Source organism: Chenopodium album, chromosome 27 (genome assembly GCF_948465745.1).
Source record: "Chenopodium album chromosome 27, dcCheAlbu1.1, whole genome shotgun sequence".
NCBI lineage: Eukaryota > Viridiplantae > Streptophyta > Magnoliopsida > Caryophyllales > Amaranthaceae > Chenopodium > Chenopodium album.
Window position 1 is genome coordinate 31,237,122 of NC_137860.1, and position 55,419 is coordinate 31,292,540.

Below are 55,419 nucleotides of genomic sequence, written 5' to 3' on the forward strand. Positions count from 1 at the left end.
TGGTGAAAAGCTTTTAGACCTTAAGGGATACATCTCGGGGTCATATAATGTCATTTGAAACCAGACATGATCATTATATGTTGTCATAAACGTTCGTGGTAGGCTTGAGTTTACGAAATCGGTGCAAGTTGCGAACGGGTAAAATGACCGTTTCAGGACATATTCGACGGTTCCATCGACCCAATTGGCCTCCCGGAGGATATTAGGGACCATGGCAAACATCTCGGCAATTTTAATTTTCGGGGAAAAATAATCAAAAAATTACAAAATTTAAGGCTATAATTAACGATTTTTGAGAAAATTTTGAGGTTTAGAGCCAGGTGGCGAAAAGTGTGGAGACCCTAGGGGAAATATCTCGAGATCATATAATGTCGTTTGAAACCATATACGTAGTATAATCATTATACGTTATCATAAACGTACGTGGTAGGCTTGAGTTTACGAAATCACTACAAGTTGTGAACGGGTAAAATGACCGTTTAAGAGCATATTAGATTGTTCCACCGACCCAATTGAACTCCTTGAGGGTACTAGGGACCATGGTAAACATCTCGGCAATTTTTATTTCCGAGCGAAAAAAGGTCAAAAAATTACAAAATTGAAGACTATAATTCACACTTTTTGAGGAAATTTTGAGATTTCGGGGCCCGATGGCGAAAATTGTTGAACCCTAGGGGATATATCTCGGGGTCATAAATTGCCGTTTGAAACCATATATGATCATTATATGTTGTCATAAACGTACGTGGTAGGCTTGAGTTTACGAAATCACTTCAAGTTGTAAAATGACCGTTTAAGGGTAAAATGACCGTTTAAGGGCATATTGGATGTTTCCACCGACCCAATTGGACTCTTGTAGGGTATTAGACCATGGTAAACATCTCAGCAATTTTTATTTCCAGATAAAAAAAGGTCAAAAAATTACAAAATTGAAGGCTATAATCCACTCTTTTTAGTAAATTTTAAGGTTTCAGCGGCCGTTGATAAAAAGCCTTGAGACGCTAAGGGATACATCTCGGGGGTCATATAATGCCGTTTGAAACCATATATGATCATTATATGTTTTTATAAACGTCCGTGGTAGGCTTGAGTTTACGAAATCAGTGCAAGTTGCGAACGGGTAAAATGACCGTTTCAGGACATATTTGATGGTTCCATCAACCCAATTGGACTCCTGGAGGGTATAAGGGACCATGGTAAATATCTTGGCATTTTTTTATTTCCGGTCGAAAAATATCAAAAAATTACATAATTAAAGGATATAATCAACGCTTGTTGAGGAAATTTAGAAGGTTTTAGAGCCCACTGGCGTAAAGTGTGGAGACCCTAGGGGATACATTTCGAGGTCATATAATGCCGTTTGAATCCATATATAATCATTATACATTGTCATAAACGTCCGTGGTAGGCTTGAGTTTACGAAATCACTACAAGTTGTGAACGGGTTAAATGAACGTTTAAGGGCATCTTGGGTGGTTCCACCGACCCAATTGAACTCCTTGAGGGTACTAGGGACCATGGTAAACATCTCGGCAATTTTTAAATTCGGGCGAAAAAAGGTCAAAAAATTACAAAATTGAAGGCTATAATCCACGCTTTTTGAAGAAATTTTGAGGTTTCCGGGCCCGATGGCGAAAATTGTTGAGACCCTAGGGGATATATCTCGGAGTCATATATTGCCGTTTGAAACCATTTATGATCATCATATGTTGCCATAAACGTACTTACGTACGTGGTAGGCTTGACTTTACAAAGTCACTTCAAGTTGTAAACAGATTATATGACCATTTAAAGGCATATTGGATGGTTCCACCAACCCAATTGGACTCCCATAGGGTATTAGGGACCATGGTTAACATCTCGGCAATTTTTATTTTCGGACAAAAAAAGGTCAAAAATTGAAGGCTATAATCCACGCTTTTTGAGTAAATTTTGAGGTTTTGGGGCCCATTGACGAAAAGCATTGAGACCCTAAGAGATACATCTTGGGGTCATATAATGCCGTTTGAAACCATATATGATCATTATATGTTGTCATAAACGTCCGTGGTAGGTTTGAGTTTAGGAAATCACTACAAGTAGTGACACGTAAACCCACCGACCCAATTGTACTCTCGGAGGGTATTCGGGACCATGGTAAACACCCGACAATTTTACTTTCGGGCGAAAAGGATAAAAAAAAATTACAAAATTGAATGCTATAATCCACGCTTTTTGAGGAAATTTCGAGGTTTAATTTCAGGACCCTAATGGATACATCTCGGGTCATATAATGACATCTGAAACCATATATAAATCATTATATGTTGTCATAAACGTCTGAGGTAGGCTTGCGTTTACGAAATAACTGTAAGTTGTAAACGGTTAAAATGATCGTTTAAGGGCATATTAAATGGTTCTACCAACCCATGCAAAAAAATCTCGAGAATTTTTATTTCCGGACAAAAAAAGGTCAAAAAATTACAACATTGAAGGTTATAGTCCACGCTTTTTTATGAAATTTTGAAGTTTTGGGGCTCGGCGGCGAAAAGTGTTGATACCCTAGGGCATATTTCTCAGTGTCATATAATGCCATTTGAAATCATATATGATCATTATATGTTGTCGTAAACATCCGTGGTAGGCTTGAGTTTACCAAATCACTACAAGTTGTGAACGGGTAAAATGACCGTTTAATTGTATATTGGATGGTTCCACCGACCCAATTGGACTCCCGGAGGGTATTAAGGACCATGGTAAAAATCTCGCCAGTTTTTATTTCCAGGCGAAAAAAGGTCAAATAATTAAAAAAATTGAAGGCTATAATCCACGCTTTTTGAGAAAATGTAGAAGTTTCTGGGTCCGATGGCGAAAAGTGTTTAGGCTCTAGGGGATATATTTCGGGATCATATAATGCCATTTGACACCATATATAAATGTACGTGGTAGGCTTGAGTTTACGAAATCACTTCAAGTTGTGAACGGGTAAAATGACTGTTTAAGGGCGTATTGGATGGTTCCACCTACCCAATTTGACTCCCAGAGCATATTAGAGATCATGAAAAACATCTCGACAATTTTTATTTCCTTGCAAAAAAAGGTTAAAAAATTACGGAATTAAAGGCTATAATCCACGCTTATTGAGAAAATTTTGAGGTTTTGGGCCCGGTGGCGAAAAGTGTTAAGAACATTGGGGATATGTCTTGGTGTCATATAATGTCGTTTGAAACCATATATGATCATTATATGTTGTCATAAATGTATATGGTAGGTTTGAGTTTACGAAATCATTACAAGTTGAGAACGGGTATAATGTCCGTTTAAGGGCATATTGAATGGTTCCACCGTCCTAATTGGACTTCCGAAAGGTATTATGGACCATGGTTTTGACGAAAAAAGATAAAAAAAAAATAACAAAATTAAAGGCTATAATCCACGCTTTTTGAGGAAATTTTGAAGTTTTGGGGCCCGATGGCAAAAAACCTTGAGATCCTATGGGATACATCTCGAGGTCATATAATGCCTTTTGAAAGCGTATATAATCATTATACGTTGTCATAAACATCCGTGGTAGGCTTGAGTTTACAAAACCACTACAAGTTTTGAACGGGTAAAATGATCATTTAAGGGCATATTGGATGGTTCTACCGACCCAATTGGACTCTGAGAGGGTACTAGGGACCATGGTAAAGATCTCGGCATTTATTTCTACGCGAAAAAAAGTCAAAAAATTACAAAATTGAAGGCCTATAATCCATGATTTTTGAGGAAAATTTTGAGGTTTCAGGCCCGATGTCATTAATTACTCCTTATTATTCTTTTCTTCCTTTCCATTCATTTTCTTCCTTCTGCTGAAAAATTATTTTCACGATTGTGCTTTCCAAACCATTCTTCATTATAAACTATTTCCTAAAAAATGTTTTTCGTCAAAACAAAGAAAGACCGAGTATTACTCTCAAATAACTGCATGTCTCCTAATGACCAACCACAAAGTCTTATATTCTTCTTTCTTCCTCTCTAAACTCTATATATTCTATTAAGCTACGAACTGCTATTAATTTGTTCTTCAGTCAAAAGTCAAGAAAGATTTTTCCATAGTCAAGCTGAACATCTGAGCCATTGTTCTCGTTTTTGTTCCTTCCATTAATGCTACAGTGAGTGAGATCATTTATTGAGAATTTTTTGTTGGTGCAAAGTTCTAGAGCTGTTTAAGTTTAGCCCGGCCTGTCCAAATGGATGGGCTGCTTTTTAAACCTTGGTCTGGCCCGGTCCATCATCTAATCACCTCTATGCAAAGAGTTCAAACAGGAAGATGGTGTATGTAGATGGAATCAGAGTTCGGGCTTTAGATATATGAAAACTCAAGATTTTAACCAACTAAGCTAATTGACATCTATACTTGTTTAAAGATGAAGTACATAACTTTACCATGTCAGACCAAACGCGGCAATGACCTCTATTGAGCACTATATAAAGCCAAAGTGCCTATCCCAATCCCAAGTGAAACAAAACTGAAATATTCAAAAATACAGTTAAAATCTTTTTTATTGCAAAATTAATTCTCTTAATTATTTTCCTCTTCTGCTTCATCCCACATACAAGGTACAGCCCACCAAGGGTCACCATGGCGCCACTTACACCGCCATGACTGTCATTCTGGTTACAAATACCACCCTTTCCCTCATTCAACAAACACAAAAACACTCCCAAAGTATGCCAAATGCAGCATGTCAAGTTCACTAGCTAAACTCTGCCTTCCAATGCCCATCTAACCCGAATCGAACACAATCCACATCACCTCTTACCAAGAAACATATCCCTGAGCACCAAAAATTACCGCCTTTTACCCCCTCAATGACCTCAAATCTTGAGCTCCTATCTTTAGTGACATGCTCAGAAACCGAAAGCTCAATCCATCAAAAGAAAAGGTACAGGAAGAAAAGGGTGTGGAAACCCAAAGGCTTTCTGGCACAAATGGTGCACAAAGGATCTCAAACTGTTGAAGAGACAAGCCACTGTATGTCCCAAGTGGATGGGAAAAATTTAATTATAGTGCAAGCTCTCTTAGCAGTCAATAAAGCAAAGATTTTTGATCTGAATGAACCCCCTCCAGCAGAGTTTGAAGAATCGGAGACACTTTCTCTATCACTAAAACTCTAAAGTTGCAATTTTGCAACTCATTTGCGGATTTCATCCCTCAGTATCTGCTGGAGGAGATGTAGAGGGATAGAATCTGCAAACACTTTTAAGTGTATTGCCTTTCATCCTTTCCCGTATAAACAATATACGAGTATGATGTAAAATTGTAGCACCTTAACTAAATCCTTAAAAACTCTGCTTTCAATTAACATGTAGGTGTGTACACAGTTGGTACCATAAGCTATATATGTTTACAGTATAATTTTTGCTTAGAATTTCAGAGAAAGCAAGTATTTCCTTTACCATAAAAGAGAAACTCGTAGGCCACGTTTCTGTTAATTAGCGGAATTTACTTGTTCATCAACAAGTAACAGGCATAAAGTTTTCTTATGATAACATCAGGTTCAGATAGCTGAAAGCGAATACAGGGGAATTGAAAACTGTATGCTTTATGTAATCTTTATTACTCTACCATTAGTTTACAGCTTATGCCTTATGATCATTAAGGTAAAACAATTACACCTAACAAAGCACACAAAGGAAAAAAGGAAATCGATGAGAAAACGAGGCACCTTGCAGTATGTTGAAGAATACATAGTATCAAATAACAGCACCAACAGATTCGGCCACAGGATGCCAGAATCTATTGAAAAACCACATTGAATCTGCTTTCACAGCGGAACCATCTTGGTTACGATGCCAACTATAGTAAGCATGAGTCCGATTCTTAATATCAAGAACGGCATGTCCGAAGCTGGCTTCTCGAAAAGCTGAGTAGAATGGCTGTGGTTCTGTCATACTGCAGATTTATATGATGTTAGGGCCACTATTAAGAGGGGAATGGTATTTGATTCATAAACACAATAAATTGGTGTAGTTGTCTTACTTTGTTGCTAAACCTTCTAGATTTCCTCCATCTCCTATTGTTATGTAAACTGGAGCAGATTGGTCTTCAACTGGTCTGCATTCTCCGTTGACAATGGTGTATCCAATATTTGATATACGTCTCTGCATTTCATTTCAAAAGTTAAATATAGGAAAGGCAGACTACTAAATTCATTTCTATTAGTTGGCTTTGTTCTTTTGCCTAAATAATTAATTTCCAGGAAAAATAACGCCTAATCAGAAAATAAGTACGTTCAAATTAGTTCAGACAAGGGTTAATGCAATAATAAGTTCAAATAAGGGGCTTTTGGTTAACAAGAATGAAGCCTAAGTTAAGTAAAGACAAATCGAACTTACAGATCTCTCATAAGCATGAACATGACCAGCAAAGACGATATCAACTTTGTATTGGACAAACCAGGGCTCATACATGACTCTCATCGACTCTCCTTCCATGTAATGGTAATTGTAGCTATTGTACCATGGGGAATGCACCAGAACAATCAACCAAGGAGTCTCATTCCTGTTAACCTTTGGTAACTCCTCCTCAAGCCATTTATACTGCGGAGTGTACTTTCCTGCAAAGGATTAATTACAGTTATAATACGGAGAATGTAAAAAGAATAATTTCCAATAGAGAGAGTTGTTCTATACTCTAAACACAAAGAGTCGTAAAACAAGCAAGGCTTTGATATCAAACATGATACTTTGAACTTTGATGGTCTTTGTAACTACACAAGAGCTGAGAAGTATTAAAATGCAGAGAGACACTGTCCAAGCATTAGTCTGACATTTGGGAGCAATACTGTTATGGACTGACTTGGTACTTTCTGATTTAAGGACTAATTAAGATATAAAAGCTTGATAATTTAGATTGATAATGGCAGAATTTGGGTACAAAAGGATAGATTAATAGCTTAAGGCTATCACTCTCTTGATAACTTTAGGTTATCACTCTCCTAGTAACTTGAGGTTACTACTCTCACATTTTTCCTCACAATTCACATGATGTCTTAGTTCATATACTATCCCCTATTTATACTAAGGCAAAGGAGTCAAGGACTACTACCCTAAAAGCATTAGACTTCCCAAAATACCCTTCCTAATGTTGGTCTATTACAAATACCAAATCTTATATTCCCATTATTACAGAACAACCAGTATGTATGGTCAAATTCCGAATATGAGATGATAATTATTCAAAACAATCAGTGAACAAGCTTCAAACATTTTAGAATCATCCTTAAAACAGACCCATCAACTTCTCAAGCATAGCTAAATTGCGCAAATAAAAGCCAAAGTTATCAATATACTTATGTACTTTTTACTTTAAGAAGGAGATTAAGGACTTTACCATATGCAGAGTATGATGATAGAACAATTATGTAAGCAGGGCCTCTCTTGATTGAGTACCAAAACGGAGCTGTACTGTTTGATGCTTTGTAAGGTGTGGGATATCGGTTCTTAAATGGCTTGAAAGGCTTTGTTTCACCCTGTCACAACATAGCTGATAGTAAGTTATTCTGTATAGCTTAGCAGTGTGCAAACTGAAGACAAGTTAGAATATGGAAACTATGTAAATGCAAGAAAACTGGTTTCTAGAAGCCTAATTTACTTAACTTATTTGGTTTTCCAAAGAATAAGTTTACAGGATACAAAGGTTGAAGTACATACTATTTCAGGGGCAAAATCAATCTCATGATTCCCTGCAGTCCAAATCCAGGGCTGGTAGGCGACGTTTCTCTCAACAAATCTAGCCCAAGAATCCCATCTGTTATTATCATGATTTGGGTAATTATCTGCATATGAAAGATCCCCGACAAACAAAACAGTTTGCCCTTTGATCGGGTTTTGCTCATAATGAGTTAGAGTCGCGTTTGAATCATAACTTTGTCCTAGATCACCTGCAAAAATGACTCACACTAATTGGATCAGGGTAATGAACTTCAGAAACATATCATGTACAAAAGACAATCATATTAAACAAAATCGAGGAAGTATTAGTCATTCTCAAAGATACATGAATACTGAAGATCAAAAATAGTTACCTATAAGACCAAAAGCGTAACGAACATCAGGACCAGCTTTAGGTGGAGTCTTGAACCAGAATGTTCTTGGGTTTTGTCCAACACCTACTTCATAGTAATATTTCGTGTCATACTGCAAAACATTCCAAAAACGATGTGCTAATCAATTAATGTACTATTACACTATAATACTCCATGTCAATTATAATAATGCATGTACAGATTCATAAGGATATTTGACAAAACAGGTAACATACACAAAATACGACACGAAAATCGTTCTATTGTACCAATTTGTACGTTTTGTGGGATTAGCGAATCAGGTAACACTATTAATAATTGAATACTCTCAACAAACATTTATTTACAATTAGTTAGCAAACATGAAATAATAACAACAATTTCTAGTACTTAAGTACTGAATTAAAATAACAGGTTCAAAATCTAACCTCCAAATTTTTTAGGGTACAGTGATGAATATACCCAGAAGTATAATCATGATACTTGTACTTGGACACTTTACCCTTAGAAGATTTCTTCTTCTCGCTATTCTTTTTCCAGTAAACCACCTCATTTGAACCTGGTTCCTCCATTGTTACCCATGAAACAATCATTGCTTTTCCTTCATGATCTCCTTGAGTAATATGAACCTTCATACACAATTTAAATACCGAAATACATTTAATTAATTTTTATAATTCAAAAAAAGAGATGATTATATCCAAATTCAGGCAATACCCATAATTCATTTGAGTGAAAAGATGCAAACTTTGGATTATAAATCAAATTTCACTAACAAACAGCTAAATGGGTATTAATATAATCATAAAATAAGAATGTGAGGACTCGGGATGGTACACAAGACCTCGGATCAAATTTCGTCTACATCACTTCCATACGGCTTTAATTACAACTACGAGTAATGATTAATGGAGGGAAAGAAACGAACCTGTTGGGGAGCATTGTAGCCTGGAGGAACAGAGAAGACATCACTATCAAGAGGCATATCAATTGTTTTTTCCACTTTTCTGACAAAATTGCTTGTTTTTCCTCCATGACAAATCAAAGCTTGGTTTAAAATCAAACCCAGAACAACAAAAACGCATAAAATTGAACTAAATTGGGAGGATGATTGAAATGGAGCCATTTCTATTCAATTTGAAATTTTGGAGAAAATTATCCCCAAAATTTCGTATATTCCTCCCCTTTTATTATTTACTTATATTTATAGCATTTGTGCTTTCTTTGTTAAATAGGAAAATATTGCTTATAAATAAAAGAATAACAAATCAAAAAGAATATTCAGAGAGTATAAAATCGCATATAATGTGAATATATGATTTATGTAATTGATTATTGGTTGATAAATATATTTAAAACAAGTATGGGTATCTTTCAATGATTGTGAGAGTCAACTTTTGACTTTGAATTATGAGAATCTTGGGATTGCGTAGGGATGATAAGGTTTGGGCCGTTATTATCTAAATGCGACTCTTTTGCATTGCTTTTAGAAAAAGGTAACAGTTGATCAATTGATGAAGGTTGTAATCTTACTAGATTTTTGGTTTGTTATTCTTTTATTTATTCCCACGATTGGGCATTGTTACCAAATAAGTACTAAAGAAATAAAGAATTCGACTATTAAAGTGTAAAAAGGGGGAAATTTATTAAATTTTTGCCAATTTCTTGTTTGGTTGGTCGATCAGAATAGGATGGAGTATATAACAATTTACAAATAAATTCTGATATATTGGTTTTCTTTATAAAATTTTTTAATTTATAGATTTGCAATGGAACTTCAATTGGCTATGCCATATGCGAGATACGCCAATCGCCCGATAATAAATAATAGGGACTCTTTAAGAGTTGAGGACATAAAGATCTCATTCTTCCCGTCAAAAAAAAAAACCTCATTCCTCCTAATGTAATGCCTCGAACCTAACTGTTATTAATATTTTACAGGGAAATTTCAATTGCCCTTGGAAACTGCAACTGCTCATGGCCGACGTCACCAAGATTCTCGAGCCATTTGTGGCTTTTGACTCCCGCCACATTTACCGTGAAGGAAATCGAGCAGCAGATTATGTTGCTTCTTTGGGCTATTCTACTCCGACACATGATCCATTTATGGACAACAAGTTTTTTTTTTTTTTTTTTACTTTTTGACAAATTAGGTTACGGTCTTGTGAGAAAACGTTCCTAATTTTCCCTGTATTTTACTTAAAAAAAAAAATGTAATGCCTCGTTCCTCAAAAATAAACAAATGATGCACCTTAGAAGGTAAAGCCTTTCACGAGAAAGAAATGCCTCATTGAATCTCTTTTGTGGTCGTCTATAAAAGTTTAATCAAAACCTAAAAGTTATAAATGATGTTGGATTCACATGTTTTTATTTTGTCATGACAATTCTGATATACAAATAGTTTTTTCTTATGTTCAAATAAGTCAATTAGGAACTTCATAATTTCACATTATCTGATTCAAAGCATGTACGGAGTTCTAGCAAACACACAGTAATCAATGGGCCTCTTAGAGAACTATTCGTGACGGCCAGCCCGTAAAGCCCATTACTAATAAGTCCAATCACAAATAATGAAATCAATGATATCTATACATTTGGTTGCAAAATTATGAACTTAAACACAAATTGAACCCGAACTAGGTGTCTTGATGTTGAACCAAATTTGAATTTAAACCATATTTTAAATTAATCCTACCAAGTGGGTAGATTAAGTAATGTTCAGCAACTTACTATATACGAAGTACTCCGTACATTATAATGGATAAAACACGTGATACTACTAATGAAATATTTTTAATTTTTTATAGCTATTCTTGTCAAATCTAAGAGAGCAAACACACAAAAAGGAAATTAATAATTAGAAGAACAAATGAGCAATATTTACAGTGTACTCCAAGACAATTTTTTTTAGAAACTTGCCAAGTATTTGTTTACTCTTTTCACTTTCTCTTCATCTTTCTCGGCAGTAATAATGGCAATTACTAATATGTCCAAAAAAAAATAAATGGCAATTACGTCTACAGTTCCCATATTTGATGCATGCACCACGTCTAGATTATCTATCAAACGTACGTGTAAACTTTTCTCGTTGTGGTATGCCAAGTTTCCAAAAACATTTCCTCTTAAATAAAAATTCCAAAAATATGCATACTTTATGTATTATAAATACACCCTTCATTTATTTGCAAAAAAAAACATTATCATATCCCTTTTCAATGATCCAAAACTAGCTATTACACGAAATATTTGTTAAAACACACTCTTTATTTCAATTCCCTTAACTTTAGCTCTTTACTTTCAAAGAAAAACAACATGCCAATACCATCAGAAGGATTTGTTCCTCAAGATCAGAAAGAGTACCCCGGAAACGCAACACCTTTCGTGCTAGCAACATGCATTGTCGCGGCTATGGGTGGTTTGATTTTTGGTTACGATATTGGAATTTCAGGTAATAATACACAACAGAATATATACTTCATTTGTCTCAAAATAAAGTATTGCATACGTGATAGAAAAATAGCTAATGATTAAAGTTACTAATGCTCGTGTATTTCTAACGTGTTGTTTTGTACGTCTTTATTTTTTAGGGGGCGTGACATCTATGCCATCCTTTCTAAAGGAATTTTTCCCATCAGTTTACAAGAAAGAAAAACTAGACACTTCAACAAACCAGTATTGCAAATTTAATAGTGAAACTGTGACATTATTTACTTCAACATTATATGTAACAGCTTTGTTAGCTTCTTTGGTTGCTTCAACTGTGACAAGAAAATTGGGTAGAAGAAGATCCATGCTATTTGGAGGTCTTCTCTTTTGTTCCGGTGCTATCATCAATGCTTTTGCACAAAATGTAGCTATGCTGATTATTGGCCGCGCGCTTCTCGGCTTTGGTGTTGGATTTGCTAATCAGGTACTAGTAATTAATAACTTAATTAACAAATTAATTAATTACACATCACAAGTTAGACAGTGCAGGCGAGTACTTAAATACTTGTTTATTTTATTCTAAGATGTCACGAAAAAGTTGTCATATTTTAGAATTTCACAGAATTTTTTTTTGGTGTGGTATGTTATGATCATATTATTGATAAACATGCACATTATTCCAAGGAATTTTATATACTACCTCCGTTAACTTTTAGTTGCAACTTTGGGTATTATTTGTGAGATATAAACTATTTCAAAGTTGCAATTAAAAGTTAAGTTGCAACTAAAAGTTAACGGAGGTAGCATTTAAACTCTAAGTCTATTATAAATTTAATTATACAGTATACTTTTAAGATAGTTCAATAAATCTTATACTAGTAATTATATTACTCCCTCCGTTTCGAGTTACTCGCAACAAACATGGGCATTGCGGACTCCTAGGCAAAAGATTGGAGGGTGATTAATTAGAGGGAGGGGTATGTAATTAAAGAGAGAGAAAGTGGAGGGAAAGTAATGTGGTCCCAAAAAAAGTAGTGGGAACATGTGAGGGAAAATGTGGGTGGGATTTTATTCCCTCCCTTTTTCCTTTTGTGGCTGACAGATTTGGGGGAAAATTTGTTTCCCTCCAACATTTTCACCAAATTTTTAAAAACAAGTTCAAATTTCATGAAATTTCAAATCCACCCCTTTTTTCAAACAAAAGCCCCATATAAAGGGCACATTTCAGATTCATTCCCCCCTATTCATTCATTAGAACAGTTTGGGAATAGGGGGGGGGGGGGAAGGGAAAACATTGTTTACTAGTTAGAGATTACAGAAACCATGAGCAACGTTGTTCAAAATTACAAAAACCATCAACACCATTAACTACTCCTAATTCCTAAGCTGAGTTAGTTGCAGCTTCTGTTCTTTGTACAGAAATTAGGCTCCACTGAAAGCTTCCAAAAAAAAACCAGGCACCTCCACTTCATCACCTACCACCAGATCTGCAAAATATAAAGGGGACTCATGGAAGAAGAAATCTTTGATGATTTTTTTGACATCAACCAAATACTGATGGAGCATTTCACAGATGAATCAAGTGATACCAACAGCACACATTCAGGGTCAGAAGGAAATCAGGCACAGCAGCAACAACAACATCATGAAGGCATAAATGCTGGGGACTCTGACTCAGAATCAGAAAATGATAATCAGCAACAACAACAAAATGGAAGGGAACGCAGAGAGCTCAACATTGAGGAAAAGAGACAGATTGTAGATGATATTTTGCTTCACATGGAAGGGGACTCACTTCCAAGAGGTTTACTAACCTCATTAGCACACAAACATCAAGTTCATAAGTCTACTACAAGCAGATGGTTCAAAGAAATCAAAAAACAGATGCAGCTGGGGAATGTGGTTGATGTGAGAAGCAAGAAATTAGGCAAAACAGGCCCTAAACCAAAGGAATACTCAGATGAGTGGCTTATGTCTGTCCCACTATACAAGAGAACAACTAACAGAAGTTATGCTGCTGCATTGAATGTGGCACATGTTGTCATTCATAGATTGAAAAAAAAAGGCAGACTAAGGGCAGTAACAGCAACAAACCACCCAGCTCTTAGTGATAATCACAAAGTAGCAAGGTTGAAATGGGTGTTAAGTTATGTGAACCCTATTCCAAGTATAGGGAACCCAACTTTCATGGATTTTCAGCATCATATTCACATTGATGAGAAGTGGTTCTATTTGAACCCAGAGACAAGGACTTTCTACCTCACACCAAATGAGGAATTGAAACACCATACAGAGCACAACAGTCAAAGAGGTTCAAACTAAAGGCCATGTTTATGGGAATGGTTGGGAAGCCACTATATAATGAGGAAGGGACAATGCTTCACTCTGGGAAATATGGGTTATTCCCTTTTGTGAAGTATGAGTTGGCTAAGAAAAAAAGCAAAAACAGAGATGCTGGAACCATGGAAACCAAAGCCATACAAAGTGTAAACAGGGAAGCTATTAGGGACATGATACTACAGCACATCATTCCAACAATTCATGAGCAATGGCCACCACAATTGTCAAACAACATAATCATTCAATGGGATAATGCAAGGCCACATCAAATTCCAAGGGATGAAGAATTTCAGGCTGCAACTCAAGCTAATGGATTTAACATCCAATTTGTTTACCAACCTGCCCAATCCCCTGACCTTAATGTACTAGACCTAGGTCTGTTTAGGGTGATACAATCAATCCAATATCAATCATTCCCAAAGAATTTGGATGAACTTTTGGAAAAAGTGGCTGAGGCTTTTCAGGTTTTTGATCCAAACCTCAATAGGTATACATGGATCACTCTACAGTCATGCATGGTCAAAATATTGGAAAAGAGGGGAGGAAATAACTTCAACCCCCCCCCACATGGCTAAGGCAAGACAAGACAGGGAAGGCACACTAGAAGACATACAAGAAGTTGACAGGGACCTCATCAAAGACACAGTACACTATCTCAACACTCTTTTTGTGGATCCAACAGGGCATCATATGGAAGGGACTCAAGACATGGAAGTGGATGCAGATTAACATGGATCAAGGACTCAAGTATAGCTATTTTTTGTAAAGGAAAAGCACATCATACAAGCATGCTTCAACAACTACACAAGGTGACTGACTGCCACACATAACCAATTAACCTTTTAAGTTTTTTGTTTTTTGAATATGCTTTTAAATGTATTGGTTATGTGTATTTTGGTACATAGAATAGAGTAACTTAGGAAGGCAGTCAATTATGTGTATGGAACATGTGTGAGGACTTTTGTAAAGTGTCCACATAATGAAATTGAATGACAAAAATTACACAAACAATATTGTCCATCAGATGGGATTGTTTTAAACAGGGCTAACACACTCACAAGGGTTCCTCCACAACAACCTCAATTGAGGTTGCTGGAGCATCCCCTACGTAGTGGTTGCTGTCAGATGAGTCCCTTCATCATATGGACACAACTTAGTTCAGTGATGCATGAATTAAAAGGGACTCATAGCACCAACAGCATACAGGGACATATAAGGCAACAGGGACTCATATCACCAACCATAAGGTACATCATGCAGCAACAGAAAGAGAGCACAAGGCCAATGGGACTCATACAACACAAACATGCACCATCAACTGCCTCCAGTCCATCACAAACAACACAAACAGAGAACAACAACATAAACCACAGCATGATCAAGCACAAAGTACTGGGTTGAAATGAACCATCAACACAATAGCATAATCAACACAAAACCCTAACTGGTGGGAGTCCTAGAAATCATCAAAATATCACAAACCCTAACTGCTGGGACTCATACAGTCACCCACACATCACAAACATGAAATCAACTGAAACAGAGCATTATAACAAAACAGAAAGAGAGAAGAATTGTTACGCTGCGAGTTCAGTTACTGGGAGGGAAGTCATCAGGGTATTTCTCCCTCAACCACGCCATGTACACAGGGTCCCAGTTGCTGCAGTCCTCCGTCAGCACAGATCGGACCCTCTTCTTCCGTCCAGAAGACCCACCAGCAGCAGATCTCTTCAGGGAGTCAGGAAGAACACGAGCGACGGGTTCAGGGGACTCAGGGACAACAGCCACAGCAAGGTCGGCCTCTGTCCTGACCTCCTCCACCAGATCTGCCTCCTCGGAAGGGTTTTCTTCGCCCTCAACCACTTCCTTCGCAGCCGCAGAACCACCAGCCCCTAGATCTGGTGTAATTTCAGCCTCAACGACAGTGGGGGTGGGTGGTTCTTCAACTGCAGCATCATCCTCTTCGTCACTTGAGGTGGTAGGATGAAGTTTAGCCCCAATCTTCCCAAGACGGTACCTGGCATAGGCCATGGTGCAGCGGCGCACTGGTTTCAGGATCCCAGTGCCGCGCTGACATTTGTACAGCGTGGACTCCGGCACATCGTCATCTTTCTTCGCACCTTGGGACTCCTTTTCCTTAGGGAGGGAACTCATTTTTGGGAAAGAGATTAGGGTTTCAGAGAGGAATTCAGAGAGAGGCGAAAGCTTTCCGAGGAGAGAGAAGAGAGAATTCGAAAGTAGATCTAGGGTTTGTGAGGGATTTCTGGAGAATTCTCCAGATTTTGTTCAAACAGGGCATCGTATTCAAGGAGAATTGAATGCAAGTTAATCAATGAGGGTAGTTGGGAGATGGAAGATTTCAGAAGAAATAAGAAAGGGGGGATTAATTTTTGGTGGGAATGGTTAGATTAAGTGTTAGGATTAATTAGTAAGTAATTTAGGTTATAAAATAATTAAACATATTAAGAAAAATAAGTAAGGGCAATATCGACATTTCGCAGTTAAAAAGTTACTAAAAAAGGAAAAAAAAAATTTTGTTGCAAGTAATGTGAACCGGCCAATTATAGTAATTGTTGCGAGTAACTCGAAACGGAGGGAGTATTACTGATTTATGCTTAATTTGTATCATTGTGTGATCATGTGCATATAATAGTCAGTACCACTCTACTTAGCTGAGATGGCTCCATACAAGTACAGAGGAGCATTGAATATTGTCTTCCAACTCTCAATCACAATTGGTATATTAGTAGCCAATGTTGTCAACTATTTCTTTGCCAAGATTGATGACTGGGGTTGGAGGTTGAGCTTAGGAGGAGCCACAATCCCTGCTATGATCATCATTATCGGGTCAATCGTTCTCCCTGACACTCCTAACTCCTTGATTGAGCGAGGAATGTATGACAAGGCCATCGAGAACCTAAGGAGGATTCGAGGAATTCAAGAAGTAGACAAGGAATTCAATGACTTAGTGGAAGCTAGTAAGGCCTCGAATAAGGTGGATCATCCTTGGAAAAACCTGGTGCAAAGAAAGTACCGGCCTCATCTTACAATGGCAATCGCGATTCCTTTCTTCCAGCAGTTTACTGGTATCAATATCATCATGTTTTATGCCCCCGTTCTTTTCAAGACTATTGGATTTCATGACAATGCTTCGCTAATGTCTGCTGTGATCACTGGTGCTTTCAATGTGTTGGCCACTTTTGTTTCCATCTATGGTGTGGATAAATGGGGAAGAAGGCTCCTTTTTCTGCAAGGTGGGATTCAGATGTTCATCTGTCAAGTAGTTGTCGCGATTTTTATAGGAGTTAAGTTTGGGGTGAGTGGCAACCCAGCAGCACAACTTCCCCAATGGTATGCAATGCCGATTGTGCTCTGCATATGCTTGTATGTCTGTGCCTTTGCTTGGTCCTGGGGTCCACTTGCTTGGCTCGTGCCAAGTGAGATCTTCCCTTTGGAAATCCGTTCTGCAGCACAAAGTATCAATGTATCAGTCAACATGTTCTTCACTTTCGTTGTGACTCAAGTCTTTCTCACCATGCTTTGCCACCTCAAGTTTGGGCTCTTCCTCTTCTTTGCCTTCTTCATCTTTGTTATGTCCGTGTTTATCTACTTCTTTCTACCTGAGACCAAGGGCATACCCATTGAGGAAATGAGTATTGTGTGGAGAAATCACTGGTTCTGGTGCCGCTTCATCCCTGATGATGATGACCTTGAGATGGCCAAGAACGGGCAGCCTCCTAAAAGCATCAATTGAACCTTATCCGACTGTGTCCATTAGACTGACAGAAGAGTTTTATTTACTTCATTCATGCTAATATTCACTGTTTGCTACTTATTTCTTTATTTGTTGCTCATTACTGGCAGAATAAATTGGATTTCAAATCTTTGTGCAGAATTTGTTTTCCATACGTATTGTTGATTTTTAGGCAACCAAAGTAGAAATAGAAGCATCAAGCAGATCCAAAACAGTTGCATTACTTAGAACGTATATTAGTAACTTTACCTTCTTAAGCTTACCTAACAAATAACCTAGTACTCGAGAATTCCAACCTCGGTCATCTCATGTAAAGTGATGACTGATCAAGATTATGGAAGATTTATAGCAAGGATAGAGAAAGGCTGGGAAGAAGACTACAATTGCATAAAATGAGGAATCACAACAATATTTTAACCAACACTTTTCTGATTGCTGCTATCAGAACTTGTATATATTTTTTAAAATTGCAAATTTGTTTAGTGAATGATGTAAAATCAACATAGGAATAGGATGCACCAACAAAGAGTTACTGTATGAATGTATGATACAAAATGGAATACACAAGTTAATGAAATTATTCGGTGAGAAGAAAAAACTCTTTCTGTTGTGATCAACATCAATGGTCAGAGGAATTGTCCTCAGGCATCCAGTATCTGTTGTGTAGCCACATGGAATCGGCTTGGACAGAGTAACCATCTTGGTTACGGTGCCAGCTGAAGTGAGCATGAGTTCGATTTTTTATATCGAATGTTCCATGCCCAAAACTAGCCTCCCTGTAAGCTGAGTAACTTGGTTGGGGTTCAGTCATGCTGCAAGCAAAATAGGGCCAAATAAGCTCAATTTTCTTCAGCACTTTACCAAAGAATATGAAAAATTATAGCCAAGAATTGTTATAAATTGAATTTGATCTTACTTGGTTGCTAATCCTTCAATATTTCCTCCATCACCAATGGTTATGTATACTGGGGCAGAAAGGTCCTTTACAGGGTTGCACAGGTTATTTGTGATGTTGAACGCGATATTAGACACTCGCTCCTGTGAAATGGAAAACAATTAATTAGACCATACAGACTGTATGTATGTTCATGCTATGATTCAGAGCATATATGGAAGACTGTACTTAGATTACTTACAGATCTTTCATATGCATGCACATGACCAGCAAAGACCACGTCAACTTTGTACTGCACTAACCAGGACTCATACATGACTCTCATGGTCTCCCCTTCCATATAATGGTAGTTGTAGCTGTTGTACCATGGCGAGTGCACCAAGACGATCAACCAAGGTGTCTCACTTCTGTTTACCTTAGGAAGCTCATTCTCAAGCCATTCATACTGAGGAGTGTATTTACCTAAATCGAATTTCCATTTATCACATTAAGACTTTTTTCCTTTTGGAACTAATTTTGGTAGCAACATAATAGCTTTGATACTTCTTACCATATGCAGAATATGAGGACAAGACAATAATGTATGCTGAAGCTCTCTTGATTGAATACCATAAAGGAGAAGTGCTCTCTGAGGCCTTATACGGTACATGATATCGGTGAGTGTAAGGCTTGAAGGGCTCTGTTTCATTCTGCAGAGAAGATAAAATCAGAATTTAAGTACATGTTAAGAGTGCTTTCAATACTTGTTTCTAAATGTTAAGAGTGCGTACAATCTCAGGGGCATAATCAAGTTCATGATTTCCGGCTGTCCAAATCCATGGTTGATAAGCTGCACTCCTCTCAACAAATCTTCCCCAAGTGTCCCATCTCACATTGTCATGAAATGGATAGTGATCAGCATAAGATAGGTCCCCAACAAAAAGAAGGGTCTTCCCTTTTGTTGGATTCATCTCATAGTGTGTAAGCGTCATGTTTGAGTCGAATGTTTGGCCGAGATCTCCTGCATAATTATTCAATACAACAAAGAATGATCAAACTATTTCTAAAATCTATACAAACCATATATTTTAGCTCTTCTTTTGGAGTTTTATTTGTCAGAATTCAATTTCTTGCCTATGACACCAAAAGTGTATGGTACATCAGGACCAACTTCTGGTGGAGTCACAAACCAAAAAGTTCTTGCATAATTTCCAGTCCCAACTTTGTAATAATATTTGGCATTGTACTGCAAATGTTTATATACACAAAAGTCAAGAAAAACATCATTATATTATAAATTTCAAAAGACAAAACCGAAAAAGAACATATCAAACCAAGGACGAGGTAGCTAACCTCCAAGTTTTCGATGGTGCAGTGATGAATGTAACCTGAAGTGTAATTGTAGTACTTGTATTTGGTGACTATGCCTTCAGCCTTGTACTTATGTTGGCTGTTTTCAGTCCAATACACCACTGAACTAGAATCTGCCGCGATTGGAGTAACCCACGACACAATCACCCCCTTTCCAACATGATCTCCTTGTGTTATATGAACCTTCAAACAATACAACCCGAAAAAACAATCTCAACATCAGGAAGCAAAAAATACAAAGCATTGACTAAAAAGCAAAACACCGCGATCAATGCTAGTAGGAAGATATCAAGAGAGGTACCTGTTGAGGAGCATTGTGTCCTGGAGGTAGTCTAAAAACATCGCTGTCCAAAGGCATATCAACAGATTTTTCGACTTTCCTGACGAAAGCACTTGATTTTCCTGCATTGCTAACCACTGCTACATTCAGAACTAATCCCAGAACCAAGAGAGCACCTGAGCAAGGACTAGGATATAATTTCATCACACCCATTTTGTATTGCATAAACTTTGAGGTACCACTGCAGACATATATATAGTATTTCCAAAATGTATAATTAAAACAATGAAATGGAAATTTCCAAATTAAAATTATTGAAGATAATATATGTGTAAAATTGTTGATTGGCCAATAAATCAAGTGGAATATCCATAGAAGTTGAGAATATACTCATTGAGAAAGATGAGTTTTGTCTGTATATATACTAATTAGTTGAATTTCCAAGAAGAATCACATCTGATGCCATCCGTTAAACTAGGATGTGTGACAATAATTAACTTCCGTTGACCAACAAATTGTTAGATAGTTCCATAGTTTGGTGTCAAAAGGACATTTCACATTATCTTTCTGATCAAAGAGCCTTTTAAATTAATAGCAAAGTACAAAGCTCTTTATTTTTATTTTTTTTTTTGGTGGGTTATATGCGTAAGTTGTAGCTTCTTTAAGTCAATAGTTATTTGTCTTATTACATGCACCCGAGAGCACGGTACAAAGTCAACAGGCACGCTCCCAGGTGTATGCATATAACTAACAATTTCCAAGCACAAGTCAAGCGTACTTTGATTGGTTAGCGTGCTAGTCATTTTGCTTAATCAAGAACCAAAAATTTATTGAGATTGGGTGCAGAATTCCCAAGTTTTATCCACTGCGAACTAGTCAAAATTAACATGCCATAATTGTTTCACTGGAAGGCAACTTAGCAAGTTCAAGAATTTGTAGCTCAAGCAACTTCATCTAAAATAGAAGAATAACCTAAGATCTGCAAAAAATCACACATTATTAGATTTTGTCAAGAAAACATTATACGAGTAATAATTTGCATCACTTCAGTTTAATCAGACACCCTCAAAGAGACAACATCATCCTGGCTCAAATCAATGCCAAATTTGCCAAGGCAAAATTCACTCACTAGCTAGAATCTTTATCTAGCCCAAACATGGTGCAAAATTTGATCACAACAATAGAGATCTAACGCTAATGAAATAACAGTAGGTCACGGAAACAATCCTTCAAAAAAAAAAAAAAAAAAAAAAAAAAAAAAAAAAAAAAAAAAAATATCACGAAAACAAAAATAATCAGTATGCGAGGAGGAAAATCTGAAGGCCACCCTCTATCACCCCAAAATTTAAACCATCACCATCACCATCACCCTCAGCTCCAATATAAAAATATAGCCAGCAACAGAACAAATGTTGGGCAACTGCTCCTTGAGATCGCTGGTAAAAATTCCTGCAAAGATGCAATCAAATTACAGACTTCAGCTGGTGGGAACAAAATCAAAGATAATGCAAAGGGCATCATTTAAATTGGAAAACGGCAAAAAGTTTTTGGTGGAGTATGCAAAATGACTCGAGGCAACATGAATCTCGCATAGGGAGCAATTCTTTAAGATTTACTATCATACAATGCAAAAGTCTAGTCCTCAAGAACACATCTGTCCATACATATCTGTCAGAAGTTACGGCACTGGCCGGTTAACATTATTCATGATATACTGGTAATATGGTATGATTATTTTATAATATGAGACTTTTATAATATTATTAAAACATATTTTGTGTTGTGATTCAAGTCCACCAAACCCCAAAAAATAAAATATATTATATATATATATATATATATATATATATATATATATATATATATATATATATATAAAATAACACACGACTTTGGACAGAGTAAACAAAGAGAGCTTCAGTGCTTCACATTTTTTACAATGTTGAAAACCAGATTGCAAATAGCTTTTCCATTTATAAGCTTGCCATTATTCTCCTACAGAGACCCCAAACGGCCACAAACTCTGCCGAAAAACAAAGAAACAGCATAGGAACATTCTCCCAAAGACAACAGAGCCTAAGTTTAGTCTCCAAAACCAGACCAAGGACAAGCACAGACACTGAGACACAGTTGGACAACAGAACTAAGACTTACTAGAAAAAGAAATATAGAAGAGGCAGAAGAGCAAACCTGTGTGAGAGCCAAATCAATCATCCAGGTAATAATAAGTTCCTGCAGATTTCTGCTCCCTGTCCTTAGTGGACTCTAGCTTGTTAATCCTAGGTCGAAAATTAGTTGGGTCCCTTCTGAATGTGATATCTAGATGCTGCAATTATTACCAGGAAAAAAAAAATCATGAAAGTTACAAATTGCGTCACTAGCATTAACAATACAAATTAAAAAACCACACCAAGCACTACATCCCAACACTCCCAAAATAGGCCAACTGAGCATGACCCTCAACAATGACAAGGCATATAAAACTTGATAATTCATATGAAATAATCCCCACGCTTAACAAAATAAAGCGAAAATGAGTGATACTTTTTTTTTTTTTTGACGAGTAAAAAAAAAATGAGTGATACTTACAGACAAGAAAAGATTCATTCCCGTCAGCAATGATTGGGGAGAATTTGCAACACAATCCACAGATGGCATTCCTTCATATACAATCACTCTGTCCGCTAGATATGTTGCCATTATAAAATCGTGTTCGACAACAAATGCAGTCTTCTTGGCATGGAGAATAAATCTTTTTATCACCTTTGAAGCAACAATACGCTGCTCAGAATCAAGGTATGCACTCGGTTCATCGATCAAATAGATATCTGCAGGCTGCATGAGTACAAAATGCTTGATGACTTGATGTTATAAAAAAGATTCATTTCAATTACTAAAAGCTAAGCATAAGAACTAGTAGTCAATCATTCAATAATATTTCACCATGTAGACATCATTATTATGCCCAAAGAACCTGCATACTAAAATAAAATAAGTTTCCACAGTATATCCCACACATAGATCACACAGTACCAGCCAACAAAAGAGAAATTAAAAAGAAGCAATAGAGAGAAGAGACAAAGAGCTAACAGTGAGCCACAGCAACAAATAAGTTTACCTTTCCTAAGCACAAAGCTAATGCAACTCTCTGCAATTCTCCCCCAGATAGATTCACAACTTCTTGATCCATTAGCTGCTCAATCTGAAGAGGCTTCATAACATCTGAGATAAATTGGGGGTGAGTATATGAATCCCTTATCTTTTGATGCAATAGACTCCTCACACTATGTTGAAATTTTGGACTGATCTTCTGGGGCTTGTAAGAAACATTGAACTCAGGTATTTCCACATCAGAGCCTTCCACACTATCAGGCTTCAGTAGACCAGCCTGAAATTTCAGAATTACTAGTGGGTTAAGGATCCTAGACCACCAAAGATCTCATTTCCAAGATTCAGCATATTGTTTCTTTTTTTTTTTTCCCCAATAGAAAAAAAAAATTTTAAAAATAAAAAACCTAGAGTAAATATTTTCCAAGACAATTTCAAAATATTCATCTCTTAATTAATGTAAAGAAAGAATACCAGCATGCGAATAAATGTTGTCTTCCCCGTTCCATTTTCTCCCAACATCACAATAATCTGTGAGTCAGTAAATTCGCCTTCCATAACACGCAGTTTAAATCCACCCTGAGTTTTCGACATTGTTGGGTATTTGTATCGAGCATATGTCTCAACCTCCTCAGCATTATCTTGAGGTGTCTCAGCAACCTAAAGAATCACACATGAAATGACTGATAATATGTAAAGAGCAGCTGAAAGTATGTAGTGTAAATGGAAGATTACCTTGAATGTAAGAGACTCCTGCCGAAAACGAAGATTTTCTGTCGGAACAAATCCAGCCAAAAATATATTGATTCCTTCTCTAACAGAGAATGGTAGGGTGACAACTCCATATGCACCCGGTTTACCATATAAGCAGCAAATGAAGTCTGAAAGATAGTCTAAAACACTAAGATCATGCTCCACGACAATAACATAGCTGAAACACACAAGTAAACAACACAAAAAGAGCTTTTCAATTACTTGTTCATCCAGTACAAGGCCCCTTACAAGGCTACAAATACGGTAAGAGAGATCAAATATGAATAGATACCTATTAGGTCTAAGCAATGATCTAACAACTTGAGCAGCTTTAAGCCTTTGTTTCACATCTAGATAACTTGAAGGCTCGTCAAACATATAAATCTCAGCAGCCTGTATGGCAACAACTGCAATTGCAAACCTCTGCAGTTCACCACCAGACAGATCTCCAACATTGCGATCCAGAACTTTATTCAGCTCCAGATCATCACAAAGTACAACCTTCATATCTCTCTCATCTTTCTGCTCAAGCACCTGTCCAACATTGCCCTGGACTGCCTTTGGAATATGGTCCACATACTGGGGCTTGATAATAGCCTATACATAGATATGCAAAATTAAAAAAGGAAAGAAGGGACACTAAATAGACAAGAAGTGCTCACACCTAATAAACATCAAAGCATAAAAAGAAGACACAGAAACATAAAATACAGAAGATACTCAATAGTAAAATTGTAGTCACCGTTTTCAGTAATAAAGGTAAGCAAGGGCTTTAAAACTAAAAAGAATTAACAGAGTAGCTACCTTCAAATTATCTTCCAATATGCGCGTAAAATAATTTTGCAGTTCAGATCCACGGAAGTATGTTAAGATTTCCTGCCAGTCAGGTGGGTTCTGCAGAAAAAACACTAGCAGATGAATAGAAGAGATCACGAAGCAATCAACAAAAATTAGTGATATTGAGCATATTACATTGAACCTTCCCAAATTGGGCTTCAATTTGCCAGCTAAAACTTTGAGAGCAGTTGACTTCCCAATACCATTTGTTCCCACTAAGCCAAGAACCTGCCCTGGTCTGGGGACAGGTAGCCTGTAATTGAATGTTTTCACCGTTTAAAACTGAAAGATCAGATGAAACATAAAATCAGTATGTTAGGACCCCAAACCAACAAACCTGTGTAGCTTGAAAGTATTGGGGCCATAACGATGTGTTGTATCCCTTTCCAAATCTTTTGGAAGATTAATGATCTGAATTGCTTCAAAGGGACATTTCTGCATCCATGATTGACACACAAAGTGTAAAATAAAATAAAATAAAAAAGAGCAATAAGCAGCACACAATATGGTTGTGGTCTACATAAATATGATCATATGTTTTACTTCGTAAATATGTATGGGTAATAGCTGACCTTGACACAAATACCACACCCAATGCACAGCTCCTCAGATATAAAAGCAAGCTTTGCTGCTGGAGAAACCTCAATACATAGTTTCCCTGAGATGAAGGAAAACAAGTAATAAAGGTTTCATTACAGATCATATAACCTACCAAATCTATACATTTATAAGTGGGCCATAACTCTATTCATCAATCAGTATGACATACATTTGACCTGCTTACATATAAGCTTTCACAAAGTACAAGGCCTTTCTCCGTCATCATAGTTCATGAACCAAGGGGGGGGGGGGCAAAATTTAGAAAACCACTGCCCCCGTGATAAAGTCAGTAAATAAATCCCTCAAGCAGCATTGTCAAGTAAAAAAATATCAGAATAACCAGCGATCACCACCAAAAATATACCACAAGATCTATGTACAAGAACAAATATAGATTTAAGCAATTCTCCCAAAATTTTTCCAGCAGGTAAAGAAGCCGAAGTAACACTATTGCACCAGGATAATATATCAGGTTATACAGAAACAAATGCACACCTGTCTTAACCACAGGACAGCTCTTCTTGCACTCCTGGCGGCATTTTTTTGGCTTGCACCGATCAGAGCTCACAATTGCAATACGTGTCAGACGTTCTGACATCCTGCTACTTCTTGTTGTACTAAAAGGAAAACCACCACTAAGCCTACGCCACTGAGAGATAGAGCAAGACAAGTGAATGACAGTAATGGAAGTTACTACTAAGACGTGTAAGGATCTCCTAATTACACAAGATAAATTGTAAGACTCGTCATAACTCTTAATTTTTGCAAGACAATAAACAAAAGTATCAGTGTCAACCAGATAACACAACAACCAAGTCAATAGAAAATGAGCTAAACTTTAAAAAACGATCCTTTTAGTCACGGAACAGAAATTAATTACAGCAACTCAAACAGGTTATGAATGTAGCATCCCCTATATATTATGATATAAATTATAACACATTCGAAAAATCTAAAGAGTGACATAAATATGTTCTTCGATAATAACTACAATAGTAATCCAAAAACGAGTGAGGAGCCACAGATTCCACAGTTTCTCCATAGAATACAATAACAACACAAGTGATCATACAGATCTTTATCGATTTATTTCCACGAAACGATCAAAATAGAAAAGTACAATTAGGATTAAAAATAAATTTGTGATCACTGTGTTTGCCACTTTATAGTACAGACAAGCCCGTCCCTGAGCTGAGCGAGGGCGAAAGCAACCAAATTCCATTTTCATGGTTCTATCCTAACATTTAAGGCATATGTAACAAAATTTTACAAAACATTAGCAACCAAATTTGATTCAATTATCAAATTAGACTCAAAATTCACGTTAAATTCTTCTCTATTTGAGAGGATGAATAATAAAATTCTAGCAACGAAATCGAAAGTTATAATCGTTCATAAGTTCAGAAATTATAACCAATTGTTCAATAATCCATCTTCAAAGAACCCTAATTTGACTGTCTACAATTAAATTGAAGATTAACACTAGATTCTGAAATTGAAATTCGACTATTACAAACATAAATAGAAAAAAAAAAAAATAAGGTACCTCAGGAGCTACTTTAATGGAGGAGAGAAAGCTCAGAAGCCGCTTCAATGCAGGAGAAGGAGGCGTGCAGCGAACACGCGAAAAAGCTCAAGGGGAGAAAAGAAACGTAAGAGGGTTTCTTTGGTAACACCAAAGTTTCTAATTTTCTCCGTGGTGAATTTTAAAAGAACTTCTTATCTTTGAGGAAATCGAAATTTTGTCTATCAAAGATAATTACAAGTTTTCTTTTAAAAAAAAAAAGATAATTACAAATTTTCTTTTATAAAAAAAATATAATTACAATTTTTCTTTAAAAAAAAAATAATTACAATTTTAATTAAAATCTTTAACCCGTTAGTTTTTGTATTTTTTACGCCTAAATTTAATTATTTTAGAAATAAGTTTTTTTTAATAAAAAAATAACCACTTCTTCTCCACTAGCAACCAGCCACCGACGTCCCAACCTGCCTCCCTGACCGGCGCCCAAACCCCTTGGCCGCCGCATAACCTCCTTCCCTGCCGCCGACTCTATCCCCCCCTCCTCTTTCCCCTACCCTCAACACCCCCAGCCTCCACCCACTCCCTTTCTCGAAACGACGAATCACAAACCCTATATCCCCATCGATGACTTTTTTACTTCAACAAACATCAAATTAATTCCAATTACCTACAATCCACACGATTTCTTGTTCAATTGTGAGGAATTAGGTTCCGATTACTTGAAATTTACAAATTTAGTTCGATTTTCATTAGTTCGCCCTAAGGCAAGATTGGCCACAACACCCAAGTATGGCTTAGGCGCACTGATCACCCTGAACTATGCGTAGTAGCCCAAACACCACCAACTATGGTGTTAGGTGCGACACGTGTCTTAAATGAAAATTTTCGACCACTTATTTCATCGAAGGAGGTGAATCCATGCGTGCTAAGTGGATAGAAGAATTTATAATTGTTCCAGAGAGTGAAGATTCACCTCCTCCCGGTGAAAAAAGTTGACGGAAATTTTCATTTATGGCACGCGTTGCACCTAACACCATAGTTGGTGGTGTTTGAGCTACCACTCAAATTTCAGGGTGCTCATAAGCCATACTTCGGGGTGTTACGGTCATTTTGCTTATTATTTTTGTTTTACCACTTTTAAAATCCACACTTTTTTTGCTCCCTTTAAAAAATTGCCTAGTACTTTTCCCTTTTTAAAAAATGATTTTGCTACCTAACAGTTTTATTTTGATCATGAACTCTTCTTCTAAATTTACTTTTTGAGCTACATTTCTCATGAGTTACTTGTTATTTTATTTATTTAAGTCAATTAAATTGCCTAAAACAATATACTGGTCAAAGTGTAACACAAATTTAAACACGAAGGGAGTATTAAAACCTATAAAGACCAACAATAAAGGTACGTACAAATATGGGTCGGAACTTCTACATTTCTAAATAAACCCTTACACTCATTATACTCCGTATTTCTTTTTTCTTAAAAGAGAACGAGTACGTCTTAATATAATATGTACGGAGTATAAGTTAATGATGATGTGCTAAGTTAATTGAATTTAGTACACAAAATTCATGATATTTTCCACCGCTTTGTGCAATTATTAATCTTCACAATCACTAATACAAGTACCATTTTTAAATTCAGACAATCATCATTAATAATCACGAGAACATTAAAAAATAAAAAAATTTAAAAAATCAGCATAATTTTCAGTATAATTTTCCCACGTGTCATCACACAATTCGCCCACGCTCCCGCCTTCAACAACCTATCTCACACTCATTCTCACCTTATAAAAAAACCCACCAATAATCCTCACTCACTCTCAACGTGAAAAGCATGGCTCCTCATACTTTCTCTCTCTTCACTTTCTCTCTCCTCATCCTAACCACCGCTGTCTCCGGCGAAATTTCCGGCGCCGGCGAATTTTCCGACGACTCCCTCATCCGCCAAGTCGTCGATGAAGATGCCAACTCACTAGACTTATCTCAACCCCAGCATCATTTCTCACTCTTCAAGAAACGTTTCGGGAAATCCTACGCCACTCAAGAAGAGCACGATTATCGTTTCGAGATCTTTAAGGCTAACTTGCGCCAAGCTAAGGTTAATCAAGCTCTTGACCCGAGTGCGGTTCATGGGGTGACCCGGTTTTCTGATTTGAGTGAGTCTGAGTTTAGGAGTCAGTTTTTGGGGGTGAAGAATGGGTTGAAGTATCCTTCTCATGCTAATAAGGCTCCTATTTTGCCTACTGATGATCTTCCTCTTGATTTTGATTGGAGGAAACTTGGTGCTGTTACTCCTCCTAAAGATCAGGTCTATAATTTTATTTATTTTTTTTGGGTGTTGTTTTTATGAATTTTATATGATCATGTTCTGATGTTCAATTAATGATCGTGTTATGTTGTGCCGAGTTGACCTGTGAGAGGTTCTGGTCCGATAGAGAATATTTTATGTTTGATAAAGTAAGGGAGAGTAGTTGGAAAAGTGAAATTGATATGTTTTCAAAGATTATTTTCAATTTTGTTTTGGAAATGCTACAATATTAGTTGTTTTAGTACAATATGTCAAGAAAAGAATATATGTTAAGTAGTACTATTAATTTTTTTTTTTTTTTTTTTTTTTTTTTTGAGGCAAAAGTAGTACTATTACTTAAAGATAAAGTGAATTGGTGATCAAACTTTAGATACATACTAGGTAATTTTGTTGTTGATTGCTGTTGAAAACAGGTGAATTTGGGTTATGTTTTGTGGATCCAATTTATAAGCTACATTGTGTCATTGTTACTTGATTTACCGAGGTTTGCAATTCCTCACCTAGTTTGTTAAATTGGACTAAAGTTTACCAATTTGTTAGTATAATTTGCGTATTTTGGCTTGAGATTTGAGGGATGGGGTCATGGGGGCGAATTTGATAACAATAAGATACAGTGAAAAATGTTGGCTTTATATGTTCTGGGTTTCATGTAAGATTGCTGCAGGTGTTTTACTTTTTGAACCTTCTGGAATTTTGAAAAAAAAAAATTTGACTCTGCATCTGAGTTGTGAATGCTGCTGTAGGAAGTTGCCTTTCTAAGCCTCATATACAAGTACATTGTTAAATTTTGCAACTTTGAGAAATTTCTAGGAACTTTCAAATTTGTAATATGATGCTTAATCTGATATTTGACTTTGTTACTGTGTTGTACATTCTTGTGGTTGGTTGACATTCTTTGACTTTTGAGCCTACAAGTATTGGAATGAATGATGATTCTTAATTTTTGAATCAGAACATCAATTGCTATCTAATGTGGTGGTTTGATGTGTGATATTCAGGGTGGATGTGGTTCCTGCTGGTCCTTTAGTACCACTGGAGCCATGGAAGGTGCACACTTTATCGCGACAGGGAAACTTGAGAGCCTTAGTGAGCAACAGCTTCTGGATTGTGATCGTGAGGTTTGCATCAATACTTCATGATTTTATATGAATTTTTAACATCACTATATAGTTTTAATATCTTTGTTCATCTCTTATTGTTGTAAGAAGTTGTAGATTTTTGAAAGACGGTATTCATGTAGTCATGTTTGGCTTGCAAAAGTAAATGCTCTCTGATAGTCTCTACTGTTGTCATTTGATAGTGTGATCCAGAGGGAGAACCAGATGACTGTGACCTTGGTTGCGAAGGTGGGTTGATGAACAATGCCTTTGAATATCTTCTAAAAGCTGGTGGCTTGATGCGAGAGGAGGACTATCCATACACTGCTAGAAATGGTCGCTGTAGATTTGACAAGAGCAAGATAGCAGCTAAGGTAGCAAACTTCAGCGTTGTCCCTGTTGATGAAGGCCAGATGGCTGCAAACCTTGTGAAAAATGGACCTCTTGCTGGTAAGCCTTTTTCTTCTGTCAACTTACGGTTTTAATGGATAGCTCTTTCTTTTGGATGTTAATGTTCCTCATGAATATATTTACTCCAGTAATGCATGAATAGATTTTATGATCATATCTAATTTGAAATGGAAGCCTATTATTTGGATGGTGCTCCTGTGTGTAACATGTTATTTGTTTTTCTCTTCATCTGGTTTACTGAAGTGTATCTGCAGTTGATTAATTAAAGCTCATCTTGATTGCAGTGGGCATTAATGCTCGTTATATGTCAACTTACAGAGGTGGAGTTTCATGCCCATTGACATGCTCAGCTGATTTAGAACACGGAGTGTTATTGGTTGGCTTTGGTTCTTCTGGTTACTCTGATATGCGTAAGGAAGAGAAGCCATACTGGATCATTAAGAACTCCTGGGGTGAATACTGGGGAGAGAATGGGTATTACAGATTATGTAGGGGCTACGATCTTTGTGGTGTCAACACTTTGGTCTCAACTGTTGCCGCAGCTCCTGCTACCTCTCAGTAAGTCTGTAAGGGTATGATAAATGCAGTAACCATATACCCATGCTACCAGCATACATTACTGTACATTTAATGTAAAAGGAGTTAGCCTGAAACAAGAAACTCTGTATTCAAGGCTTCCTCTCTTCCATCGTTACGATGTTGGAAGTCTTTGGAGGGGAAGGATGTCACATTGAAAGGGCATAAAAATGAAAATCAGTATACCTCTACTATGTGCTATTATTACAAGATCTGTACTATTACTGTATCAGTAATTCAATATATCTCCAGTTCTTAATTGAAGACTGTCGCTCCAAATTGTTGGTTGTTTTAAGTTTTTGGAAATCAATTGAGTCTTCTTTTTTAATAATCTTAGACTATAAAGTCTATTAGTGAGAGAATGCCTAAAAATATGGCACCTTTTGAGCCATGGGACAGATTATTTTGACATGTGAGAATGTTTTTGTTATTTCATTAGCTGATGAATTAATTATGCTGCCTTAACACGTTTTGTCCGATTAATGGAATCTACTTGAGCGACATATTGAGAACAAAACATCTTGATATATGCAGTGGACGTTGGATAACACTGGTTTTGAGGTTAATAACTAGAGGGGCAATCATTTGAAGTTCCTCAAATCTCAGGAGATGCATTGAAACAATTTGTTGTGATCGCATTTCGTGCATCCCCGATAAACTTAAGGAAACCGAAACTAAAACCTTCAACTTTTGAAACTGTTAACTGATATAAATAACCCCTCACAACTGCATCAACAGCCTAATGATAGTGGATTGTTGTGTTTCCTTCGTTTAGGACCTAAAATAAATGTGATTAATGATAGAAAAAGAAGCTTGTATTCGGCTAAAGACTGTCATTAAGTCAACAGATAATGATCACGCAAAATGTCTAATTTGACATTATTCTGATAAATGCTACAATAATTACTTGCATTTTGGTGTTTAATCATCATGAACAATGATGTTCAAAGGAATAACTTATTGTACATAAACACACAAACAGCTGATTTGTTATGATACATGGCCAGTAACTTCTCTCTGAGGCCTTTTATTTCTTCCAAGTACAAATAAACAATTGGAAGGGCTGAAACTCTTCACTGTGCAAAACTAATTCTCGCAAATGTCCCTCAAAAGGGCGTTTCCCAACTTCCGTCTCCAGGAAGCTAGATAAATTAAGGAATCAAATATCAACAACTCGCAACTTCCTAGCGAAATGGCTAAGCTATATCTGAAACATTCACTCTTCTTCTTCACCAATCAAAGAAAATGAGAAGGGGAGGAACTTGTAACCATCTCCAAAGTAAAACTTGTTCTGGAATTCCACCCAATGGAGACGCAATGCATGTAGAAATGCACTAAGGGTTTCCATGACTAGCAACACACCGACAGTAGCAAAGATGAAGACAATAATACCCACTATAAGAATAATGACATTGTTGTACCTGCAACATGAAAAAAATTAGGATATTCAACCAAGCTGATTCTACTTTAATAGAAGTAGACTAGCATTCTCTCAAAGCTAATATCTAATTTTTCAAATTGTAAAAACCAACAAAAGAGAGGAAATTTTCTTTGACATACCCCCATGCTAGCATCAAAACCTTGTCATAAAACACTGTAGACAACTCTGAGTGAGCCAAACTGCATCAAAAAGGGAAAAAAAAAAAAAATCACAGAAACCATTAGCCATTGGTGAAAAAATTATGGTATCAGTTATCTCATGAATTTATCCAAACTAATACCCATGATGTCGAACCATCTTTAATACTATTTATAAAAATTTCTATTTGTTTAGCTTACATAAAATATCGTGTTTCGATTATATTTGAGGTTTTACATTCATTTATAGAATTTAAATGCCAAACCAATATCCTACATTAACTTCAATAACTTGTATCATAAAAGTCCATATTTTAGACAACCTTACGGTGTACATTAGACTTTTTAAAGTGTTCTCATGGGTCAATTCTAACATGAAGGTGCTTTAAATTTCTCATGCATTATAAATTTCTTTTTACCAAAATCCTTTAAGGTGATGCATTTTGTGTAGTATGTAAGCAATATATCTAATTCAGAATCAATGATGCTCTTGCATCAAATTAACTTGTGCATACCAATATACTCTGAAAGACAAATGCATGTGTTGAGTGCAATATGAACCTAGTGTTGCTACTTGCTAGTACCAAGGAGTTTTCAAAATGGCAATTGTTAGCATCCAATTCTCTGATGGATTCAAATTATCCGGCCAGTTATAATTCAGGCTCAATACTACTATTAACAACAGCAAGATTGCTAATTATGTGTTGTTCAGCATTAATAGTCTCTGAAGATTGGCAGCATTTAGCAACAAATACCTTAACGCCCATAAACGAAGGTATGACGCGGTATTTGAAACTGCTCCGAGCACGAACTCTATAGTATGAATGAGCTGATGCACCAGGACTTCACTGAATTCAAATTCCTCATGATCTCCATGACCTCCGTTTGCAGGTTCCACTTGAAGGCTTTCTTCTGCGTGAAGGGGTACGTATGACTCACCCTGGTGCCTCTGCAAGAAAGTTAAATATGGGCAATAAGGCATAAAACCTACACTTGATCAACTAATAAGTTCAACAAATGTCTTAGAAATTTACACTTTCATGCTGGCTTTTCATGATAAAAGGCTTTGGAAGCAGCATCCAAGGTACAGCCACAAGGGCTAGCAGCAACAGAACAATCTGAAATACAGGGAGAAAGAAAGCACAAATAGTAAGATAACCAAGGATACAAATATGTGAAATTAAAAATCTTAATCTCAAACAGATGTTAAAAAAGATAAAAGACCTGAGTCATTTTCTGGCCAGAGAAAAGCTGATTTTCACCCAATTCATCAGTAGGGCTCAAAAACATGTAGATCATTATGTGATATAAATCAGCTTTAGAGCCAGTGCACCACTTCAATACAATAAGAAAGGAGAGGTAACCAAACAAACTATTCAAAAAAATCATTTGTGGAACAAATTGGAACCTGCAGCAAATAATTCAAAGGTCAGTGACAAAGCCAGTGCAAAACTGTAGCTACAGGAAACCACATTGCATTTCGCTAAAAGATTAAGTATAAAACTAAATCAAGAAGCAAAGAGTGGACAAAATCATTGTAGCTGGTAGCCTAGTAATATTGCAAATGCTGTCATTAATTGTCCAAAATCATAAGCACTACAACTGAGTCAGACTTTTTAATACATACCAGATATCCACACAACTTCTGAAGAACTTAGCATTAAAGAAACTCATCATGATCCCCAGATTCATTTGGGCAACACCAAGAAGAATTGACATCTTCATCTTTAGGGAGTTAAGGAAAGGCAATTCGCTTCGTGAACCATGCCATACAGGATCTAATCCAAACGGGTATGCATCTCTCACTTTAATCAAACCATCAGTCGTTGCGTCCCTGAAATGCAATTGCATAACCACAGATAAACAAAACAATACTATGAAAAATGCAAACCAAAACAAAGACCACAGTACACAATAGTTTTGTATATACTTGCAGGAAGGATCACGGCATGCATAGGCTGACTTTCCAAATAATTCAAATGGGACTGAAAAGAATTCGTTATAGATGAAGCCTGTGTAAATTGAAAATATTGCCATCATCAAAATAACATATCGACCTCCAAACATCATCTCCATGATGTCTCCAAGTTTCTGCAAAAATAAATAAATAAATAAATTTCTATAAGATAAAATAAAATATTGAGCAACAATCAAGCCTAGACCGAAATTACAAAGCCAAAATCTATAAAAATTAAGGATTGACCAACAGAATACAGTCTTAGTAATCTCTGCATTTCAGGAAGCACCACCTTATGGCTTATATATGGCAAAATGAGATATTAACTTTGTATATATTTGTGCACCACATCTACAGTATATCGCAGTAATATTTGAATCTTGGTGACAAATATCAATTCATATTAGAGCACCAGGGCTTTTATAAGCAAATATCTCCATTAAATAAAAATGTTTGTACATGTGATTTATGGAACTTCTATTAATTTGTAACATTGTCTTTAAAATCTAGATTTGGCATAGTCCAGCGACGAGTTCCAGGTTTAGCTTTTAGGTCAGTTTTCCTATCCAGCAGAAGTTCAAATGATTTGTGTTTCTCGAACATGTGGAAGTGAGGACTTTCCTCAGTAACATATTATTTTTTGTTCTTGATCCCTAATCCAGTATGACTTAGTCATAAACTATGTTACTTACATCCCACCACATAGGAGGAGAATAATGTGAGCATATGCTCCTCCACATGTGCTTTCTGCTGGAAAGACCTTTGTACAGATGGCTGCAAATTTTAAATAAAATGCTCTCCCATTTTTTCATTTAGATAATCTTTTAATCCATTCTGCATATGCAGTATGTCAGAAGATTTTGCGAGCTCATAATATAAATAGATAACTTTCAGGTCAGTAAACAAAGTAGGATGGAAGTGAGAATTCAATACACAAAACTCATGTTAACACCTTCAGAGATACATGATTGTTACATTAAGTTTAAGAGAATCACCTGACTCCCAAGCTTCTTCTCCCTGGCTACCAGGTATAAAGTTGCAAGTAACACACATAAACCATGCCCCCAATCACCAAACATGACTGCAAACAAGAATGGGAAAGTAACAACTGTGTACACAGTTGGATTTGCTTCTCGATATCGAGCAATCCTGCAGATATGACATCAATTACTTAGCAATGATGAAAAAAAATGCATTTGTAGGCAGATAATGAAGCGACAATTTTAAAACACTCACGAGCTATATAAGCTTTTAAGGACATTAGCCACTCAAGTTCAATAATTCAGAAAGCAGAGCAGGCACCATTTTCTTACTGATTTGAACATGTTCAATGTGAAAGGCACACAAATAGTAGCAAGTGAAACCTCAGAGAACTATATACAAGCTAAATTCTCCTTTGGGGGGAGGTGGGGAGGTTTTATACAGGAATTACACACAAGCATACACCATGTCTTCTTCAAATTACACATGCTGCTAAGGAGAATATAAAAAGGTAAGAAAAGTTGAAGATGGAGTGAGTAACATTAAAAAGGGAAAAGAGTATAGAAGAGAGAATTTGATATCCATCCTCTTGGTTGCAATTACAATACACAAGAACATAGATCGAATCCATAAGTATGTTATCATGTTACCTTACAACCCGTGAGAACTTTACCAGAGATAAGAATGGGATTTGGAGGCACTGTTGTTTAAAGGTATAGAGTTTATTTGCTACAATTATCAGGAAGGTTAATTTCAATATTGATTATAGCTATTTGCTGCTTTTGGGCTTGGATAATATATTTGTGATGAAGACATGAAATTCATAGAACAGCACATTTAACCTTCAAAGTTAAGATAACTTACCCATATGAATCAACAATCTCCTGAAAAGCAGAAGTAAATTTGTTTGTCCTGAAATAAGTAGGTGGTGACTCCCTTGTATGTAGAACCTGAAATATAGCTTCAACTTGTGAATTTGAGTCCAGCGTCGCCCTGTGCAACAAATCCTGGATCTGTATAGATAAAGAATTACTTCAGTTTCAACGCTTCATCAAAACTATTTGCATGCGCAATTAACCAAACATTTACACTTCAGATAGTTAATATTAGAAGTTTACCTGTTGTGTGGCAAAAACTGGACACCACCCTTCAGCCACAAGACATTTTTTCGTTACATCCATGCTGAGCATGTTTAATGTGTGGTAAATGGATTTCTCCTTTCTCACCTTCAAAATAAGGAAAAAAAAAAAATCCAAAATTTCAAAATTTGACCACAAAACATAGGAAGTGCTTAAGCGCTTTCAAAGTTTCAATTAATAACACAAACAAAATGCTGATTTGAATTGAGGATTTCCAACAGACCAGAATGTTCCATTGCTCAAACTGATCACCGATAGTCTGCAATAAGTTTCCACGATGAAGAAGTCCAGCGTCAATTGTAGTCCTCAGCTCAGAAAGTCTACCAGAAACCTAAAATACAATCATGCAAGGTCAGAAATTTGCATTTTCCAAAGAACAAGAGGGGCTATGAAGTCAAAGGTAAGAAAGTTTCACAAAAAGAAAAAGTTGTACAAGCAAAAGATATCCACTCTACTCAAAGGAAAACTAAACAGAAGCCAAAAAAGTGAATTTATCACCGCTGCTGCTTTAAGGTATAGTAATCCATTAATCTCTAGGTTTAACGGTGTTTGTGTTTGTTGACATTTCACAAATATTGAGAAAAATGGGATGTAAATGTAAATTCACTGCGAGGCAAATGAGCAATTAAGACAGTCCAGCAGAAACATTTAGACCAAAAAGGAGGGGAATTCTAAGAAATGGAAGTAGTTAAGTTGACAAATCAAGGAATATACTTTTACAGTAGGCACAACCAAATCTTATAAATGATGCTAAGAAAAACTTTCAAGGAATATATAGCTTGGAAATATGAGAGATAATAGATCCGCAGAATAAACGACATATGTTATGAAAACTGTCCACTTCTCACTTCATCAGGATGCTTCAATTTTCCACTGTATCAGGAGGGTTTTATTTTTTTTATTATTTTTTTTTTATTATTTTTTTTTTTTTTTTTTTTGACTGGAGAATGTAGAAGGGTGCTGTGGATGTGGATAGTAATAAAAAATACATCATCTTATCAAAGGTAGATACAAGAAAATAACCAGAGAATAGGCAAACAAAGTACGTAAATGGTAGACAAATTCCATAAAGCACACCTCTTTCAACATTTGAGCTTGTTTGCCAAAGTCATCACTGAAAGGATAACGATTAGCTCCAAATGCTTCACATATCTTAAGAATTTTGTTTTTGGCTCTTTCTCCAGAATAGAATATTACAAAGACATTTTTCTCAACCTGAAAATTAGCAGCCAAAAATTAGTAAAAGCACCAGACTAATAGTCACTATGGTTGAATTGGTTCCACACAAACAAAAAATCCAACCTACAAATAGAAACTGCATGAAAATTTTGGCAATGGACATTGAATTACAATACAATCCACCTTCTGTCACCCACATGCTGAAGTACTTGAGTAAATTGTAGAAGAAATGGGTAATTCTAGTTTTGCAGTTTCTCATATATTTCAGTAAATTCCTATTGATAAATTCCTCATCAAGCCCTTTAAGCCATGAGTAAGAATAAAATATAATTATAATCCTAGCAGAAAAAACATTTTGCCCATAAAAAAGGTACCGCAAATAATTACTGTTTTAAGACTTCAAGACCTTTAAAAAAAATAATTTAAGATGTAATAGAAAGCTTTATCTCTTGCTATTCAAGCACACTCACCCTAGAAATACAGTGCTGGACTTACTGGTTCGGCAAAGTAAACAGTCCTAGCCACTAGTACGAAGGAATTAAACTAATACCAGGTTACTGACCCTTGGCTAAAAAGCTATGCTGCATTTAAGCAGTATAGCAGCAAAGCACGAAAACACGTTAAGGTGGAAGAGTCCAGGTAACAAAGTCATCTTCAGAGAAAAGTTAATTTAATAATTTATTCCAGATTAATTCGGGAATACATGCAACTTTGCACATATTACCTATGACCCATGGCCATTGGGAGTATCAAAAAATTACTCTTGATACTACTCTGCATATAAAAATCAGGTATCTAAGAGGAAGCAATGACCAAGAAAACCAGTCATCAGCTGACAGAACTACAAAAATAATATAATACATAAACAATATTTCCTTTTCAATCCAAAACCACATTGGTTATAAGTTCAAATTTGTACACCTGTCAAATTTAAGAGGTAGAACTGAAAAGATGCAACGTGAAGGAAAGAAAGAAGGAGTGAATGATAAAGGACTGGTTCAATTAAACTTGATAAGGAAAACATTTCTTCCAAAGCATCGAAAATAATGCATGGAAAGGATAATAGTTGAACCTTCTCTCCAGAAGCAGGATCAATCACTGGATTCTCTACTGCAGTCTGCCTTACGAAAACATTGCCCCTAGTAGCACGAAACAAGATCCTCTCAAATGGCATAGATTTCTCCCTGGGTACAAGGCCAGTAAAGAACCCCAGCTGCACCTGCTTTGATGGATCACCCGATTTGTCCTGAACACAAGTCCATCAGAAAATTATTCTAACGGAAATAAAAGCAGGTAAACAGGAGAAATACAATCAAAACAGATGATCAAATCAAGTTTACTTGATCCATCAGTAAAGGTGTGTCCAAGGACTCTTCAGTTTGCTGTGCTTCTATTTCTCTCTGCTGAGCAGCCGCGGTTCTTTGAGCTGAATGGAAGAATTCATCGGCCTGAAGGGAAATAAACGAAAACCATTTTCAATGTGATCTGACCAATCAAGATAATTCATGCATAATTAATTACACTATGTATCTTGATATTGCAACTTGGTCTTTGAAATATGTTCCTAAAGATTATGTACTCCAATGTAAGAAAGAATAAGCACTAAAATTAGTTTTTGCCACCCAACTACGTCTATAAAAGCTACAGGAATATGGGATAGGTGCCTGAGGTTGTTCAGCTATAGGCCTATAGCTTAATCAACACCCTAATACAAAAAGTCTTAGTATTCAACTGCTTCACCATGTTGGATGATTATATGTCTAATATGAAGGGGGGCTAATATAGACAGGTTTGATAATAAAGAGCTTCAAAGAAGAATGAATAGCTTACCTTCTGTAGAACAAGTTTATACTCAACAAGTTCATTATAAGTCCGCTGTAACTTTCCATTGTTTGCATTCATCTCAATAAGCTCAGCTTCCAGCTCTCCAAGTTTCACCTGAATAAACACGAAACCGCATGTCACTAAGTCAGTAAACCATTTTTAATTCCCTTCAAACACAAATTTTATACGGAATCTGGATGTGAATAATGACAAGCAAAATGGAAAAGGAAAAACATACCTCCAAATCATCCACTTTGATATCATTCGTCGTGAAAGACTTTGGTGGAGTTGAAATGCCAGCATTGGCCATTTGTTCCCTGAAATATCGCAATCTACGTGCCATCTCTCCACATTTTTTAATCTTCAGAAAGAATTACAAAACCAAGTCAACCGAAATGCAAAAAAAATAATTGAATAAAGCGCACTTGAGACTTTCTAATTTAGTAATTTTTATCAACTGCTCACTTAGATGTCCGTGAACTATTTTTCTGTAAAGTATTAGATCAATCAGCTGCCTTTGGACCTTACCAAAGACAAATAATTTTACAACTGTAGAGGTAAGGCTAAAAGAGCTTCAGTGCATCGCACAAGTGAGGCTAGGAACAAATCACGTCTTAAGCTCTATTCAAGGATTACTTTAGAAGGAGAATGATTTACTTTAATATCAGTCAAACCAACGAACACCACAGGAAATGCATTGTATTAAGATTATGTTAAGAAGTATAGACCAACAGTTCAAGGCTGTCCTTTTACTTAAGCCAGAGATGTCGAAAATATGATAATCACAAGTCCATGTATGAAAAGAGCCATTAAGTAAGCCTTCAGAGCCAATAAGTAAGCCTTCATCAAATAACTGTTACAAGGACTAAATGAAAATCAGCTGATAGCCTCATTGAACAAAAGGATCCAAATCCACACTCAACAAACTGAAAATTGAGATTGGTGAGGCATAAAGAGCCAAGGAGGACTGTAATGCTGAGTTTAACTTATTTAAGTACTAAACACATGCAAGCTGTCATATAATTTAAGTGTATCCACTCCGTTGGGGTAAAATGATGAAGTGGGATATGTTCCACCAATAAACACTTCAACACAAGTTTGCAACATGATTAAGGATGAACGAAGTAGGGCCTAGAAAGACATTTTGCATACTTGAAGCCGAATTGAAGATAACAAATAATTGGCGTAATGAAAATTTCAACGTACCTGATTTGCATAAGTTCGTTGGAAAGGACTCTTATCTGAATTCAACTGGGGAAAAAAAAAAACGAGGATGTCAGAAAAGTATACATCACCCAGTTACAATCACACAATGCCTCCTATAAACTAGGTGAGAGCAGAAAAGTATGGAGAGAATAAGAAATAGAAAAACAGCACAAATAGACCAACATGATGTTGAGCAAACATCCCAAGCCTAAATATTATTACCAACACATTTCTACAAGCTAGGTACACTAGCTCTTAATCTCAAGTGTATAAATGTCATGAGGCCATGATGCTCAAGGCAGTAGCTACAATTCTGTTATTATATTGACCATACATCACTCTCTTTCCATTATTCCAAGTTCGAAAATACTGGCACATCAATCCATATACTTTCTCCACACATTAAACTCTTCCCTTCAAAATCACAAGATTCACAACACCTTAAGAAGCTACCATCTCACAAGTGCCAAGCACATAACCTCAACATATCTCAGCACCCAAAGTACCTTCACAGACAACAGGTAAGCATCTCTATTCACAAAAAATCCTTCTTTCATGGATGAATTCATAATATAACTCTGTATCCATCAATCCCAACAATGCGACACAATGCATTTGTCAAAGCCAACTTCAACCCATTGCCTATTAAAGTAATAAAAAACCTAAAGACTATAAAAATAACTAGTGCATTAGTCCATATACTCCACCATACATCAAACTCTTCCCTTCACCATCACAGCACTTCAAAAAGCTGTCATCTTGGTCCTCGGCATACATCAGCACCTAAAGCACCTTTCGCAGCAAACAAGTTATCAACTTTACAGACAAAAAACCCTTCTTTCAAGAATCATTCCATGTCAAAGTATCAATCTCATCAACATGACACATTGCATTAATCAAACTAAGCTTCACTCCGTTGACTTCAGAATATTTCAAAATCCTAAAGACTTAAAAGTTAAAACTTTAAATCACAAAAGCATCACAAACCACAAAAATAAAAACTTCAGAAACAATTCCGCAAAAATAAGTACCAAAAATCACAGCAACAACAAACGATCATCAAAATAACCACAAAAACCCTAAATTATCAAAAATTCCAGAAAAGACAAAATATGATCCAATCATCAATCAGATACCAAAATTCCAATCAAAATTCAACATCCAAACAATCAACAATCAGAAATTCCGATAAACAATCAAATTAAAACAAAAAATCAATGATTCAATCAACTTCAATCGAATACTGACATCTTTGAATTGGAGAAGGCCGAGTTCACCGAGATAAGAGACGGTGAGATGAGAAGACTCAAGCGGAATGATGAGCTGCACCAATTGCATCTCTTCGGACCGCATCAGATCCATGGGAGGACAACATCCCACCATTGTTGCTGCGTTCACTTTCTCTCTCCTCGATGAGATTGCTTTCTCTCTCCTCCAATCTCTGATGTTTCCTGTGTTTGTCTTTGGCTAAGATGATATGGTATGATATGAGAAGATGACAGTGTCACGGAATGAGGAGAGAGAAACTGTGAATTTTTGTGGTTTTATTATTTTAATATTATATATATATTTATATATAATATTATTTAATTAAATTAATAATAATGATTCGATTGATTAATCTTCTACCACGTTCGTCTGACAGCCTATAACCTGGTTTTATGTTTGTTTACCTTCAAAAAAAATGTTTGTTTACCTTCTTGTTGTTTATAGATCCCTCATTAATTAAGATTAATTGAGGATTACTGTCACTGTAAAATGTGATGTTGAGTTGATTATTTATGGACAATGATTAACTAGTGTTAAGGGGCTAGTAAATTTTTATTGATCTAATGAGGGTTGTCGACTACGTAAAATCTTTACATATGTGCCTTAGGGTTTTGAATTGTTAACTTGGTATCCAACACAAAATTGGTACGGAGTAATTAGTATGATTTTACAGGAAAAAATATTATCATTAATGAATAGTCATACGACACCTATAATAATAGCATTGAATTGTAAACCACAGAGTTAGATAATTCTTATGATTTAAAATTTAGTTCAGTGTCAAATAAATCTTAAATTTATGCAAAGTAACAAATTTGACTCCAAGTGCATAGCCACAAAAATTGTTATGTACATGTTATTTGACGTGTTTTCATGCTTCTATATCTAATTAACTATCTTCGATACTACGTTTATTTTACCTATGAGCTATGGAGTACAATGTTTGGAATATAAACGGTATCCTCTTTCTATATAATTATCTTGAAAAATACGATAAGATGGAAATTATATAGAAATTAATATTGTGCATATCGAATGCAGGTCAACATATTTAGGTGCCATGTTAATTTGTTTAATTATGCTCAAAAAAAAAGTTAGCGATGTGTTATGCTTAACTTTTTTCGATTCACCTTAACTTGTTTGAAATTGTTTAGACTTATTTGAATTTATTTTGTTTGAACTTGCAAAATTTTTGAAATAAAAGACTATGAAATAGAAGCAGTATTTTGTTTAAAGTAGGTCAAAATAAGGTAAAAAGTACGAATTGTATGTTATATCCATGTCTCGTACCCAAGATTAACTTATACTCGAATCATAACAATAGCATGTATTCCGTATTTGGTAGTAGCTATTGGCTACATACCAGTCAACCTTATAACCAGTCAACATTATATCAGTGATCAAATTGGCTACATTATAACTAATTATACTTTGACTCAAATTTTAAATAGCGCACAATTTCTAAAGCTGATATACCGCAAGGCGTAAGTTTGAAAGGTGCATACAATCTATTATCGACTTATCGTGATTGTATAATATCTTCCAAAGTTCCAATGATAACTTTATCGATGCAATCCATCAATCAATTTCACAACCAAGGCAAACTTATTCAAAAATTTCACTCAAGATGCTTCATTTTCAAAGTCGATAAAATTGTGTGTTCTAGATTTGAACGAAACTTGAATGTTGAGCCTAAATTAACCTAAAGCTTGACTTGAATTTAACCCGACTAACATAGTCCGACCCAATATGATCATTTAGGCTGAATTATATGACCGACCCAACTCAAAATAAGGGACCAAAATGAACTGAACTCATCACCTTCCACGAGTATAGTTTACAGATAAGATGTATTCACATTAGAAAACTCGAGTTACTTATCTTCAAGCTATCCATCAATGGAGGTAACAACAATGTCACAGGCTATGCAACTCCATGCTCAAGCACTCAAATCAGGCGCACAACCCCACCATCAAAACTACAGCAAGCTCTTCACTTTCTCTGCTCTTTCACCTTCAGGTGACCTCAATTATGCGCGCCTTATTCTCGATTGTCTTCGAACCCCAAATTCTTATTATTGGAACACCATGATTCGAGCTTACTGCGAAAGCTCGGACCCTTATCAATCAATCTTTCTTTTTCTTGCAATGCATAGTGATCAATCTCATGGTTTTGTGCCGAAACCGGATAAATTTACTTACCCTTTTGTTTTGAAGGCTTGTGGTAGATTGAGGGATACCCAGTTGGGGAAACAGGTTCATTGTTTGATTTGTAAAATGGGGTTTGAGTCTGATAAATATGTTTGTAATTCTTTGATTCATATGTATGGGAAATGTAGTGATATGGGGTGTGCACGGAAGGTGTTTGATAATATGCTTGAGAGAGATGTTGTTGCTTGGACTTCTGTGATTGATGGGTTAGTTGATAATGGTAGAGCTGTCGAAGCGATTAGGTTGTTTGAGGAGATGGTGGAGTGTGGTGTGGAGCCTAATGATGCAACTATTGTGTCGGTTTTGAGGGGTTGTGCTGAGGCTGGGGCGTTCGAGGTTGGAAGAAGAGCTCATAGGATTGTGGAAGAACAGGGGATTGGTTTGAAGGCTAATGTTAGTACTGCATTGATTGATATGTATTGTAAATGTGGGTGTATTGATAGTGCTAGGGAAGTATTCGACAAGGTTTTGGATAAGGATGTGTGTGCTTGGACTGCTATGATTCATGGCCTTGCTAGTCATGGTATGATAAGGGAGGCTGTTGATTCTTTTGAAGAAATGAAAAAATCGGGTGTAATGCCTGATGAGCAGACCATGACTGCTGTGCTAGCAGCATGTAGGAACGCGGGTTGGGTGACAGAAGCTTACCGTTACTTTGAAGACATGAGAAAGAAATATGGAATCAAACCTAACCTTCAACATCATGGATGTATAGTAGACCTTTATGCGCGATCAGGACAGTTGGACGAGGCTGAAGATTTTATCAGGAAGATGCTGATTCGGCCAGATGCAGTGCTGTGGAGAACTGTTATATGGGCGTGTAAAATTCATGGAGATAATGATCGTGCAGAGCGTTTGATAAAGGAAATGAACGTATATCTTGATGACTGTGGGAGTTATGTACTTCTCAGTAATATTTACGCCTCTGCTGGTAAATGGCATGATAAGGCTATTTGTAGGGAAACAATGAGTAGACAAGGGCTTGTGAAAACACCAGGTTCAAGTAAGATTGAGGTTGATGGTAGTGTTCATGATTTCACTGCAGGAGATTCGAGTCACATTGAAGCACATAATATTTATAAGAAGTTGGAAGAGATATACGAGAGGTTAAGAGAAGAAGGATATAAACCTGAACTTTCAGAGGTCTTGCTAGAAGTTGATGATGAAGAGAAGGCTATACAATTGCTTCATCATAGTGAGAAACTTGCTGTTGCCTTTGGACTGATGAAGATGAAGCCAAGTTCCCAAATTAGAATCGTAAAGAATTTGCGATCTTGTGAAGATTGCCATTCTTTTATGAAATTGATTTCTAGAGTATATGAAAGGGAGATAATAGTTAGGGATCGCATTCGTTTCCATCATTTTAGGAATGGGGTCTGCTCCTGTGGAGATTACTGGTGAACCTATCTTCAGCTACCCCCTCTCCACTACTTTTTGTTGATGGAATGAATGAGCTAGGTCTTTGTTAGGCATTACGAGTACACGATTTGTAATAAAACGAGGCATGTCTGAAAGATCTCATCACAATCCATTATACTTGCAGTAAAGCAGGCTTGTCTGTTACACTAATACAACAAATCTTTACAAGATGCCTCTCGTTCCATATCTCCAACTGCTTGATTCTTTACTTTCGTTGCTCGTTCCTGAACTTCAGGTTTCATGGGAATTTTTCTTTTGATACTTTCAACCAGCATTTCAAACACATGGGCCAACTATCTAATGAGAAGAACTCAAATCACAAAAATTTGTCTAAGATCATGGCATTCATATAATAATAAGATTAATAACACTACAACAGATTTTGCTGGAACCTTACAGAGTGGTCTTTTTACAATGAACTATGTCACCAAAATTCATGAAACTTGTACATGCCAAGTTTTAGGGTGATGCAGTTGGACTGTTTCCGTGATGACTATTCTTCTGAATCAGTGGTTTGCCGCATTCCTCTTCTATATTCTCTTTACACTATCACCATGAACAGATACAAATCCCTCGCTTGCTAGAGTTGATAATGCATTCCGAACCTGTTACATTAGAGAGCAAACAAGTCAATACAAATCAAATAATAACTAACAAATAAAAACAGATAGATGCTATAACTTACATCATTAAGGTGGAATTCAGCACCAGAACTCTGCTTCTTCAGCTCTTCAAGCAGCTGCCAGGTGAATATATCAAATATCAGAATCAGACATCACAAATTTGATACACAGATTCTTCATGAACTCAAAATATAAATTGTTACCTCTAATGTGCGTATTGATGGTCCGCCAAGTTGCATTTTGTCCATAATTACATTGCGGGTTGCAGACAACACTTGTTCACGTCTTATCCTTTCACTTGCTGATATTCCAGTTGTAATTAGATCCATATCAATGGTTCCTGGGAGAAAGAAATTCAAAATGTGAGATTTTTGTACTCGCAGCAACAACTAATGCTGGACAAGGTATAGGAACTAATATGGAGCTAAGACAGCACAACGAAAATGAGTTTGTTAATTGCTATACATAGTTCAAAGCAGTAGCTGTTCATGTTTTCTCTATTGCCACAAGAGTCCATTTATTGGAGTTTGTTAATTGCTATACAGAGTTCAACGCAGTAGCTGTTCATGTTTTCTCTATTGCCACGAGAGTCCATTTATTGTAGGATATAGATCGAGAAAAGTACTCCATCTGAAATTAAATACTTAAGAATAGAAATACTGCAACTACTTAAAATGACAATGTTTTTGGGTGTAGTCATGTATTGTTCATAGTTGAGAGAGGTTTGGGAGTTGGGACAACAAGGCAATTAACACCAGATATCAACATATTTAAGTATGAAATGGTCTATTTCTCCACCAATGATGACACACATACCAACTTACAAGGAAAGAACTTGAAGATTAAAGAATGGTATAATTATTTATTTTTTGTAATTAATAGTCTTGAGAAATGGTGCATTTTAGAAGATAGACTCTCACTAAAGGATAGATACTGCAGCGGTTGGCAAGCACAAGTATCTGCAGTCATCCTTGCTGTTCTATAAAAGTTAAATATACAATACAATGTGCATTTACCTGTAGAATGATCAGTTGCTGATTGTTGCATTGCAACTTCTAGTAGCCGAATAGCTTCAGTCACATCTTGCTTCTCAACCTGCATGTACCAAGATATTAAATACAAATCCCCCTCCAATAATATCATGTTATGTCCATTCATGATAGACTTTAAATTTACTCACCCATTCAGAAAAACGCATCCGAGCCAATGCTTCACCAAGTCGTATTAAACTCTCAAGTTGCCTAGGGGTTGCAGTTATAACCTGATCATAATTGAAATAAAATAAATCATGGATCATATAAAACCACTTTTATGCTCCCAAGAAGCTGGAAGAATCTTTACAAGCTGTAGCGGGTTTTACTATACCTTCTTACTACTTCCCGGAAAGTTTCCTTTCTTTCTCATCTCAACATATCCACGGATCAGTTCTTCAGAAGCTTCATCAGACAGCCGCGGATGAATATTTTTTCTTGCATAACTCACGTAAGTAGTTAATGTCTGAAGGTCTAGAAAATCCTGCTGTATACTCTGCAGATTATAACAAAAGACATTCAGACACGTGCTGAATGCAAGAGATTGTTCTGTTGCAACAAAAAACAGAACTTGATCATACCTCTGGGTCTTCAAAGTGAAGAGCAACTATATGCTTTGCAAGGCGCCTGTCTGTCTGTTCATCAGCTTTGTCAAGTATCAAATATATCAAATCAAACCTGTAAAAATAAAAAATAAATAAATAAAAATAAATTTGAATTGATACACAAAAATATGGGACTTCTACATTATTCTTAAAAAAAGCCTTCTAAGCATTCACAGTGCAAACTAACATAGTTAACTACTATAACGTATGATAGGCAGATAGACCACATTTGGGCATGTTAATGCCTATCTACTTCAGTTGGTTATTATCACCTTAAGTAGTTAAAAAGTAATGAATAACAGGAGCATATTTGTAAGGTTGATCGTATATTAGTAAACATGACACGTGTTATGCAGGTGTGTATAATTACCTTGACAGTAATGTAGGGGGAAGGTGTATGTTGTCAATAACAGACAAACGAGGATTGTAACGTGAACCACTGGGATTTGCACAAGCCAATACTGAGGTTCTAGCATTAAGGGAAGCAATGATTCCAGCCTTTGCAATTGAAACTGTTTGTTGTTCCATCACCTAAGTTGCGTTGATATCAGAACCAGAAGTTAGGGATCACACTATCGCACTAGAATAAACTAATGCAAATGGAAGAGTAAATGTGGGAGCTGGGAGCTTCTTTTGGATTATACCAAAAGCTTGGCATGATGTAAAATTGACACAATTATTGCAAGATGATCTCTAAGCAGCATGAATAGTGATGAACTCTTTACCTCGTGTAGCATGCTTCGTGCACTTTCAGACATTTTGTCAAATTCATCAATGCAACATATGCCTCTATCACTTAGAACAAGGGCTCCACTCTCCAAAACCTGAATTTACAAAACATATCACATGAAGGATATGTTACATAACCTGTTTGGCATGAATTATAATAACGGAAGCGGTGATTCAAAACAATCACAAAATAAGTATATCTTACGGTTTCCCCTGTTTCAGGATCTTTGGCAACATAAGCAGTCAATCCAACAGCTGAACTTCCTCTACCACTTGTATAAATCCCACGAGGAGATAGCTTATGGATATACTGAAGCAGTTGTGACTTGCTTGTTCCAGGATCACCAACAAGAAGAATGTTGATGTCACCACGGAAATTAGCTCCAGCTGCCAGCTTCAAGTGACTACCACCAAACAGCTACATATTGGAAAATATAGAAGCATCAGCATCAATCCGCTAAGAATTCAACTATTCAGTTTGATTGGATGAGTAATTCTGTATACCTGACAAAGAAGGCCTTTCTTGACATCATCAAGCTCCCAAATATTTGGTGCCAATGACCTTGTTAGCCGATCATATATGTCAGGCAGTTTTGACAGCTCCTTCAATTTCTCCACCTAAAGACAGGAAGTGCATTGTCAACCAAAAAACTCCAATAAATTGAAATTTGATATAAGGTTTGAGAGACAGTAACTTTCAGTTACCTTCTTTTGATAGTCAACATTCATATCTTCTTCGTTATTGTTTGAGCCCATATCTATCTCCATGGGGTCTTCATTCTGCATCCTTGACTTGTCGGTTTTCTTTATGTGGAGACAATCAATATAAGTCTGCCAAGAAAAAGGTACCATCAAGTTAAGAGATAGCCTCTTTGTATCTCAAATAGTATAAGGATGCAAGGGCTAGATACATGCCTTGAACAATGACTTCACATTTCTTTGTGTAGGTCCAACTCTGACACTCATTGCCCTATAAATTCCAGTGACCTGGAAGACACAAAGACCACAATTTAACATATGATACGAGTTTCTAAGGGAAAGTCACCCTCTGATATAACTGCTCACCTCAACCCGGTCACCTGGCTTTGCTGAATCCACCAATTTATCGTGCAACAACAAGCTCACCGTGTGAGGTGTCCCTCCGTCAGGAATCTCATCCGGTGTCTCTTGGAGCCGCACAATCTGCTTATCAGCAAACCTGATGGAAACTCACAGTAAGCCTAGTCTTAGCAGAAGATGCATTACATAGATTGCTAGAGCTAGCTCTGCACTCTTAACTGAATGGTTTCTATTTCCACCCTTTTTTAAAAATAAATCCAGCACAATACTACTGTTAAGCTAAAATTGAATTGTATAATGGAACATCTATTCACATGCTCTTCAACATATTCTCTAATTAATTATTAAGACAAAATTCTTCCTGATGAGTTCCTGAAAGAAAAGATTCAACTCTATGCTACCTTTGCTCTTCCACATTGACTTAAATCCATTTGTCTGACCCAAATATCAAGATAGCATTTGACCCTCAAACTTTGTCTGAACGACATGGTCAAAATCCGAGGATGGAATATGTTGAAATTCTTAATATATGATACACGGTTAGCAAACAAAGGTTCAAACATCAACAGCTAAACCAGAAATCCTCCTTTGACAGTTGACACTAGTTCTGATAACCACCACATTTCCTTAAGCTCTATAATCATCATTGTAATGGCATTCGTACTATATTAAGGGAAACTATACATATAATACAAAATATCAGAGCTAAGCAACCTTAAAAAGTTGATATTGATATACCTGCATCTACTGTGAACAAGTGACATAGAGTTCTTTGCCTTGCATTCTTCCCTAAAACAGGCTGGAGGCTCACTAACTCTTCCTGTCAACATTGCAAATCATAGCAATTCAACAAAACGCCTTAATTACACTTGCATCAATAGTTCAATAAAGCCAAATGAACAAACTAAGAAGATATACCTCGGTCTACAACAAGGGAATCAGTGAAATATCCACATACAAGACACCTGAAAACCGCTTCTCGAATATCGGGTATAATTGAACTACATCTAATAACCATTCCCTTCAAGGATACCATCTTCTCAATATCTATCAAAGATCAAAAACAAATACACCCATTTCACAATCATTCTCAATTAAACAATGGCTAACACCAAAAACACATAATTAAAGCTAATTTTAGAGAGAACAAAAGTTTTACCAGAAGGATTCAAATTCCTCATACAACTAGAAACTTTGAGATTAAAAATCCTAGCTTGAACATGCTTCTCAAAAAGGGGCTTAATCTTGGCAACAATATCCATCAAAACGATATCGAAAATTGCCAAAACTTCAAGAGGATACCTCACCATCTTATTATACAAATCAGGATCATAATCAAACACATGGTGTGCATCAACATCAAGCCAATCACCTTCAATTTCAATCACTCGTCGAATCGATCTCATATACTTCCCTTCCAACTCACCACTATCAAAATCAATAGCTTCATCCCTAAAATTCCTCAAAAACCTAAGAATTGCACCATTAACATCCTGAACACTAATATTAGTCCCCCAAACATACATTGGAGGAGCATCATCACCATCAAACCCCTCCCCAGCTTCGGACGATGTCGGGGTGGGGGCAACGGGTGTCGAAGGAGTTGGGTCTCGCCGCGGTCCGCCCCTTCGGCGGGACCCAGTTGAAGAAGGGGTTCTAGCCTCATTTGAAGGGTTTAACCTTGACCGAAGTGGGGTTGAGGAGTTCGACGAAGTGGGTCTTTGACTCCGGCGAGTTTGCCGGCCGCCGCCGTCGCCGGGAGAAGAGAAGGTGTTTCCGATTGGACTAGATGCGAAATCATCTGGGGAAGAAGGACCTGCAAAAAAAAGTGGAAAAAATTGGGTTAAATTGAAATTGAGTTAAATCTATGAAATGGGTTTTTGAGAGAGAGGAGAGAGAAAGAGAGGGTTACCGCCATTGATGTTTCCGGGAGAAGAATCGGACGCCATTGATGAAGGTTTAGGAGAGAGAAAATGAGGTTTTGGGGTTTTTTTTGGGAGGAATTGGGGAAAGTGTGTGAAAGAGTGTTGTTTTTTGGGGGTTGATTTGGCGGGAAATGGGTGTTGTTCCCGCCAGAAATGGTTAGTGGGTTTAGGTTAAATTGGAAAAATGTGAGTGGCTGAATTTTATGGGCTGGTTAATTAGGCTTCATATTTTGGGCTTTTAATACTGAAATTGATGGGCTAAAGCTAAAATTACTTTTTTAGCCTTTTTTTTTTTTTTTTTTTTTTTTTTTTTGAGCTAGAGTTGATTTTAAGGGATTCAGCCATTTAGGACTGTAGGTCCCAACTCCCAAGTGCCAAATCAAGATTAAGATTTAAAGTTAATTAGTAGGTTTTAGCTTGGTTAATGCCTTATTTTTTTCATTCTTTGTTTGAAGTTATCATCTTTCTATAAATTCTGTCTTTTGTATCTTGTAATTTTGTAAAGTACACCCAATTATCGAGTTTGTGCATTTGTACAAATGGGCAAATTATTTTTTTCTCGTGTGCATTGTTTTGCTCATATATATAAGCGAGTTTGCTTATTGGCTTATTGTGTACACGTTGGAATAAATAATTAGGTGAAAGAGCGAAACAAATTTGTCACTTGTGTATATGAGCACAATTTCCGCATCATAAGCAACACAAAATATCAACAAATGTTGTATGATTTTGTTGTCTCTGTTTCACAACTATTGGATTATTTCTTGGGAACTAAGTTAAAGGTTTCTTTATTTTATAAAGAGAAACCATTGGATGATCAACCTTTCTTCTATTGATGGTTATGATAAGTGCAACCTATAAACTATGTTCCATCGACCAAGTCATATAAATGTTTTATGTCCTTTGTTCCTCTTTATTATTACATTCTTCTTTTTTATTTTTCTTTCTAATGTTGACTAATTTACAATTTGTGTAACATAAAGTTACTAATTAATTAGATACGGTCTAATTTCATACCCGTCTTAGAAAGAAAGAGGTTAATGTGACATTCCTACAAATGACATCTTGAGGTCTAGCTGAATTGCTTTGCAATATTCTTCATGAGATTAAAAAGCTTTTAATTCTTCATCCATGTCCTTTGATTAGTCGATATTTTACCATTATTTTTGGGCTATTTGGGATGCGTTTACCATAAAATTTCAACATATAGTTTGTGTTTTTGTATGTTTTATCCAAGTTGGACTTGATTTCTTCTATTCTGGTTATTTGGTGTTATGTTGTGATTTCAGGATGAAATAGAGCATTTGGAGTGATGGCGAATATGCTATGACATTTTGAGAAGGATTGGTGAACTTCATAAGATGATTTGAAAGTCACAAGAAGTCATGTATTAGAATGAAGATGATGACAATACTACATGGTCATGTGATATTTTCCAAGTACGAGTGTTTGCTACATGATATTGTATCATGTGCTACACGGTCGTATGATGGCATCTCCATATGAATTCTGCCTACACGGTCATCCTTTTTAAAATGGTTCTTTAGAGGATTTGTGGGTATCTCCCACCATTCAATTCGTATTATTCCCACGACGAATCAATCTTTCTTGCTTGCTTAACCGTCGTCGTTATTGTTACTTGTGTAGGTAATCATCACAAATATTAGTATAGCTAAGATCGAAATTGATTATTTATTTTTTTATTATTATTATTATTTAATCTTATTAGAACCTTTTATTACGTACATTGCATGTCTAATTTTTCGTACCACATAGTTATCTTTGAGCTAGTAAATCAACATTGATATCATTGGCTCTATCTAGTGCTTTACATACAATCATGATGACTGTCAATTTGCAATCTGCGCATTCCATGGCTTTCCATCAAAATCTTTGCAGTAAAAATCATGAAAAGATTTAAGGAAGATCGATTGGTGTAGCTCCTTGTTAAGGCCCCTACCTTCATGGAATATGAATTCAACTGTATTTGAACAGCAGAATGAATTAACCTTTGAATTTACAGATTCTCCTAATAATTACACTTGCATCTTGCCATCTTCTTTTATTTCACTGGCCCCAATTTTTAAGGCACGAATTCATCAATAGTGTCAAGATATCTTGTTTCACAGACTTTTTATCATCACCACTTTTACCGTAAACTATAAAATAAACGGTTTTAACAGCAAACGAATAATAACCTCTTGATCTGAAGTACGCGGTCTCTTAACTCTCTTCCTAAGCAAAAAAAAATAATCTCTTGCAAAACCGATAAGAAAAGATGAAGAAATTGTTTTCCACCCTTTACATTATATCAAAGTACCAACAATGAAAATTCAAAAAAGGTTGCCGTCAAAACTAATGAAGTCTTAGGCCCTAATTTTTTAGAATTATTTTAGTTCAGTTTAGCTCATTTTTCTAATCCAATACTGTTTAGTTTGGGGCCTGAAACGACCCCGGCTCATTTGCACTTTGATCCACAGTCTATAACAGTATTTGCTTGCTTTTCTATATTCGAGTTGATCGAAGATAATTTGATTATGCAGAATTCTCACAAAAGTGATTGGCTCAAAACACAGGAACTAGGACCCTTGTTTTAAGGATACTTGCACGCTTTAATTTGTTGTTCAATAAAGTTGATGTTAACTAGGTCCCATGCTCCATGACATTAATACAACTATGTTTAATAAGTCAACTTAACGTAAGGAAAATGGAGCATTATGTTATATACACTTTTAATTGTTTTGTAATGCAGCCTAATAAAGCTTATAATTTAAGAAACATTTTGTTTTGTACAAAAAAGGGGGAGAAATAGGGATGAAATGGTGCTTCAATGCTAGTACTTTTGGAGGTTTTGCATCTGTGCCTTTGAAACAAACTTACATAATGAAAAGACATAAAGGTCCAATATTTATAGTAATATATGGACATTTTGTATAGAGTGGGTTTCTCGATATTAAAAATGTTCCTCTGAAAATAAAACTAAATAGAGGCTTTTATCAGTATAGACTTTTAGTAGTTTTAGTTATTTAGTTAATGGCCTAACATAATACAATTTACTAATTTTTTTTCCCCATAATTTACACAATTTTTGCATCAAAACATATCTACACACATATTTGATTTTTCTGGTCATTTGCAATTTGTTATCCAAAATTGGGAAGAAGACAACACATGTTAACTTAACAATCATGATTATGGCACTTTATCATTACCTTTGTCCCAATTATATATCTACGTACTAAAAATGGCTGTGTCCTATGATCTATGATCTCTAATAGTAGTAGTTATAATTAGGTTTTCCCTCCATACTTAATTTTATTTGCTACAACGTTACAATACATACTTAAAACGATACGTGTTGAAGGGATAAA

General features: G+C 36.2%; 7 protein-coding genes and 1 pseudogene across 7 annotated transcripts; 3 read left to right on the top strand and 5 right to left on the bottom strand.

The window, feature by feature from the left end:
• Positions 1–5,551: 5,551 nt before the first annotated feature.
• LOC145621554 (purple acid phosphatase 2-like) lies at positions 5,552–9,352 on the bottom strand. The gene is made up of 8 exons (XM_081676282.1): positions 8,980–9,352; positions 8,480–8,680; positions 8,052–8,163; positions 7,678–7,907; positions 7,358–7,496; positions 6,361–6,581; positions 6,005–6,126; positions 5,552–5,917 (listed from the first exon to the last, which is right to left on the bottom strand). Exons 1-8 carry the CDS (start codon positions 9,175–9,177, stop codon positions 5,719–5,721), a joined length of 1,422 nt encoding a protein of 473 aa, XP_081532408.1. The 5' UTR covers positions 9,178–9,352; the 3' UTR covers positions 5,552–5,718.
• Positions 9,353–11,363: 2,011 nt separating this feature from the next.
• On the top strand, positions 11,364–17,571 carry LOC145620230 (sugar carrier protein C-like). Its single transcript, XM_081674866.1, has 3 exons — positions 11,364–11,499; positions 11,639–11,961; positions 16,471–17,571. Exons 1-3 carry the CDS (start codon positions 11,364–11,366, stop codon positions 17,569–17,571), a joined length of 1,560 nt encoding a protein of 519 aa, XP_081530992.1.
• A 526-nt stretch (positions 17,572–18,097) lies between these two features.
• On the bottom strand, positions 18,098–20,389 carry LOC145620231 (purple acid phosphatase 2-like). Its single transcript, XM_081674868.1, has 8 exons — positions 20,118–20,389; positions 19,799–19,999; positions 19,580–19,691; positions 19,237–19,466; positions 19,017–19,155; positions 18,708–18,928; positions 18,488–18,609; positions 18,098–18,383 (listed from the first exon to the last, which is right to left on the bottom strand). Exons 1-8 carry the CDS (start codon positions 20,319–20,321, stop codon positions 18,191–18,193), a joined length of 1,422 nt encoding a protein of 473 aa, XP_081530994.1. The 5' UTR covers positions 20,322–20,389; the 3' UTR covers positions 18,098–18,190.
• A 757-nt stretch (positions 20,390–21,146) lies between these two features.
• Positions 21,147–27,081, bottom strand: LOC145620229 (ABC transporter E family member 2-like). Its single transcript, XM_081674865.1, has 13 exons — positions 26,941–27,081; positions 25,890–26,043; positions 25,367–25,452; positions 25,132–25,229; positions 24,930–25,047; positions 24,762–24,851; positions 24,250–24,554; positions 23,940–24,135; positions 23,679–23,864; positions 23,215–23,484; positions 22,686–22,931; positions 22,287–22,422; positions 21,147–21,545 (listed from the first exon to the last, which is right to left on the bottom strand). The coding sequence occupies exons 2-12, from the start codon at positions 25,990–25,992 to the stop codon at positions 22,303–22,305; spliced, it is 1,818 nt and encodes a 605-aa protein (XP_081530991.1). The 5' UTR covers positions 25,993–26,043; positions 26,941–27,081; the 3' UTR covers positions 21,147–21,545; positions 22,287–22,302.
• A 1,642-nt stretch (positions 27,082–28,723) lies between these two features.
• LOC145619122 (cysteine protease RD19A-like) lies at positions 28,724–31,645 on the top strand. Its single transcript, XM_081673722.1, has 4 exons — positions 28,724–29,230; positions 30,229–30,348; positions 30,531–30,777; positions 31,023–31,645. Exons 1-4 carry the CDS (start codon positions 28,757–28,759, stop codon positions 31,298–31,300), a joined length of 1,119 nt encoding a protein of 372 aa, XP_081529848.1. The 5' UTR covers positions 28,724–28,756; the 3' UTR covers positions 31,301–31,645.
• A 524-nt stretch (positions 31,646–32,169) lies between these two features.
• LOC145621622 (V-type proton ATPase subunit a3-like) lies at positions 32,170–42,616 on the bottom strand. The gene is made up of 18 exons (XM_081676344.1): positions 42,427–42,616; positions 41,179–41,223; positions 40,211–40,333; positions 39,979–40,086; positions 39,489–39,596; positions 39,221–39,394; positions 38,047–38,184; positions 37,193–37,300; positions 36,949–37,056; positions 36,695–36,843; positions 35,845–35,998; positions 34,823–34,983; positions 34,520–34,726; positions 34,117–34,300; positions 33,927–34,010; positions 33,648–33,841; positions 32,875–32,934; positions 32,170–32,735 (listed from the first exon to the last, which is right to left on the bottom strand). Exons 1-18 carry the CDS (start codon positions 42,559–42,561, stop codon positions 32,531–32,533), a joined length of 2,445 nt encoding a protein of 814 aa, XP_081532470.1. The 5' UTR covers positions 42,562–42,616; the 3' UTR covers positions 32,170–32,530.
• A 1,678-nt stretch (positions 42,617–44,294) lies between these two features.
• Positions 44,295–46,226, top strand: LOC145619206 (pentatricopeptide repeat-containing protein At4g21065 pseudogene; annotated as a pseudogene).
• Positions 46,227–46,299: 73 nt separating this feature from the next.
• Positions 46,300–52,161, bottom strand: LOC145619205 (DNA replication licensing factor MCM4-like). Its single transcript, XM_081673847.1, has 18 exons — positions 52,036–52,161; positions 51,283–51,939; positions 51,042–51,170; positions 50,862–50,943; positions 50,130–50,262; positions 49,980–50,051; positions 49,770–49,895; positions 49,569–49,682; positions 49,270–49,482; positions 49,061–49,159; positions 48,706–48,866; positions 48,312–48,408; positions 48,065–48,226; positions 47,880–47,960; positions 47,716–47,794; positions 46,903–47,039; positions 46,762–46,815; positions 46,300–46,681 (listed from the first exon to the last, which is right to left on the bottom strand). The coding sequence occupies exons 1-18, from the start codon at positions 52,070–52,072 to the stop codon at positions 46,607–46,609; spliced, it is 2,508 nt and encodes an 835-aa protein (XP_081529973.1). The 5' UTR covers positions 52,073–52,161; the 3' UTR covers positions 46,300–46,606.
• Positions 52,162–55,419: the final 3,258 nt, after the last annotated feature.

Excerpts from the sequence above, each read along its gene's own strand:
- LOC145621554 (XM_081676282.1), bottom strand. The coding sequence starts at position 9,177 with ATGGCTCCATTTCAATCATCCTCCCAATTTAGTTCAATTTTATGCGTT. Across the intron at positions 6,127-6,360 it reads TTCATGCTTATGAGAGATCT|AGACGTATATCAAATATTGG; the intron begins GTAAGTTCGATT and ends AATGAAATGCAG. Across the intron at positions 5,918-6,004 it reads CTAGAAGGTTTAGCAACAAA|TATGACAGAACCACAGCCAT; the intron begins GTAAGACAACTA and ends ATAAATCTGCAG.
- LOC145620230 (XM_081674866.1), top strand. The coding sequence starts at position 11,364 with ATGCCAATACCATCAGAAGGATTTGTTCCTCAAGATCAGAAAGAGTAC. Across the intron at positions 11,500-11,638 it reads TTACGATATTGGAATTTCAG|GGGGCGTGACATCTATGCCA; the intron begins GTAATAATACAC and ends TTTATTTTTTAG. Across the intron at positions 11,962-16,470 it reads GTGTTGGATTTGCTAATCAG|TCAGTACCACTCTACTTAGC; the intron begins GTACTAGTAATT and ends TGCATATAATAG.
- LOC145620231 (XM_081674868.1), bottom strand. The coding sequence starts at position 20,321 with ATGCAATACAAAATGGGTGTGATGAAATTATATCCTAGTCCTTGCTCA. Across the intron at positions 19,156-19,236 it reads TTGATTATGCCCCTGAGATT|AATGAAACAGAGCCCTTCAA; the intron begins GTACGCACTCTT and ends TCTTCTCTGCAG. Across the intron at positions 18,610-18,707 it reads TGCATGCATATGAAAGATCT|GAGCGAGTGTCTAATATCGC; the intron begins GTAAGTAATCTA and ends TCCATTTCACAG.
- LOC145620229 (XM_081674865.1), bottom strand. The coding sequence starts at position 25,992 with ATGTCAGAACGTCTGACACGTATTGCAATTGTGAGCTCTGATCGGTGC. Across the intron at positions 25,048-25,131 it reads AATACTTTCAAGCTACACAG|GCTACCTGTCCCCAGACCAG; the intron begins GTTTGTTGGTTT and ends ATTCAATTACAG. Across the intron at positions 22,423-22,685 it reads GAATGAATCTTTTCTTGTCT|CATCTAGATATCACATTCAG; the intron begins GTAAGTATCACT and ends TAATAATTGCAG.
- LOC145619122 (XM_081673722.1), top strand. The coding sequence starts at position 28,757 with ATGGCTCCTCATACTTTCTCTCTCTTCACTTTCTCTCTCCTCATCCTA. Across the intron at positions 29,231-30,228 it reads TTACTCCTCCTAAAGATCAG|GGTGGATGTGGTTCCTGCTG; the intron begins GTCTATAATTTT and ends TGTGATATTCAG. Across the intron at positions 30,778-31,022 it reads GAAAAATGGACCTCTTGCTG|TGGGCATTAATGCTCGTTAT; the intron begins GTAAGCCTTTTT and ends TCTTGATTGCAG.
- LOC145621622 (XM_081676344.1), bottom strand. The coding sequence starts at position 42,561 with ATGGTGGGATGTTGTCCTCCCATGGATCTGATGCGGTCCGAAGAGATG. Across the intron at positions 38,185-39,220 it reads ATCCTGCTTCTGGAGAGAAG|GTTGAGAAAAATGTCTTTGT; the intron begins GTTCAACTATTA and ends GCTAATTTTCAG. Across the intron at positions 32,935-33,647 it reads CTTCGTTTATGGGCGTTAAG|TTTGGCTCACTCAGAGTTGT; the intron begins GTATTTGTTGCT and ends TTTTTGATGCAG.
- LOC145619205 (XM_081673847.1), bottom strand. The coding sequence starts at position 52,072 with ATGGCGTCCGATTCTTCTCCCGGAAACATCAATGGCG. Across the intron at positions 51,940-52,035 it reads TCCCGGAAACATCAATGGCG|GTCCTTCTTCCCCAGATGAT; the intron begins GTAACCCTCTCT and ends TTTTTTTTGCAG. Across the intron at positions 49,160-49,269 it reads ATCCTGAAACAGGGGAAACC|GTTTTGGAGAGTGGAGCCCT; the intron begins GTAAGATATACT and ends TTGTAAATTCAG.